At 40.0% G+C, this 72,089-nt stretch overlaps 3 protein-coding genes across 3 annotated transcripts in view; all 3 read left to right on the top strand.

Annotated features, from left to right (window-relative positions):
- Positions 1 to 1,476: 1,476 nt before the first annotated feature.
- LOC122748334 (vomeronasal type-2 receptor 26-like) lies at positions 1,477 to 29,138 on the top strand. Its single transcript, XM_043993992.1, has 6 exons — positions 1,477 to 1,682; positions 10,425 to 10,716; positions 13,596 to 14,396; positions 21,136 to 21,360; positions 22,083 to 22,206; positions 28,195 to 29,138. The coding sequence occupies exons 1-6, from the start codon at positions 1,477 to 1,479 to the stop codon at positions 29,136 to 29,138; spliced, it is 2,592 nt and encodes an 863-aa protein (XP_043849927.1).
- Positions 29,139 to 35,182: 6,044 nt separating this feature from the next.
- On the top strand, positions 35,183 to 62,043 carry LOC122748335 (vomeronasal type-2 receptor 26-like). The gene is given in 9 exon segments (XM_043993993.1): positions 35,183 to 35,196; positions 44,941 to 45,113; positions 45,116 to 45,222; positions 45,696 to 45,987; positions 45,990 to 46,106; positions 46,109 to 46,476; positions 50,360 to 50,382; positions 54,068 to 54,266; positions 61,993 to 62,043. Coding segments are annotated over 9 exon segments (1,344 nt in total).
- A 165-nt stretch (positions 62,044 to 62,208) lies between these two features.
- Positions 62,209 to 72,089, top strand: part of LOC122748336 (vomeronasal type-2 receptor 26-like) — a 22,184-nt gene continuing 12,303 nt past the window's right edge. Inside the window, exons 1-3 of the mRNA XM_043993994.1 lie at positions 62,209 to 62,420; positions 66,784 to 67,075; positions 69,551 to 70,351. Of these exons, the coding sequence (XP_043849929.1) occupies positions 62,215 to 62,420; positions 66,784 to 67,075; positions 69,551 to 70,351 (1,299 nt within the window). The 5' untranslated portion in view covers positions 62,209 to 62,214. The remainder of the gene's footprint in view (positions 62,421 to 66,783; positions 67,076 to 69,550; positions 70,352 to 72,089) is intronic.

The raw sequence follows: 72,089 nt of genomic DNA on the forward strand, positions 1-72,089 counted from the left end.
TCTATCCATTTATCTTAGTTCAACCGATTGTCTCCAAGAAAAATAAACCCAAATCCTCTCTCGTTATTGCTATTCAAATACATGTATTGAGTCACTATTTCCACCCAATTCCTCTCCCAGATCAGTATCCCCATTTTGGGCTATTGATCCTCATGAAGAAAGAGCTTGAGGTCCTTGGACATCCCATTTGTCCTCTAGATACTCTACCTTATCACTATCCAGGAGCCACCCTACATTGTGCCTCCTAGAAATCACAGAACCACATCATTTTAGAGTGGAAAGGTAACTTAGCAGCAACTGAGTCCAACCCAATAATCATTCAGTCTGCCCAGGCACTGGGCTAGGTGCTGGAAATACAAAGACAGAAACGAAAGTCAACAAGTATGAGCTTGCTGACTATCCCTCCAATACTGTGCCAAGTCCAAGACATATAAAGAAAAGCACAAGCATAATCCTTCCCTTTAAGGAGCTTACATACTAATCGGATATATGTATGAACAACTAGGTCAATACCAAGTCTATACAGAGGAGATGAAGTGGATAGAAGGGATTTTAAGAGGGGAAGACAATGGTAATGGGAGAGTTGGGACTGGGGACTAGGAAAGGCTGTTTAGAGTAGGCCAATCAATAAACATTGATTTAGTGTCTATTGTAGCCACACAGTGGCCTAGATGCAGGGGAAAAAAGGCCCAAATGAAAGATTGTGCCCTTAAGGCTCTCTCATTCTATTAGGGAGACTGGCATTGACCCTAAGAAATTGTCAGAATGTCATCTAAACACGCAGCTCAGGAAGCAGGCTGGAACACACTGGGCTTGGTTTGTGTACCCTTTGCACATACAAGCCTTGAGGAGGGGTTTTTCCAGGCCCGGAGGTTGGAAGACAAGTGCTGCCCTACTCATGGAAGCTTAGGACCTGGTTCAGGCAACTCCACCGACATCAGCTTGTTCTCCCATCTTCTCTAGGAATCTAGGCTGGTCAAACCCTAAGTAACCCATACCCCACTTTGAGTCCGGGCAGTTTTGCTGTGTCAGCCGCACGCAAGTTTCCAAGGCTCAACAAGCTGCCTGTTTACTATGGGGATTTGATGAGAAGGGGGAGGAAGATAGCCAAACATATTTTTCTTTGGGTTTTCCCTTGGAGGCTGAGATGCAGGTGCAGAACCCCCGGCAGGGATGCTCCCTAGAGCTCCCCCTGGACACGTGCACCTTCACCAACTAGGGACCAGTCCCCCTCCCATCTTTCCCAGGATTATAAATAGCACCTGGTTCCTGCAGCTTGGCTCCTGGACAGGAGCTGGACTTCTACTGCATTTGCTCCATTGTAAGGAACAGACCAGTGTCTGGGCATCTGTCCAGAGAAGGCACCTATCAGATAAAGAATGGTTTCCCATTGAAGTGTGACTGAAGCAGTGGCTGTCAATGTCTTGTCTGCTCACAGGCTTAGAGTTTGGGGCACTGCTCAGGACACAGTCCCCAATGTTCCTTCTGCTGGCCCTTGTCTTGCTCCTCCACATACCTTCTTCTTTAGTCAGGAAAGAAAAGTTCCCCTGCTTTGAGCAAATCAAGCCACAAGTCCACAGAGATGGAGACCTGCTCATTGGTGGGTTTTTCCCCCTGTATTTACTGGCAGTGAAGACTTTCACAGGATCTGAGAATCCACACAAGGCCTGTAATCCACACCAGTAAGTGGAGAGACTTGGTTTTCATCTCAGGAAAGAGAAGAGCAAGCCTGAGTATTCAGCCCCTGTTCCTAGGGACTTTCTCAATCCTCTTGTCTAGGATTCTTTTATCTAATAGATAAAAATCTATTTTTATCTATTCTTTTATTATTTATTATTTTATTTTTTGGCCTTAAAATCTGTAGACAAAAAAAATCCTCTCTCTCAGGAGCTAGGAGGGATCACTTTTTTACCATTTGAATCCTCCCTGTGGCCACTCAAGTCTAAGAAGGAAGAAAAGCCTATCCTTTATCCCATTATCTGGAACAAGGTCCATCATCTATAACATATAAAAAGCTTTTTTGGTTACTTTAAGTTGTCATATAAATGTCGACTTAAGATGAAAAAAAAATGGTGGTTATTTTTATGATGAGAGATAATTGGTGTGGGCACCAATCCTAGGGAATGAGCACTTGTGCCACACCATAATATTAAACCATGCTGAATGAATCACTTACTTTCCTGTTAGCTTCTGTTGTCATGCAATCAACTTGCCTGGAAAAGTGGAAAATCCATAATTGCTTCCACACATGTTTGTGTGTATCTGTGTATGTTTGCATGCATTAAGCATTCCCTGTGGGCCAGGGAGCCTGCTTGGTTTTTTTTGGTGAAGCAATTGAGGTTAAGTGACTTGCCCAGGGTCACACAGCTAGTAAGTGTTAAGTGTCTGAGGCTGGATTTGAACTCAGGTCCTCCTGAATCCAGGGCCGGTGCTCTATCCACTGTGCCACCTAGCTGCCCTGAGCCTGCTTATTATGATACACATTTTACATATCAGGAAACTGAGGCTCCAAGAAAGACTGGTCAGAGAGGTCTTCTGATATTGAGACCAGTGACCATTCCGGGATACCATGCTGCTTAACAAATACTGACTGAATGCAGGCTGTGAATAGCAGGTAAGGGTTCCTTCTTTCACTTAAGAAGATGAAATGAAGGAGGCTTCCTTCCCATGTCATCAGAGTGTGCAGAGTCCTCCATTAATGGAGGTGGATTGATTATTCAATCTCATTCTTCTTCATGACCAATTGCTCTTGTAAATTAGTCTGGGTCCATGTGTGTTGTGGGAATACAACCAAGGTCACTGGGCCCATATAAGTAGTCTTCAGGTCTTTCATACTCCCTAAATGAACTCCCCAAGTAATTTGCTACTCAAGGGTCCTCCCTGAGTCACAGCAAATAGGAGCATCTGGGATGGATGGGCAAATCATATTCTGAGGAGGCAGCTTGGGGAAGCATACCAGTTCAAAAATCAGTAGACTTGAATTGAAATTCTACTCCTGATATTTCTTACCGAGGTGATTTTGAGCAAGTCACTTAAATTTGATGGGACTTGGGTTCTTCATCAGAGAGTAAGAGGACAGAGAGTGAATGGACAGAAGGCTGGACTTGGACTCAGGAAGACCTGAGTTACCATGTTACCCTGGAAATGTCACTAAGCCTGGCTCAGCTCCAGTTTTCTCATCTGAAAATAGGGCCAAACTTCTAGGGACGTTGAGGATCAAATGAGAAATTATGAACAAAATGCTGGAGGGACCACATCCATTCTTGTTATTAAATGCAGGGCTTAGATGAGATGGCTTCTGAGGTCCTTTCTAGCTTTTGCTTCATGATTTTATTTCTGAAATCTGTAATTGAATTTTCAGAGGCATCAAGAGATTTGTGTTTTATCCTTGTGTGAACTTGCAACTTGACAGAGGATCACCTTACCTGTTTCAGCTGGGCTGCTTGTCAGGTGCCTGGCTTTTTCTCATTTCTTGTGGTCTGGCCACAGACTTGAAGCTTTGTGTTGGAGTTATCTGACCTGTAAAAATTCAGGATGACAGAGCAGGAACCAAAGTTCTATTAATACACATTACAGTGATCAGTCTACATCCACTTTCTCAGGAGGAGTCTGAGTTAAGAAAGCCCTTCCCCTGCCAGTTTCACTGTGAGGTCATTGAAGACTAATGGTACTAGGACATGACTTTGGCTTCTGCTTGTGTGTGTGTGTGTGTGTGTGTGTTTAGCTGTGTGTCAGGAGACACTGGGCTTCATTGGGAAATGACGCATCTGGCATATGATTTCAATGAAATAAGGAACCCCTGATGGGGAACCTCCTCCACTGATTCCAATTTTCTATAATTAGGGAATTGTCTGGAGCTCCACAAAGTTTTGTACAATCAGTAAAACTCAAAAAGGGCACCTAGGTGGTGCAGAGAATAAAGTGCTGGGCCTCGACTCAGGAAGACCAGAGTTCAAATCTGGCCTCAGGAACCTACCAGCTGGTGACCCTAGGCAGATCACTTAACCTTTCCCGCATAGATCAACAACTGCTCTGTTACTTAGCCTTGGGAAATTGCCTGGGTTCATTACTTGTTCAGAGTCACATAGACAATATGGATCACGGGATTAAGCCTTGACCATCGTGATTTGGAAATCGCCTTTCATTAGTGGAGCCAAACTCATGGTCCCCAGAGCACATACGGTTCACAACACTTACTCTACACAAAGTAGAGTACAATGTGGTTAGGATATCTTTAAGATTAGTAAGAGAACATAGATAATATATAGGGCAGATAGGTGGCACCATGCTAAGTAGAGTCAGAAGACTCATCTTTCTGAGTTCAAATGTGGCCTCAGAAATTCACTAGCTATGTGACCCTGGCCAAGTCACTTAACCTTCTTTGCCTCAGTTTCTTCATATGTAAAATTACCTAGGAAAGGAAATGGTAAATCACTGCAGTATCTTTGCCAAGAAAATCCCAAATGGAGTCACAAAGAGTTGGATGCGACTAAAACAAATTAACAACCCCGCCCCCCAATGTCTGCAGGGATCCTTTATATAAATATTTAAAATAATGTTTCATATTATATTTGGTCAATTAAAATTTTCTTTTAAAAGAGTTTTAATTTTCATCACTCCTGAAGTTTAACAGAATTTTTTAAATTATAATTTAAAATTATAGATCTTTGTGTTTGTGAGTGAGATTTCCCCCCTCCTGAAGTTATGAGATTGAATATAGTTATAAGTGATTTAATTAACCTACAAATTATATCTAGATATTATTTTTATGATAATTGTATTAGTAGGTTCTCTCTTCTGACTAACTTTCAAATGTCAAGCGTTAAGTAATATCAGAAGATAGAGTAGTCAGCAATATTATGTTTTAGAAACCACGAGTGTTATGCTTGACTCAAGGGGGTCATGCAGCTCACCAGTGGTATGCTTGACTAATAGAAGGATGTCATCCAGCATAACTATGACCCAGTAGCCATAATAGGACTGATAAGAGTATTGAAAAATGCTGACATTTGTCACATGGGTAGTTTCTCTATTTCCTAAGAATATGCTTTACTTTTAGAAATTACTAATTAAGATTAAGATTACCTTCTGGAAGGGTATATAAACCCATTGATTTTGTAACTCAAGGTCTTTCAAGTCTAACCCCTGATTGACCAGCTTTATTGTGAGGCCTTCTCTCAATAAACCTATTTGCCAGCCTGGAGACTTTGTTGTTTCTGTTCCTCTGTCGGACTTAGAAATTTTCCCGACAGCTCTTGCCAGCTAACTTATTTTTCTCCATTTTTGATAATGCAGCACATTCATATAAAAAACATTTATTTTACATTTGCAAGAGTATGGACATTAACATTTAGAGACCATAAAGGAGTGAGGGGCAGACAAGTAACATGAATATTCAGTAAAAGCCTGAATGTGGAGTGAGGAAGTGTTATGTTCCAAGGGAACCTTTGATACTAGCCTACAATTAGGGTCCCTCAGGTTCACTGAGCATCAGCGACCTCTTTAAGACTAGAAGTTATTGAGATTTTGTGAAGTGTTTTAATGGAGAAAATTCCCACAGTGGTGAAGTCACAGGCTGTTGAGCCTGGCATCTCCTGCTCTCTGTCAGTTGCAGTTCCCTATCCCTTGCTAGAAGTCTGTCCAGGTATTTGTTCTTTGATATATGGGAAAGAGGAAGATTATGGTAGGTTAAAATCATTACCTATAAATTCTACCAAGTGGGTTACTCTTCATAACTCAGTGGCCAGTCCTCTTTAATGCATTCTCCATTTCCAGATGTGAGTTGCATGTGGAGGCAAAGTAAAAGTCTCTGGACATGGAAGCCACATTGTGGAATAAACCAGGTTGCTATGAGCTGCAAACAGATAGGTTGTCAACAGCTCAGCTTCTCCCTGGGAGAATTATGTGTAGTGCTATGAATGTGTCATTTATCTAATCTTTTTCTAGCTTTTTAACTTGCATGCCCAATTCATTAATCTCCTCTTTCTCTTTTTTATTCATGTAAGCATTTAGAGCTATAAGTTTTCCTCTAAGCACTGCTTTGGCCGCATCCCATATATTTTGGTATGTTGTCTCATTATTGTCATTCTCTTGGATATAGTTATTGATTGTTTCTATGGTTTGTTGTTTGACCCATTCATTCTTTTTTTTTAGGGCAATGAGGGTTAAGTGACTTGCCAAGTGTCACACAGCTAGTTAAATGTCAAGTGTCTGAGGCCAGATCTGAACTCAGGTCCTCCTGAATCCAGGGCCAGCGCTTTATCCACTTTATTCTTTAGAATGAAATTATTTAGTTTCCAATTGATTTTCATTCTACTTTTCCATGGCTCTTTCTTATATATAATTTTTATTGCATCATGATCTGAGAAGTGTGATATTTAAAATCTATATTGTATGATCACCTTAAATTAGAAGCTTTAGCACCGGTCTTTGGGCATTAAACATTTATTAAAGCATACAGGTATTAACATGGAGTTCAGAAAGTTAAGAAAAGGCCTATCTCCCATAGAGTTCCAGCCTGGTTGGGTTCTTCCTCAAGTCCTCCTCCACGAGCCTGCTTTAATCAGGAACTCTCCAGCAAGCTGATTGTGGAAGCTTTTTATAGGTCTGGAGCAGAGGCGGTCCTTACACACTGCTTCAAGCTGATTGGTTGGCGTCATCCAAATCCATTGGTTTTGAAGGTGTTCTCAAGTTGACTTCACAGTCTAGTTTCTGAGAACAATACCTTCTTAAGGGATAGCCAGGTGTGATTACAATCCAATTAACTTGAAGTAGGCTAATCAGCAGTCAATCACTCTCACTTCATTCAATTAGTCTAGATTAATCTCCATTTGGGTCTTTGAGTATCTGCAGAATCCCATTATTTTATCACAGAAGGATGCATTTACTATTTCTGCCTTTCTACATTTGACTATGATGTTTTTGTGCCCTAATACATGGTCAATTTTTGAAAATATGCCATGTACTGCTGAGAAAAAGGTATATTCCTTTCTATCCCCATTCAATTTTCTCCAGACATCTATCATGTCTAACTTTTCTAGTAATCTATTCACCTCTTTCACTTCTTTCTTATTTATTTTTTGGCTAGATTTCTCTAATTCTGAAAGGGGGAGATTCAGATCCCCCACTAGTATAGTATTACTGTCTAATTCCTCTTGTAACTCATTTAACTTCTCTAAGAATTTGGATGCTATACCACTTGGCACATACATATTTAATCTTGATATTACTTCATTATCTATAGTACCTTTTAGCAAGATGTAGTTTACTTCCTTATCTCTTTTAATGAGATCTATTTTTGCCTGCACTTTGTCTGAGATAAGGATTGCTACTCCTTTTTTTTACTTTAGCTGAAGCATAATATATTCTGCTCCAGCCTTTTACCTTTACTCTGTGTGTATCTCTCTACTTCAAATGTGTTTCTTGTAAACAGCATATTGTAGGATTCTGGTTTTTAATCCACTCTGCAATTCACTTCCATTTTATAGCAGAGTTCATCCCATTCACATTCAGTTATTATTACTGTCTATTCCCCTCCGTTCTATTTACCCCCTTTGTACTTTCCCCCCCTTCTTTCACCTTATTCCTCCTCACCAATGTTTTGCTTCTTACCCCTGCCTCCCCCAATCTGCCCTGCCTTTTTATCACCCCCCCTCTTTTCTTTACCCTTTTCTCCCTTGCTTTTGTCCTCCCTTCTATCAGTCCCCCCTTTCCCTTCCCCTTTTGCTTCCCTAAAGAATGAGCTAAGTTTCTTTATCCCAATGAATGTATATGTTATTCCCTCTTTGAATCAAATCTAATGAGAGTAGGGTTGAAACAATGTTCACCCCTCCTTTCTTTCCTTCTATTGTAATAGGATTTTTTCACCTCTGCATATGATATAATTCATCCCATTCCACCTCCCCTTTCCTCCCCATAGACTCCCTTTTTAACCCCTTAATTTTCTTTGTATCATCACATCAAAGACAATTTATATTTTTACCCTCTGTGTAAAGTCCTTCTCTCTGCCCAAATACATTTACAGTTCTTAAGCGTTATGAGTATTATCTTCCCGTGTAGGGATATAAACAGTTTAACCTAATTGAGTAACTTTTTTTCCCTCCATTTACCTTTTTAAACTTCTCTAGAGTCCTGTGTGTTAAGATCGAATTTTCTATTCAGTTCTGGTCTTTTCATCAGGAAATATTGAAAGTCCCCAATGTCATTGAATGCCCATCTTTTCCCCTGAAAGAGAATGAACATTTTTGCTGGGTAATAGATTCTTGGCTGCAATCCAAGCTCCTTTGCCTTCTGGAATATCATATTCCAAGCCTTGCGGTCCTTTAATGTTGAAGCTGCCAGGTCCTGAGCAATCGTGACTGTGGCTCCATGATATTTAAATTGCTTCTTTCTGGCTGCTTGGAGTATTTTCTCCTTCACCTGATAATTCTGGAATTTGGCTACAATATTCCTTGGAGTTTTCCTTTTGGAGTCTCTTTCAGAAGGTGATCTGTGGATTCTTTCAATGATGATTTTATCTTCTGATTCTGTAATATCAGGGCAGTTCTCCTTAATAATTTCCTGGAATATGGTGTCTAGATTCTTTTTCTGATCATGGCTTTCAGGCAGTCCAATGATTCTCAAATTGTCTCTCCTGGATCTGTTTTCCAGATCAGTTGTCTTTCCAATAAGGTATTTCACATTTTCTTCTATTTTTTTCATTCTTTTGATTCTGCTTGATTGATTCCCAGTGTCTCATGGATTCCTTATCTTCCAACTGTCCAATTTTAATTTTTAAGGCATTGTTTTCTTCAGTGAGATTATGCACCTTTTTTCCATTTGGCCAGATGAATTTTTTAACGAATTGTTTTCTACAGTCAATCTTTGTGCTTCCTTTTCCAAGCTGCTGATTCTTTTTTCATAGTTTTCTTGTTTTGCTTTCACTTCTCTCCCCATTTTTTCTTCTACCTCTCTCAATTGATTTTTAAAATCCTTTTTGAGCTCTTCCAGGAAGGCTTTTTGTTCTTGAGACCAATTCATCTTCCCTCGTGAGTCTTCACATGTAGGCGATTTGAGGGTATTGTCCTCATCTGAGTTTGTGTTTGCTTCTTCCCTATTGATACAGAAGCTCTCAATGGAGAGGACTCTTTTTTGCTTCTTACTCATTATTGCAGCTTATTTTTTTTTAAGTTGAGGTCTGCTCTGGGGGCACCAGGGTCCCTGTTTTGGGCTTCTTGTGCAGGGGTATAGGTGCTGTTTCACCAGGTTTTTACACTGAGGACTTTAAATGTGTGCAGTCCCGCCCCCCCCCCCATACTGCCTGTCTGAGCATGCTAGGATCAGTGGGCCTAATCATGCCTGTCCTGTTAGTGGCCCTCCAGCTGGCAACTTGCCCTCTTGGCTGGTGCAGGTAGGTTTTTCCACTGTCCTGCTGGGCCACCAGATTTTTGAGCCAGGTTCCAGGGCCCTCAGTTGTTTGACTGTGGCCCGCAACTTCCTGCTGACTTGCCCTGACCCCCTCAGCGCTGGGCTGCTGCCCCGTGCTGTGCCTCCCTTTTGCCTGAGTCAGACCGACCTTTTCCTGAAGTCTTCTAAATTATCTCTGGTTGGAAGACTGTGTCTCTCGGTCTCTTTGCAGGTTCTGTAGTTTCAGAATCCTTCCAGAGGCTTGATTTAATGTTCTTTTTGAGGGAACAGAAAGAGAGCTCAGGCAGCTTGCTGATTTGTCTCTGCCATCTTGAATGTGTCATCTATCATAGACTGTTATTGATGGGTATATCTCTTAGATAAGATTGTGAAACTGAAGCCAGGAAGCCACTCTTATTTGTACATGGCATTGCACATAGTAATTCGTTAGTATATATTTGTTGAATAAAATAACTGAGTGTTCCAGTTCAGCCAGTCAGTTAACAAATATTTATTAAGTGCTTACTACATGCCAGGCACTGTGCTAAGTTTTGAGGATACAAAGAATGGCAAAAAAATATGGTCCATGCTGTTTAGGAGCTAACATTTCAATTGGGAAGACAACATTCAAACTCCTATATAAATAAAGAATGTGTACAATATAATGGGAAATAATCTCAGAGGTAAGACACTAACCATGAGGGGACTTGCAAGATATCTTGCAGAAGGATATATTTGACCTGAGTCATAAAGGAGGGCAGAGAGGCAAGTAGGTAAAGGTGAGCAGATAGAGCATTCTAGGTACTCAGCCTTAGTAGGGGTTCTTGAGAAATTCCTCCTCCATTGCCCACACTCTAAATTTCAGGTGGGCCAACAGTGCAGGGGTGCTGGTCATGTGAAAAAGAGGTGTTGTGATCCATAGATCAGGTTATCTGCTCCCTGGGACCTGAGATCTGATTTTGGCACAGTTGGGTGGGTGTCCTTGAAGCCTGTGAGCTCTCTAGGAATGCTAAGACTTTTGATTTCCTCTCTCCTTACAGGTGGCTGCACAAAAATTACCAGCAGGTTCTGGCCCTGATGTTTTCTGTGGAGGAGATCAACAGAGACCCCTGGCTGCTCCCTAACACTACCCTGGGATTTCACATCTATAACACCTACCACAGTGATGCCAGGACCTTGGAGAGCTCCCTGAGGTGGCTCTCAGGACGGGGCCAGACTATGCCAAATTATAGCTGTGAGAGACAGGACAAGTCCATTGCTATCATTGGAGGAGCCACATCTTCCCTTTCTGTCCAGATTGGGACCCTTCTGGAGCTCTACAGATTCCCACAGGTAGATTCTTGGACCTGCCATCTCTTGCCCCTTTCTTTGAGGTGAAGTGACTTGTCTAGCATGATCTAAAATGGAAGGGAGAAAGGATTGAAGTATTTCAGCTACCTACTGTGTGTCATTCACTGTGTGAAGTATATAACAAATATATTATTTGACCCTTAGAAGCCCCTTTCTTGGGGCAGCTAGGCGGTGCAGTGGATAAAGCACCAGCCTTAGATTCAGGAGGACCTGAGTTCAAATCTGGCCTCAGACACTTAATACTTACTAGCTGTGTGACCCTGGGAAAGTCACTTAACACTTATTGCCCTGAAAAAGAAAAAAAAGAAGCACACTGGGAAGTAGGTGCTATTATTAATCCCTTTTTATGGTTTAGATTGTAGCAAAGAGAACTTAAGTGAGTTGCCCAGGGTTACACAACTGGTAACTGACTGAGGCTAGATTTGAACAGTTAAAGGCTAAAATTCTAGCTAGACTGTCTAAAATATCTAATGAGTGGTCGCCAATAAATTATAAGCTTTAGTAAGAGTTAGGCTTTTAAGCATTTATTAAGGAAAATAAGAATTTGGTAAAGAGAGAGAGAAAGGCCTATATTCATCTACCTATTAAAGGGAGAGCAGATTTCTAGCTCCCTTCTCCACCAGTGTCCTCAGGAAAGAGAGCCCCAGTCAGAGCGCCAGGTTCCTCCTTCTTCCTACTAGCAAACATCACTTCCTGACGCCAAAGAAAAGATGCATGTTCTTGCCCTCAAAGACCTTCCTTTCATGGTGGAACTCTTCTACAGTAAGTCTCCAGCAGGTGGTGTTATTCCAATTGTTACAGAACTTAGGTCTTACTGACACCAGGCCCAGCACTCTATAGACTATGCCACCTAAAAGCCAAACACGTATTAAGTGTTCCAGCAGGATTTGAATAGAGGACTTTCCTACTCCAAGTAGAACACCTGGAGACAAGGCAGCCAGAATGGAATTTATATCTCAATAGAGCCTGTCATCAATGTGACAATCCCCCCACAATTACCCTTCTATCCCAGATCTTAGTATCACTGGGGCTTATGAGATATTATTGCCAAGAAAACTGCTCACCTGGTGGTCAACTTTCTGGGTTTTGGTCCAATTAATTCAGGCTTCTTGCCAGACCTTGTCTTTCCACTTGAACTCTGGTGGCATGTCCTCAGTAACCTCTGAGTCTATTCTACAACATAACATCATATAACTGAGGAAAAGTCTGTATTGCTGTTACAGAGCAGATTATAGTCATTTACTCATTAATCCCAGAAGAGTACCTACCATGTGCCAATTTTAAAGATAATTAGAGCTGAAGGTTAGAGGATTTAAATGACTTGTGTGAACTTTCTTTTATTGGTAGAGCTTGGGTTATTCATTGCTCTTTACTAACTTTTGGGAGAAATGTTTGTCCCAACTACTCTTATCTTTACTTTATTTATCTTTATTTTATTTATTTACTAAATGCCTATTTCTAAAGCTAGTAAACTCTAGGTGGTTAATTGATATAAACTGATAATTCTTAGGGTGAAGATTCATGGTAGTAACTAATGAGCAATGACATTAGAAAGACATCCCCAACCTCTCAGGGTTACCCCTCAAAGCCTGAGGTGAGAAACCTCTAGTTGTCCCCTGAGAATATGGCCTGCTAGTGTGAATGGGGATTGAAAGAGTGAGCCCAGGACTGGGCAACACTGCCTTTTGGTAAATCCCTTCACCTCTCAGTGCTCCAGGAAATTCTAAACCTAGGTGTTGCAGAGAATGTGCTGACTTGCATTAGTGGAAAGAGCTTCTGGGGGCAGCTAGGTGATGCAGTGGATAGAGTATCAGCCCTGGATTCAGGAGGACCTGAGTTCAAATCCGGCCCCAGACACTTGACACTTATAAGTTGTGTGACCCTGGGCAAGTCATTTAACCCCAATTGCCTAACCAAAAAAAAAGAAAGAGCTTCTGTACCCCAATGATTAAATAGGTCTGGTCCCTATCTCTATCACTTGTATTAGTTCAGAATAAGTCATTAATGTTGCAAACATAAGTGAAATGAGCATTTCAATTATCATTAAAATAGTAGTGAATACTTTACATTTTTAAAGCAATTTAGAAATATTATGGCATTTGATCCATACAACAACTATTAATAAGCCCATTTTTCAGTAGAGGCAGACACAAAGACACAAAGCTAATAAATTTCTGAAACTGGAATTGAACTTAGGTCTTCCTGACTCCAGGATTAGTGCTCTATTCACTGTAACACCTAGCTGTCTCATATATGTGAGGATATAGCTATTCACTAGGCCCTTTGGTCTTAGCAACATCATTCTGGGAATACCATTTTGCCTAAAGAAAGCTTCACCTCAACCACCAATATCTCCACCAAATAGTAATGATGTGTCAGTTTTACCCAGGAAGATTGTTTGGGGCCACAGATAGAGATAGTAAGACAGAAGAAACCCTGCTCTACATGGGAAAGAAGTCATGGAGCTTTCAAGGCATTGAGGGATTTAGAACCAGTAGCATCAGAGTATTGTTATCCAGTCATTGCCTTTCAGCTGAACTAATCTTGGGGTGATCAGATTTCCCTCACTATCTACACCTAGAACAGCCTATACTGTTTTTTCTTCTTAATGAAGTTCAGTAGATTTGTTAATGTATTGAGATTTGTTGCTATGCATCAGTATCACTTTCATATAGCTTGGGGAGACCCATCTTTTTTTTTGTGGGCAATGGGGTTAAGTGACTTGCCCAGAGTCACACAGCTAGTAAGTGTCAAGTGTCTGAGGCTGGATTTGAACTCAGGTCCTCCTGACTCCAGGGCCAGTGCTTTATCCACTGCGCCACCTAGCTGCCCCAAGAGACCCATCTTTTTTTCCCATCCAGATAAGCTATGGCCCATTTGATCCTGCCCTGAGTGACAAGGCCCAGTTTCCTTCCCTCTACCAGATGGCCCCTCAGGACTCCTCCCTGCACCTAGGCATTGTCCAGCTGCTGATACACTTTGGCTGGACCTGGGTGGGGCTGGTTGTCCCAGATGACATGAGAGGTGAGAAGTTCCTCTGGGACATGGGAGAAGAGATGAGAAGGAACAAAGCCTGTGTGGCCTTCACAGAGAAGATCCCTGTCAGTGAGAGATGCCATGCTGAATCCCAGGTGGATTTCATGCCCAGAATCGTGGCATCATCAGCTAAGGTGATTATCATCCATGGAGACACAGGCTCACTCATGATCCTGAGATATTCACAGCCACCAGTATTTACAATTTGGAAGGTGTGGATTATCACCTCACACTGGGATGTCACCATGAGGCCCCACAATCATGATGGGGATACTTTTCATGGAGCTCTCATATTTTCACATCAGACAAGGGAGATTCCTGGTTTCAAAGCTTTTCTCAGGACAGTCACCCCAGCCAAATACCCTGGAGACATTTTCCTTAAGAGTTTCTGGGTCTCAGCATTTGAGTGTCCAGATGAACCAACCAAACTGGAGCAAGACTGTTCAGCGAATGCTTCCTTGGAGATGCTGCCTTTGCATTATTTTGACATGACCACATCTAGCCTCAGTTACTTCCTCTACAATGCTGTGTATGCTGTGGCCTGGGCTCTTCATGGCATTCTCCAGAGCAGATTGGAAATGGGATCTGTGAGAGATGAAGGGTGCTGGGTGCTTCAACCCTGGCAGGTAATGTTTCCACCTCCTGAAATGGCATCCCCAATTCCTTAGTTTGCTGGCTTTCTTTGGCATTGGCATTTTCCTTAGGGTTACTTGGAATCTACGGACTCACAGATGGATATTCCTTGGTTTACTTGGTTTTCTTTGAAAAGTTTCTTAGTCCTTAAGGGTTTGCTCACTAATGGCATCATGTATATACCACTATACTGAGGACATTTGCTTAGTTGTAAAGCATTGAGTCAGACCTTTTATTCCTGATAGGCTAAGCCCCTCCCTCAGAGCGACACCAAGGATTTCCTGAAGTTAAGAGACACCAGGATGGTGCTCTGAATTCAATGTAGAATGCATTTCAAATTGGTTTTCAACAAATGTTTACCAAATTGTTAGATTGGACAACACGATGAAGCCTAACTGCCTTCCTTATGTAGACATTAAAATTAGCCTCAGGCTCCCTGAGCAGAGCTGCCCCTAAAAAACCCCAGGACCTGGGCATGGCATGGCGCAGCCCATATGCATAATGGAGAGGCACACACAAAAACTGGAGGGATGCCAGGGTTTGCTTCGCCCAGCTCCCAGCACACATAGCACAGGGCTTGGCCAGCCCTGGTGGGGTGTGGCAGTACAGAGAGAGAAAGTTAATGAAAAGAGTTGGGTGGTCACAATGGCTGACAGAGAGGGGATGGAGAAAGCTGGCGAGAAGGTAGAGAGATGGCAGAGGAATGAGGACACTAAGGGACTTTTCAGGGGGGTCGACAAAGTGAAGGCGGCTTGGAGTTAGAAGAAAGGAGCGGAGCAGTGAAGGAGGGGGCTTTTGAGTTAAAAGAAGCATGAGACTGAGAAAGTTGGAGAGGACTGAAGGTGAACCTGTCTGAGTGAGTCATGGCTGCAGGCCACAGCGGCAGCAGCCAGCACACCCATAGGCGAAAGGTGGCAGAAAGTTTAAAAAGCTGATAGCTTGTATTTTACTTTTGCTATCCTTGTTTCTATGTTTAACTCTAAATTTATTCATCTAAATAAACCCCATATTTACTTTAATTAAAAGAGGCATTTCAATCCTTTTTTTCTTATCAGTCTGAGAGGCAGTGGGGGAAGGAACAGGCCCTTGCAGACTGGCTTAGGCAGCTAATAGCCAGCTTTACCAGCTAAATGCAGTCAGCCAGCCAAAAGTCCACAGATTAGGCCCAGTCAGTAAAATATTTTTACATTAGGATGGCAACCACAAAGGGACTTATGAACCAATTATAATTTTTCTAAAGTTATTTTTCTTATAGTTATAATTTTTCATATAAGTACAATTATAGAATTTTTCAGATTAGATTAGATATAGTTAATAATTATTTTACACTTATAAAACACCTGTTCCATTCTCTCAGGTTAATTCTCCCTTTTTCTTATTCTACGTGCTTTTAGGATGGGGCCTTAGGTAGAAATCTTTCTCAGTACCAATGCATGATGGAAATGAAATGCAGCTTCCCATGAAATCACTTATCTTTCTGAGAAGTGATGGCAGCCTCAACTTAAGGACCTGGATAATTAGGGTCCTTACTTCAAAGATCAGGTTGTTAACCTGGGGTCTATGGGTAGATCCCCTCCAAGGGGACCATATATAGATTTTAGAGGAACCATGAACTTGGGTGGAAATGACATTTTTAGTCTTACTAACTTTCTTCCTTTCTTCCTTTCTTTCTTTCTTCCTTCCTTCCTTCCTTCCTTCCTTCCTTCCTTCCTTCCTTCCTTCCTTCCTTCCTTCCTTCCTTCCTTCCTTCCTTCCTTCCTTCCTTCCTTCCTTTCTTTCTTTCCTTCCTTCCTTCCTTCCTTCCTTCCTTCCTTCCTTCCTTCCTTCCTTCCTTCCTTCCTTCCTTCCTTCCTTCCTTCCTTCCTTCTTTCTTTCTTTCTTTCTTTCTTTCTTTCTTTCTTTCTTTCTTTCTTTCTTTCGGAGCAATGAGGGTTAAGTGACTTGCCCAGGGTTACACAGCTAGTGAGTGTCAAGTGTCTGAGGCCAAATTTGAACTGGGGTCCTCCTGAATCCAGGGCTGGTGCTTTATCCATTGCACCACCTAGGTGCCCCCTATTCTTACTAACTTCTAATTGAAATTTAGAATTTCCATTTTGAATTAAAAACAATATGGTTCTGAGAAAGGATACAGTATTCTGCAAAGAAGGTCATGATTCAAAAAAGGGTTAAGAAACAATGTTTTAAAATAATTTAATTGACTTTCCCACCCCTAATCTCAGTATTCATAGAAGTTTGGTGTGGCTTGCACTTTTCTAAAAAAAAACAAAAACCTTTATTGTCATTCTTTTTTAAAAATAATGATGCTTTGGGGCAGCTAGGTGGCACAGTGGTTAAATCACCAACCCTAGATTCAGGAGGACCTGAGTTCAAATGCGGCCTCAGACACTTAACACTTACTAGCTGTGTGACCCTGGGCAAGTCACTTAACCCTCATTGCCCTGCAAAAAGACAAAAAAAAGTAATGATGCTTTAACAAAAATCAGTGTCAGGGGCAGCTAGGTGGTGCAGTGGATAAAGCACTGGTCCTAGATTTAAGAGGACCTGAGTTCAAATCCAGTCTCAGACACTTGACACTCACTAGCTGTGTGACCCTGAGTAAATCACTTAACCCTCATTGCCCCACCAAAAAAACCAAACAAAATCAATGTCATAATCTAACGACCCTTCCCTAAAAGGATATTATCTTATTTGAAAAAAAAAAAAGCATTGTTAATCAAAATAAACACACATTGGCCACAACTGACGATGCATTTCTCATTTGTTGCCTTTAGTCCACCACTACTCTGACAAAAGGAGTGTGGATGTTTTCACCATCAGTCCTCTAAAATCAAGATTGGTCATTGCATAAATCAACATTCTGACATCACTTGATTATGTTTTCCTTTAAAATGAGGTTTTCACCCTTTCTTCTTTATTTTTTTTTAAGTGAGGTAATGGGGGTTAAGTGACTTGCCCAGGGTCACACAGCTAGTAAGTGTTAAGTGTCTGAGGCCGGATTTGAACTCAGGTACTCCTGACTCCAGGGCCGGTGCTCTATCCACTGTGCCACCTAGCTGCCCCCTACCCTTTCTTCTCTTTATCTGTTGGTCCGGGAATCATGAGTCATGATTCCATCTGTTCTGCCATAATTCCTGGATGAAGTCTGTCAATTTTGTCCCATGGTAGCTCCACTCACAGAAAGCTGTAGCTTTCTGATTTGAAGAGGCCTAGGTGACAAAGGTCCATATGATTTAAAGTTAGGGTTTTTCCAGTAGCAATCTAGGGCTGTGAGGGTCAGACTGTATTCTTGACTTTTTGTTCTTCCAAATGAATTTTATTATTTTTCTAATTAAGTAAAATGTTTTTTAGTATTTTAATTGGGATGGTGATGAACATGTTAATTAGTTTAGGTAAAATTGTCACTTTTATTATAGTGATCCTGCCAACCCATGAACAATGTGTCTCCAATTATTGAAATCCAATTTTATTTGTATACATTTAAAAAATAATTTTATTAACATAGTTCTTGTCTCTCTTTTGGTAGTTATCCTAGGTAGATAATACTGTGTAGTATTATTTTAAATGGGGCATCTTTTATTTTCTCTACTTGCAGAGCTTTGTGACATATATGAATGCTGAATATGTGGATTTACTACATATCCTGCTACTTTGCCAAAATTATTAATTGTTTTAACTCACTTTTTGTTCAGTCTTTGGAATCTTCCAAGTATATCATCATATCACCTTCAAAAAGATATTTTTATTACCCCATTCCCTATTCTGATAATACCACTAATAGGTCTATTTCCATAGTGAAATAGGAAACAAAACACTGTATGTTCTAAAATGCTCATAGTAGCTCTCTTTGTGGTGGCAAAGAACTGGAAATTACAAGGATGCCCATCATTTGGGGAATGGCTGAACAAGGTGTGGTCTATGATTGTGATGGAATAGTACTGTGCTATAAGAAATGATGAGATCAATGATTTTAGAAAAATGTGGAAAGACTTGCATGAAATAATGAAGAACAAAATGAGTACAATCAAAAGAACATAGTTTACATTAACAGATATATTCTTTTAAGAATGACTGAGTGAATAGGTTCTTTTGTTTTGTGGGGCAATGAGGGTCACACCCTGAGTGGGGTGTGTTCTCAGAGGCTGTGGACTGTGACATCAACAGGAGACTACTCTCAGCCAATCAATTTGAAGAACCTTCCATTTCTGAGGCTGGCCCACTGGAGCTGGCTCTTTTGGTTCAAGACATTGGCTTGGCGGCCGACCTTCACGTAGGCTACTAGGAAAGCTAGGATTTCCATGCTATAAGGAATCTGTTCTCAATCTTTCTCACTCTCCACTATCTTATAATATATCTTTGAATAAATCCTTAAATTCAGCAAGAGTTTAGGCTTTTATCAGTGATTTTAGCCAGTTTCCCCCAAAAACTGGGGGGAGGGGCAGAATAGCACCCACATTTAGATTTTTAAACAACACACATGGAAACAACAAACATGAACTTAAACAGAATTTGAGAGATAGTGAAAAATAGAAGGGTCTGGCATGCTATGGTCCATGGGATCATGAAGAGTCAGACTCAACTGAAAAACTGAACAACAATAGAAAGGTCTACTAAGGGGCAGCTAGGTGGCACACTGGCTAGAACTCTGAGCTTGGAATTAAGAAGACTCCTGTAATGATTGGAATGACGCCACCTGCTGGAGACTTACTGTAGAAGAGTTCTGCCCATGAAGCGAAGGTCTTTGAGGGCAAGACCAGGAGTCAGGAAGTGATGCGGGCTAGTGGGAGGAGGAAGGAAGAGACTGGCGCTCAGTCTCGCGCTCTTTCCTTTGGACTCTGGTGGAGAGTGGAGCTAGAAATGTGCTCTCCCTTTAATAGATAGGAATCTAGGCCTTTCTCTCTCTTTACCAAAATTCTTATTCTCCTTAATAAATGCTTAAAACTCTAACTCTTGCTAAAGCTTATAATTTATTGGCGACCACTCATTGGATATTTGAGACAGACTAGCTAGAATTTTAGCCCTTAACACTCCTCTTCATGAGTGTCCTCAAATATTCCCTCAGAAACATACTAGCTCTGTAACCCTGAGGAAGTAATTTAACCCTGTTGCACATTAGTAAAAATGAACTGAAGAAGGAAATGGCAAACCATTCCACTGTCTTTGCTAAGAAAACCTTATACACTTAAAAAGAACTGGAGATGACTGAAATGACTGAAGTGCAACAACTTGTACTGAAGTACAGTATATTCTGATGTTGTGTGTATCTCCACTCTATTTAATCTCTTTCCTCCCCCTAAACACTTCATGAACTCGGAGCACACTGCCTGATGTAAATTGTCTCCCGTTTTTGAATGTAAGGTCTTCAAGTGCAAAGACTGACTTTACATTTATATTTGTATCTCAGGCATTTACCACAATGTTGGACACATGGTAAATACTTGATAAATAATATTTTCTTCCTTAACTGGCATTTAACACATGCCCAGACTGTCTAAAATGGTCTTGCCCACATAGTTGTCCAACATATTATGTCCACACATCTGCCAGACCTTCTGTTCCCGAGGAGTAGGCCCCCTGGCTTCCAAGTGGGTGGTGCAATTTTGATAGTTTAAAACATGCTAGATTCCTGATACCAGCCTTCATTCTTTTCTTACTTCCTTCTTTCTTTCTTTCCTTCCTTTCTATTCTTGATCTTGACCTCAAAGGCATTGCTAGTATTAAATAATCTCTAGCCAATTATATCAAGTCAGAAAAAGTTCATATGTGGTACCAGTGACCAACTATGTGTCTGATATCCAGTCTAGCTAAGTATGTAGAGTCTCATTAGCAGGATGCATATAAGCACATGACACTGTTTTTGGCCCCAGTAGCTTCTGAAGATTATTTTCTCAGGCATGTGGTGGTCATCATTTATATCAGTCAAAGGAATGCCAATACTAACAAAATAAAGGGAACTCAGGAACACCAGGTTCCTGTTCCAGAAAAAAATCTCCATGGACCACTGGATATGTACCTTTTTTCATGTATGTCAATCCCTGAATAAGCATCTATAGACTGAACTACTGGTTCCCTATGCCTCATTCACATCATAAGTTGAATGATGTCACAGGCATACACTGTCCATAGGAGTGAGAGCTAGGACTGCTTGGCACTAATTGATGTAGGAACAGGCACTGGAGTATACGGATGACAGGAGAGTTAGAATGAAAAAGGTTCATCCAGGTTCCCCTTTAACCATTCACTTGGAATCCATCAGTATCATCAAGTGGATGGATGATTGAAAGAGATTTAGTATAATTTAATTCAATTTCAAAATAATAATAGTAGTAGTCGTAGCTGACATTTATGTAGCACTTTAAGGTTTTCAAAGTACTTCACATAGGTTATCACAATGAACTCTATTCTGAGCATTTAATGTATTCAAGGAAACATGAAAGGGATAGTAAGCAACTCCATTCTCCACCAATCTTTGAGTTTCCTTCTTATGTGAATTCTAAGAAAAAGTAGAACTTTTAGAAATCAATTCTGTAACAGTAACACAAATGTCAAGCCTTGGGTCTTCCACATATACAGTGCTTCATTGTCTAAAGGATGTGCTTAGAAGAAGTTTGTTGCATTAAGTAGTGAATTTATGAGTGAACTCACTACTGCATTTCCTGGGTGGCCCATTGACCTTGAACCTGTAGTCCCTCACCTGAAGACAGGATTTAGTAACTAAATTCTTTTCCCATCTAGCTTCACTCATCTCTGAGTAATATTTACTTTGACAACACTGCTGGGGACCAGGTGGTTTTGGATGAAGAAAGGAATCCTGTGGCTAAATATGATATCATGAACTTTGGGATGCTGTTTAATTATGAAGTTCTGATGAAAGTAGGGCAGTTTGTCCCCCAGTCTCCACTTGGTCAGGATTTCATCATTTGGGAGAAGGAACTATATCGCAACTGGGTAGATCTGAAGGTCAGTACAAAAACTAAATGTCACTTTGTTTCCAACCACTTTAACCCTATTTAGATAGTGTAATAATTGGAATGATGGCACCTGCTGGAGAGTTACTGTAGGAAAGCTCCGCCATGAGGAGAAGGCATCTGAGGGCAAGCCATGTGGTTTGCAAGGTCAGTTCCTTGGCGCCATGAAGTGACGTTTGCTCATGGATACTGTCAATCAAAGCTACCGGCCAATTAGCTTAGAACTGTGTGTGAGTGTGGATGGGATGTTCCCAGTTCCACAGGAGGCTGGTGGGATGAAGAAGGGGTGAGGCTCGCTCTCTCACTCTCTTTCGCAAGGACCTCAGGGGGGGAGTGGAGCAGGAGACGTGGGCTCCCCGAGATAGATAGCTGAATCTAGGCCTCTTTCTCTCTCTCTTCACCAAATTCTTATTCTCCTTAATAAATGCTTAAAAGTCTAAACTCTTGCTAAAGTTTATAATTTATTGGCGACCACTCATTGGATATTTTAGACAGACTAGCTAGATAGCAACCTCACAATAGTCATTCATTCATTCACCCTACCCTAAAAAGGGCTTCTGTCATCAAATACAGAGAGCAAATGATGAATAAAAAACCATGATTGCTTTCTATAACAATCACATAAGCACATCTTTCCCACTCTAAACCAGAAAAGTGCCTCTCTGCAGGACAAAGTCAGACCCTGATGTACTTTCTTCACTTGTTGCTACCTAGACTGTCCAGAGTTTGTGCACTGAGCTCTGTGGATCTGGATTCAGAAAAATTGCTCGGGAAGGAGAGCCTGACTGCTGCTTTGACTGTGCCCAGTGCCCAGAGGGAGAGATTTCCAACCAGACAGGTAAGTATCTGAACATAAGCCTGGAGTTGCAAACCTGGGAGACTAGAAGAATGATAATGTTCTCAATGCTATTAGGGAAGGTCATGTGAGTAGTGATTTTTGTGTGAGGTGTAACTTCAGGGTGACAGTGATTTACACTTCTCTTATTAATCATGATGTGGAACATTTTTCATCATTGGTTAATAGTTCCACTAATCTTCCATTTGTCCAAACTTTCCATTTTCTATTGAGGGCATCACCATACTCTCAGCAACCCAAACTTACAACCTCACACTTATCGCTTACCTCACTCCCACGTTTTTTAAAAAATAAATTTTTATTAATTTCTTCTTTTAACTAGACAGGCCTTGAATTATTCTCTAATATCTATTGTATTTCCCTCCCTAAGGGCCATTCCATATAACAAATAGCATTTTAAAAATATTAAAAAGGAAAAATTGTCATAGTTAAGTAATACCTTGGCAAAGTCCTGACATCTCACTTTTGTAAAAGGGTTGGGTGGTGGTGTTTTATTTCCTTTTTTCATGCTACATGTATTCTCCTTAATATTTTGTAACATTTATTAATGGATTTCTTGGTTGTTCTTTCCATCTATCTTGTAGTTATAGTTATAGTGTATGGTGTTCTCTTTGTATCAATTCATGTAGATCTTTTTTATATTTCCCAGCATTTTAAACATTTGTCATTCCTTTTTTTTTAAAAAAAAATAAGTTTTTTGTGTCTTATTTTTATATCACCACAGTTTCTCCAATTATCCTTCTCACTTCTTTCTCCAAGAGAACTATTCCATATAATAGTGTTTTTTTTTTTTTTTTTTTTTTTTGGTGAGGCAATTGGGGTTAAGTGACTTGCCCAGAGTCACACAGCTAGTAAGTCTCAAGGCTCTGAGGCCAGATTTGAACTTAGGTCCTCCTGAATCCAGGGCCAGTGCTCTATCCACTGCGCCACCTAGCTTCCCCCATATTATAGTATTTTAAAGCAAAAAAAAAAAATTTAAATTAAAAAAAAAGAAGAAATAATCAGAATACCTTATCAACATATCCCAAAAGTCTGAAAATATGTGCAATGTGTAACACTTGTGAAATTCCATTATCTGCAAAAGGAATGGAGTAAGAATATGTATGGGCCAAATTCAGTAGAGGGGGAGTTAATTGGGTGGCTCACCATAATATTGGGGTTCAGGAAATAATGGGAGACCTTTAGGTCCAGAGTTTCCTCTCTTCCAAACTGCCTTTTCTTCAGTTATTTCTCTTAGACTGATAAGAAAAGAGATTAACAACATCTTTTCCACAAACAAATCAGATTTTATTAATGGGAACAAAATTGACAACACAAACTCACCACCACCTGGGATCTGTAATTCCAAGGAGAATCAGCTGTGCAGTGTCTCACAGTTCTGTCCCAAGGTCAGCTGCCACCAGCTCCTCTCCCTTCTTCTCTCTCACCTCCTTTCTCTCTGCCTCCCCCACTGAAAGGGAGGTTCTTAGCCACACCTAGTATCTAACTGGTTCAACATAGCCCCTGGGCTGTCCCCATTATAATTTGGCCAGGCCCATGCAGGCATGGGGGAACTCCTAGGAGGGGCTTTTTCAAGGTTACATCTTTTCAGTCTGACCATTATGAAGCAAAGATGGGGTTGTGGAAACCCCAAATCACAATTAATTCCTTACAAAAATCTTCTCAGAAATCTATGCTTCTTTTGAGACCATCAGGACAAAACAACCACTTCCAAGTTTTGCCTCAGTAGACTAATTCTATGACCCTTGATGATAGGGTTCAGAGGGGCCACATGTGTCATCTCTTCATAATATTATGTAAGAAATTTGCCCTTGTTTAGTCCCAGTGTTATTTTTGTTCCCTTTTACCTTTTTATCTTTCCCTAAATTACTATTAGAACTTTAAAGTTTCTACAAAGTCTTTTCATCAAGATATTTGAAAATTTTCCATTTTATTGAAGATGCATTTTCTCCTCTGTGAGATGATACTCAATCTTGCAGAGTAAGTTGTCCCTTACCTTCTGGAATATTGTATTCCAAGTGCTACACTCATTTATTATAGTGATGGCTGCTAAATCCTGACTGTGGCCCTTCAGTACTTGAATTTTTCTTCCTGGCTGCTTGTAGCGTTTGTGTTTTTTTTTCCTATGACCCAGAAGACCTAGGCATTTTCTTTTTTTCTTTTTAAAAATTTTTTCTTTCTTTTTTTGTGGGGCAGTGAGGGTTAAGTGACTTGCCCAGGGTCACACAGCTAGTAAGTGTCAAGTGTCTGAGACCAGATTTGAACTCTGGTCCTCCTGAATCCAGGGCCAGTGCTTTTTCCACTGCACCACCTAGCTGCCCCTGACCTAGATATTTTCTATAATGTTTGTGGAAATTTTCATTTTGGCATTTCTTTCAGGAAATGACCTTTCCGCTTTGTCCTCTAGATCTAAGAGATCTAGGCAATTTTTGTTTAATATTTCTTAAAATATAAGGTCTAGCCTTTTTATGGTCATGACATTCACATAATCCTAAGATTCTTAAGTTTTTCTACTTTATTTGCTTTCTATGTAAGCTATTTTTGGTACGAAATACTGAATTTCTTCCTCTATTTTTTCAGTCTTTGGAACTGGTTTCAAGATTTCTTTTTGCCCTACGGAGTCACTGGCTTCTGTATGGTCTATTCTAATTTTCAGGGAGGTTGTTGCTAAAGCAAGGTTTCATACCACTTTTGCCGAGCTGTTAATTCCCTTTCTAATTCTTTCTTCCATAGCTCTCGTTTCTCTTTCCAATTTTTCCTTCTGGCATTCCTATGTCATTGATTCAAAAAACACATTATAATTATTTTTTTTAAATCATTCTTGATCTCTTACTGGGATTGTATTGAAAATTGTTCTCAACTACTCCAACATTGACTTTTTCTACCTTTTATCACCATTGCCAGTTTACAGGGGTTAAGGTAAACCTCAGGGTTTTCCTTAATGCTTTGTTTGGACATTTTGGGTCATTCTTCCCCTCCCTCACCCAACCGCCACCCCCAGGGATTTTTGCTGTTTTGCTGGTCCTATGATCAATTAAAAATGTTTTTTTTTCCTATAATCACTTTTTTTTTTTTGTGGGGCAATTGGGATTAAGTGACTTGCCCAGGGTCACACAACTAGTAAGTGTCAAGTGTCTGAGGCCAGATTTGAACTCAGGTACTCCTGAATCCAGGGCCGGTGCTTTATCTACTGTGCCACCTAGCTGCCCCCCCCCCATAATCACTTTTTATGCTAGGATTCTTTTTTTCCTTGCTAATTATTCTAACTTACCTATTGATTTTGGACTTGATGTTAGAGTCAGGCTCTTTACACTTCTGGAGAGAAGGTCTGTGTTGGTCTTATTGATGGTTTCTTGGGGGTATTAAGTGTTGTGCTATTCCAAGATATCACAGGCAGAGTGCAGCCTGGGGAACTTTAAACATTCAATGCTCCCAAAATGAATTTATCTCTGACTGATTTCTTATTCCATGGTCTGAGCTTTGGAAGACCCTGATCTGGGCTTGAGTCTGAGGAAGACAGCAACTCAACATAGCTACCATCAGCCAGCTTGGGGACTCTGGGGGTTCTGAGGGCCAGAACTAGAGGCACCTCTTTGGTCTGGGGTTGCTGTTCTGGTGATTTCTCTGTAGGCTTCACACTAGGCTTTGCTCCTAGGGTCAGAGTTGCATTGCTGCTAACCCTATTTCAGTGACAATGTGACCATTTGTGTCACCTCACCTTGCATTGCCACCCTGGATCTGTGACTTGGAACTCAGTGGTTGGTGACAAAGCTGTCAGTTGCCTCCTATCACTGCATTTTAGAGGTTTAGGGTGCTCTGGAATGGGCCTGGGAGTTCCTCTTGACCTGGCACCCAGACTTTCCCAACATACTGGAATGTTCCACATGGTACACTCCTTACTAGACCCCATCCCCAGTTTCTGTAGACCTTCTGTTCATTTCCTTCTACCAATGCCAGCTAGAAAAATGATTTACTGTGACTTTTTCTTGGATTCCTCCTTGAGGATTCAGTCTATATACATTCACGTATACACATTAACTATCTATCTATCATCTATCCATCTATCTATCTAAATTCTATCCCTATTAGACATGGTATGACCAAATTTACAAGTGCAAGGAACATAGGACTCTGTCCTAGATACAACTCCTGAGGAAGTGGTTATCTGTGGCCTCCTACGGATTTTTATAATTTTTAGCTAAGAGCATTTACAAGTTACATCTAAGTTGTGATTGGTGATTGATTAATTTTACAATGAAAGCAAACTATCAAAGTTAACATCATTAGCAATTGTTTATCAGTTGTTAATGGGATTCTAGTGATGCATTATTAAAAAGTTCTTATCAGTTTTAGGATCCACACATCCAATTCAATATACATGTTTTAAGTAATTCTTAGGTGCCAGGCACTGTGCTAAGCAGTTGGCACAAAATGAACAAAAAGAGAAACAGTAATTAGTAGTTGTTTACCAGATTGAGGAAAGGGGTAGGGGACACACACATATCATTGCCAAGCTATGCCCTTCAGTTGTTAATCTTATTATAGAAAAACACTTGCAATTTAGACAGAGGGCACAGGTAAGATTTGATTATGAAGGGATGATATATGTAAAACATTTATTTTTTGCTTATCATTGGTTTTTTTGGTGGGGCAGTCAGGGTGGGGTGGCATGCCTAGGGTCAAGCAGCTGGTGTGTGGCTTGTGTCTGAGGCTGGATTTGGGCTTAGGTCCTCCTGGGTCCAGGGCGGGTGCTTTGTCTACTGTGTCACCTAGCTGCCCCATGATGACATCTTTAAAATAAAATTAAGGGGTGAGAGAATTGCACTGGGAGAAAGGGAAGGGGAGAGGTGGAATGGAGTAAAGTATCTCATATAAAAGAAGCAAGAAAAAGCTAATGGAGTTGAGGGGAAGATGGGGGAAGTGGGGGAGTGAATGAGCCTTACTCTCATCAGAATTGGCTCAAAGAGGGAATAACATACACACTCAAGTGGGTATAGTAATATATCTTTCTCTGTAGGGAAAGGGGGAGGGGAATGGGGATAAGGGGGGAGGGGTGAAGGGAGGACAGATTGGGGGAGGGGCAGTGAGAAGCAAAATACTTTTGAGGAGGGAAAGGGTCAAAGAAGATAGAAAATAGAGTAAATATCACGGGGAGTGAATAGGATGGAGGGAAACACAGTTAGCAATAGTAACTAGGAAAAAATGTGAAGCAGAGGCAAGAGCAATGTAAGTGATGATGGCACTTACTTTGCTGGGCTATTGTGAAGAAAATTCTTTCTCAGGTACAACCAGTGTGAAGGTAACTGATGGGCTTCACAACCATCAGTGAATTAGGGAAATCTCTACCCCTAATATGTGAAGACTTCCCCCAGGAGAATGAACAGATGATAATAAATACTCCCAATGGCCATGAAAGCAGCTGAAGCAATTGCTGTATTCCTTAGAGCTTGGTGACACACCCAAGAAAACACAGTCATCTATTGTCTCACAGGCCATTAGAAGTTCTCTTGACTTTTATTTTGCCACTGTTTTTTTGTTTGTTTGTTTGCAGGGCAATGAGGGTTAAGTGACTTGTCCAGGGTCACACAGCTAGTAAGTGTCAAGTGTCTGAGGCCAGATTTGAACTCAGGTCCTCCTGAACCCAGGGTTGGTGCTTTATCCACTGCACCATCTAGCTGCTCTGCCACTGGTTTTTGATGACTAGAAGAACAAGTAATGACTTTCTGAAACTCTACTTCACTTCAGTCCAACTCAGATGGAATTGGGCCTCTTTGAGAACAAAGGAAAAATAACAACAATCTTCTTTTTACTAAACCTTTCCCAGTGTTTTTCCCCTCATCTGATCACCTTGAGTTCACTCATATTTGTGTATGTTGCTTTTTACCAGGAAAATGAGTATAAGATCCTTGAGAATGGAGACTGTTGGGTTTTGTAGCTTCTTAATATGTACCTTTGGTTGCTAAATTGCAGGTATAGACAATTGTTTAAAGTGCCCAGAAGATCAATATCCAAACATAAGTAAAGACCAGTGCCTGCCAAAGGTAGTGACCTTCCTCAATGCCCAAGAACCTTTGGCATGGACTCTGACCTGCATGGCTCTCTCCTTCTCCCTTCTCACAGTTCTGATTCTCATTGTCTTTGTGAAACATCAAGATACTCCCATTGTCAAGGCCAACAACAGGGTTCTCAGCTACACTCTTCTCATCTCTCTCACCTTTTGCTTCCTCTGTTCTTTGCTTTTCATTGGCCGTCCCACCACAACCACCTGCCTTCTTCAGCAAACAACATTTGCAGTCGTGTTCACGGTGGCAGTTTCCTCTATTCTGGCCAAAACCATCATGGTGGTTCTGGCCTTCAAGGCCACAAGACCAGGGAGCAGAATGAGGATATGGGTGAAGCCTAAGGTGTCCAATTCTCTTGTCCTGCTCTGCTCTGGGATCCAAGTGATTCTGTGTGGGATCTGGCTGGGGACTTCACCTCCCTTCTTAGGTACAGACACTCAATCTGAACCTGGCCACATCATCCTTGAGTGCAAGGAGGGCTCAGCAACTGCCTTCTACTGTGTCCTGGGCTACATGGGCATCCTAGCCCTGGGCAGCTTCATGGTGGCTTTCCTGGCCAGGAACCTTCCTGACACCTTCAATGAAGCCAAGTTCATCACCTTTAGCATGCTGGTCTTCTGCAGTGTGTGGGTCTCCTTCCTCCCCACATACCAGAGTTCCAAGGGGAAGGCCATGGTGGCTGTGGAGGTCTTTGCCATCTTGGCCTCCAGTGCTGGGTTACTGGGCTGTATCTTTATTCCCAAGTGCTATGTGATCCTGCTGAGGCCAGAGAGGAACACTCTGGAATGGTTAAGGAATAAAGCAGATCCCAGAGCCAGGAACTTTGCCCCAAAGGCTCTTCCAGGGACATGAAAAATACTAGATAAAAATATCTATATTATTTGCAAATAACTATAAATTTAATGACTTGGTGATACCTGCTTCTTACCCACTTGTACTTGTTAAGTCCTCTTTCCAACCTTTTCTACAGCTCTATTTTTTAATCATAAAAGTATTTTATTATTTCCCAGTTACACGTGAAGACAGTTTTCAACATTTGTTTTCATAAGATTTTTCGTTCCAAAGTTTCATCCCTCTCTCCCTTACCTCCGCCCTCCCCAAAACAGAGGGCAATCTGATATAGGTTATATATGTACAATCACATTAAACATAGTTTTACATTAGTCATGTTATGAAAGAAGAATCAGAACACAAGGGAAAAACCTTAAAAAAGAAAAAAAAAAACCTAAAAGTAGGAGCAGTGTGCTTCCATCTGCATTCAGAATCGACGGCACTTTTTTCTACATGTAGAGAACATTTTCCAACATGAGTTCTTTGGTAATGTCTTGGATCATTTCACTGCTGAGAAGAGCCAATTTCCCACTACTCTTAATGGAATGCTGACCTTCATATGCAGCCCTTATATTTGACAATGTAATAAGTGAAGTCATTTGTTCCCTTAACTTCCTGGGTTCTTGTCGTCCATGGGATCTTCCAGGGCTTACTGCTTGATAGCTAAATCCACTTTCCTCAATTTCTTCATGGACCCTCTTGTCTGAGCTCCTGACCTATTGTCTCTTTCCTTCCTGCCTTGATTTCAAGGACTCAATTAGATCCCAGAGTAGGTTTTCTATTATGTTCCTCTGCTTTAGATGCCACTACAATTCCTCAGGATTCTCATCCCATAAGTAATCTGGGCATGTCTACCTAAGACAGATGACAAGTGCCCGTCTTCACAAAGCCTTAATTAGGAGAGGGAGCTGCCATGAAACTAGAGGCTTACCACATTCAGCTTTGCACCAAACTTATTTATGCACTTATCTTATGTGCCCATTACGGTGTAGAGTCTTTGAGGACAAGGCCTATTTTTTTCTTTCCCTTTGTATTTCCAGCAATAAGCAGAGGGCTATGCCTAGAATGAACATTTAATAAACATTTGTTGAAATGATATGAATTTTATTGATTTATGTCATAGGATGAAAAATCTATACATGAGCATAGGGTAATTTAGTTGAACATCTTTTTTTACCAATGAGGAAAATAGGTCACAGAGAGGTGAAATGTTTTCACCTAAGGTCATACAGCTACTACAAGGCAGAACCAAAATAACTCAATAACAATTCCTAAAAAAACATCATTAACTACAAAACAAATTAAAACAATTAACAAATTCAGCCCAGTGGCAAAATCTAAAAAAAGCCATACAAATCACCAATAAAGTCCATCAGAAAGAGAGAGAAATTGAAATTCCATTTAAAATACATACAGACAGTATAAAGTACTTAGGAATATACACAGGAACTATATGAACACAATTACAAAATAGTCTTCCCACAAGTAAAGCCAGATCTAAATTAAATGGAGAAAAAATAATTGTTCATGGGTAGCTGAACCAACATAATTAAAATGACAATACTACCTACATTAATTGCTCAGTGCCACACTAATCAGTCTCGCAAAGAATTACATTATGGATCTAGAAACAATAATAACAAAATTCATCTGTAGGGGCAGCTAGATGGCACACTGGATAGAGTGCTGGCTCTGGAGTCAGGAGGACCTGAGTTCAAATTCAGTCTCAAACACTTGACTCTTACTAGCTCTGTGACTCCGAGCGAGTCACTTAACCCTTATTGCCTCAGAAAAAAAATAAAAATCATCTGGAGGAACAAAAGGTCAAAACTAGCAAGAGAATCAATGAAAAAATATGAAGGAAGGAAAAAGTGTGGTTGATCAATCAATTAGATTAAGTACACAATACAAAGAAGCAAAAGAGAAAGCACAATAGCCTAATGTTTCATAAATTCAAAGATCACTATTGGGGTGAGAACTATTTGCAAAAGAAAATGGACAGGGGCGGCTAGGTGGCGTAGTGGATAAAGCACTGGCCCTGGATTCAGGAGAACCTGAGTTCAAATCCGGCCTCAGACACTTGACACTTACTAGCTGTGTGACCCTGGGCAAGTCACTTAACCCCCATTGCCTCACCAAAAAAGAAAAAAAGAAAATGGACAAAAAAGAATACTTCAGTAGAAACTAGGTATAAACCAACATCTCACATCATATACCAAGGTAACCTTACAATTCATACAGGATATAGACAAAGAGTGATATCAGAAACAAATTAGATGAGTGTGGAAGAAACTGTTAGATCTACAGAGAGGGGAAGAGTTCATGAACAAACAAGAGCTATGAAAGATTCAGAGGAAGTTAAAAAGAATAATTTTGTTAACAAAAAAATTAAAAGCTTTTGCTTAAACTAAATCAGTGAAGCCACAGTGAGAAGAAAAGCAGACAATGGGGGTAAAATTTTTGTAGCAAGGTTTTTTGATTAAAGTCTCATTTCTCCTATATAGAGAGAACTGAACCAAATTGATAAATATAGGAGCCATTCCCCAGTTGATAAATGGTCAAAGGATATAAACAGGCAATTTTCAGAAGAAGAAATCAAAGTTATCAATAGTCATATAAAAATGCTCTAATTCACTAATAATTAGAGAAATGCAAATTTTAACAACTTTAAGGTACTATCTCAGGTTCATCAGATTAGCCAAGATGACAGAAAAGAAAAATGACAAATGCTGCAGGGAATATGGGAAAATATGGACAGTGGTGTACTATTGATTGAACTGTGAACTAGTCCAACCATTCTAAAGAGCAATTTGGTTTTAAGTCAAAAGGGCTATTAAATAGTGAAATGCTTTGACCCAGTCAGTGTGAGTGAGATTTTCCCCGTCCCTTAGTTATAACTTAGTTATAAGAGATTTACTATAGTTTTAAGTGCTTTAATTAAAATAATATTCAATATATTAACAAAAAAATAACTGTGCTTCATATAGATTGCATAAGGTTAGTAGGTCAAGTCCTCTTTCCACGTTTCTCAATTTTCCTATGACATAGTGTAGTAGATCTTGTGATATCCACCCTAGGAAATGTCACAGGGTCTGTAGGTGGTCAGTAATACTGTTCACGCCGCTTTACACTGGCCTAACAATGATCCACCCTATTGATATCATAGTGCTGATCCCTTGTTATTACTCAAGACTATGTCCTAATTTTAGATAATGCCCCCCCGGGGTATATAAACCTATGTAGTTTGTATTTCTGGGTCTTTCAGGCCCAAAGCCTGGATGACCGGTTTTGTTGAGGGACGAGCTCTCTCTCAATAAACCCATTTGCTTCAGCCTGGAAACTTTGTTATTTTCATTTTTCCATTGGACTTAAAATTTTTTCGCGACATCAGCAATATAGATATTAGGTGATGCCCCAAGGAGATACAAAAAAATAAAGAAAAGAATTTATATGTACAAAAATTTTTCTGGCTGTTCTTTTTGTGGTGGCAAAGAATTGGAAACAGGGGATGTACATCAATTGGGAAATGCTTGAACAAATTATAAGATATGAATGTGGGAGCAGCTAGGTGGTGCAGTGGATAAAGCACTGGCCTTGGATTCAGGAGGACCTGAGCTCAAATCCAGCCTCAGACACTTGACACTTACTAGTTGTGTGACCCTGGGCAAGTCACTTAATCCTCATTGCCTAGCAAATAAAAAGGAAAAAAAAGAAAGTTATGAATGTGATGGACTACTATCGTCCTCTTGGAAATGATAGAGAATGGTTTCAGAAAAACCTGTGATGACTTATATGAAGTGATGCAAAGTGAAGTGAGCAGAACCAGAACAGTCCATAATCAACTTTGAAAGCCTTGGTAAATCTGATCAATCCAGTCTAATAAACATTTATTAGGTACCTACTGTGTGCCAAGAACTGTGATAAGCCCTGGAAATACAATTAACAAAAATCAATAGAGTGGTCCACCACTACTCCAAAAGATTCATGATATAAAATACTATCTACCTCAAGATAGATAATTGATGGTCTGAGTGCAGATTGAAGCATTTTTTAATTTCCTTTTTTTTTTTTTTTTTTTGCAGGGCAATTGGGGTTAAGTGACTTGCCCAGGGTCACACAGCTAGTAAGTGTTAAGTGTCTGAGGCCAGATTTGAACTCAGGTACTCCTGAATCCAGGGCCGGTGCTCTATCCACTGCGCCATCTAGCTGCCCCTTAATTTCCTTTTTAAAAAATTTTTTCTTGCTTTTTGGGAACATGACTAATGCAGAAATATGTTTTGCGTGACTTCCTGTGAATAATGGGTATTGTATTTCTTATGCTTGTGACACATAAAATGTTCAAGAGAGACAGTTTCTGGTTAACAATGCAGACATATTATTAATAAAAGGGTGGTCATTTGGACATCTTTTTCAGACCTATGACCGCTCACAGAAGCCATTCAATGCTTATATGCCCTTTGAAGAGGGGGTATTCCTGAGGCTGGAAATTCACTCTGGTTGATTAATAATTAATGAGGGAATGAATATTTTAATAAGAGGTAGACCTATTCTAATGAGGGTCTGGATTATGTGACTCTGATCACTCAGTTTTGGTTAGAGATTCATCTATATTCATATCACCCATCTGACAAAAGGGAGAAAGCACATTTCCTAGATCTGAGTAAAGCACAAGAGACTGGAATCCAGCAATTCACCTAACTTTACATTTTGAACATATCTGAGTTCTCCTTTCAGCTCTACATTTCAAAAGCCTGCATAAATAACCCACAGGGGCTGATTTCTTTTTTTGTTTGTTTTTTGTTTGTTTTTTGTTTTGTTTTTTGTTTTTTGTTTTTTGGTGAGGCAATTGGGGTTAAGTGACTTGCCCAAGGTCACACAGCTAGTAAGTGTTAAGTGTCTGAGGCTGGATTTGAACTCAGGTACTCCTGAATCCAAGGCCAGTGCTCTATCCACTGCGCCACCTAGCTGCCCCCGGGGCTGATTTCTGAATGAGAAATTGGAAAAGGGGCAAAGCTGGGTCCTCATTCAAAGATTGGGTATTAAATGCAAGAGAGAAATGACTGGTTCTCTCACCTCATTGTGGAGAGGAGAGAGTGGAAAGAGGTTGAAAACTTGGAACTGTTAAGGCTAAAATTCTAGCTAAACTGTCTAAAATATCTAATGAGTGGTCGCCAATAAATTATAAGCTTTAGCAAGAGTTAGACTTTTAAGCATTTATTAAGGAGAATAAGAATTTGGTAAAGAGAGAGAAAAAGGCCTAGATTCCTATCTATTAAAGGGAGAGCACATTTCTAGCTCCCTTCTCCGCCAGAGTCCAGAGGAAAAAAAAGCGCGAGACTGAGCGCCAGTCTCTTCCTTCCTCCTCCCACTAGCCTGCGTCACTTCCTGACTCCTCGTCTTGCCCTCAAAGACCTTCGCTTCATGGGCAGAACTCTTCTACAGTAAGTCTCCAGCAGGTGGCGTCATTCCAATCGTTACAGAACTGAAAATAAATGATGATAGATAACATTTATATACCATAGGGACTGTGCTAAGCACTTTCTCATTATTTCATTTAATCCTTACAACAGCCCTGGGAGATAGCTACTATTATTATTTTAATTTTACAGAGAGGAAATAGAAGCAAGCAAAGGTTAAGTGACTTGACCAGGGTCATACAGCTGATAAGTGTCTGAGGCTGAATTTGAACTCAGATCTGCCTGATTCAAGGTCCACTACTCTATCCACTGAACCACTTTTTAAAAATTTCATATTCTCCCATCTGTGGGGTTTATCAGAAGAGCTGCTGGAGAGGCTCTAGGCTCTCATTGGCCAAGAAAGGACTCCACAATGTAGTTCTGGGGGCAGGGGAAGCATATTTAAGTATTCAAGAAGAATTTCAGCATCAAGTGGTAATGGCATGTCCCAAAGACCCGTGGACTGGGGTGATGACATCTTAGGTACACTTCCTTAGCTACCACCCGACCCCAGAAATATCTTCTATCCCAGAGATTCCATGTGGAGGAAATGCCCAAACCAACAGTCTTTCCCTTTCCCAGTTCCACTCGACTTTGGCCTTTGCCACTATGCCGCTGCAAAGGTGTACCCTTTCCCCTGCTTTTCAGCTTCTCCATGACATTCTAGATGAGGAGCCTGAAATGAAGAGAGTTAAATGACTTCCCCAGGTTCATACAGTTAATAAGTGCTTGAGGCCTGATTTGAACTCTGGATGAGTTTTCCTGATTCTAGGCCCAGTGGTCTATCCACTGAGACACAGAGTAGGAGTTTTGCAAATACTGATTACCTGACAAGAAGATGTTAAAGACTTCTGTAAAAATTTTAGCATTTTAATGGACCCATTTTCCTGGCTACTTGCCCTACTTGATCTTACTTTTCTTTTTCTTTTTTGCGGACAGGGCGGTGTTAAGGGCTAAAATTCTAGCTAAACTGTCTAAACTATTTAATGAGTGGTCGCCAATAAATTATAAGCTTTAGCAAGAGTTAGACTTTTAAGCATTTATTAAGGAGAATAAGAATTTGGTAAAGAGAGAGAAAGGCCTAGATTCCTATCTATTAAAGGGAGAGCACATTTCGAGCCCCACTCTCCACCAGCATCCTCAGGAAAGAGAGCGAGACTGAGCGCCAGTCTCTTCCTTCCTCCTCCCACTAGTCCGCATCACTTCCTGACGCCAAAGAAAAGACTCCTGGGTCTTGCCCTCAAAGACCTTCGCTTCATGGCAGAACTCTTCTACAGTAAGTCTCCAGCAGGTGGTGTTATTCCAATCGTTACAGTTCCCCGCTTTGTTTCCTCAAGAAACGGTATGTTTCCTTGATGAAACAGTCAAAAATAACAGAATGTAATAACCTATGCTAACTAACAATATGATAATATCAATATAGAAAAGGGAGAGAGGAAAGTTTTGTCCAGAGGGGCGATTTTTTGTCCTCATGAACCGACGCTTTGACATTGGTCTTGCAAAGGGAGGGCCTCTGCAGAGAATACATGTTACAGATGGTGTATATTATAACAGAAAGAGAGAAGAGAAAAAACAAAAACAAAACTGTTCATTTAAAGTCTCTGAAAGTCTTTTTTCAGATGTCCTCTAGGTGTAGTCGTGGAATGGAAGTCTTTTCAGGGGTTGATGTGTGGATGCTGGTAATCAGCCAGGAAAATTTCCTACAAAATTGAGCTTAATACAACTTTAAAATAGCTTTGTGTCAATAATCAAAGCAAACAATGAAAGTTCTCAAAAACATGTCTAAGGGAATTCAGAATCTTAGTTGTTACACATGAAACATATAACAAAAATTGAAACATTCTTTAAAATTATAATATTACAGTCCCCCTTTATGGAGGGTAATTGAGGAGACAATTGCTGCAATATTAATTATTAAAAATAATTTTTATCTTTGTTTCAGCACTTTTTGCATCATCTGCCTAATTATCCTCATGCCATTATGAGAAATTTAAAAATCTAATATAATTGGTAACAGATGTCAAGTCCAAATTCAACACTGTATTTATCATGTGTAACGATTGGAATAACGCCACCTGCTGGATACTTACTGTAGAAGAGTTCTGCCCATGAAGGGAAGGTCTTTGAGGGCAAGACCAGGAGTCAGGAAGTGACGCGGGCTAGTGGGAGGAGGAAGGAAGAGACTGGCGCTCAGGCTCGCTCTCTTTCCTTTGGACTCTGGTGGAGAGCGGAGCGAGAAATGTGCTCTCCCTTTAATAGATAGGAATCTAGGCCTTTCTCTCTCTCTTTACCAAATTCTTGTTTTCCTTAATAAATGCTTAAAAGCCTAACTCTTGCTAAAGCTTATAATTTATTGGCGACCACTCATTAGATATTTTAGACAGACTAGCTAGAATTTTAGCCCTTAACACATGACACCTGAGATAATTATGGGGGTTACCATAAAAGAACAGAGAAATGATGGGATATGAGCATTCCCACACTTGAGCAATATGTACTGCCCACGCAGTATGCCAGGCTTAAAATAGGTGGATGGAATATATGTCCATGCCACTGAATATATTGGAGGAAACTGAGTCAGACTTAATCAGATGCATGGGATTGAGATGTCCATGGCATCAGGCATATAGGAGGGAGCATAGAAGCCAGGTGTAGAAGTGAGATGGGTGGGATCAATACTTCCAGCCATCTGTACAATATTGTGGGGAAAAATAAAATAAAATATTAAACCAAGAGAATCCAACCTCAACATTAGTCAAAAGCCGTTCCCTTGGCCATACCTTGACTTCATGCGTGTCTCCCCTCATGTGACAGTTCAGTGTCTGCTCTTGCATGTATTCCTCTTGTGATTGGATGGCATCTTGGCCAACTGGCATCTGATAACTCAGAATAAAGGCAATTAATGTCTTAAATGATAAGTTCCCATAATCCAAGTCTCATATGGATTTAAAAATTGAGGATAATAAATGATTGCAAAAAATGTGAATACATCTTGACTCAGAACACAATATATAGTTATGCGACAATTTCAAATAATATCTTTTTTTTACTTAGTATACAATTACTTTTGTGAAAAATTGAAACATTTAAATACAAGTTAAAGCACAACACAATCTCAAAGAAAGCTTTTTTTTTTGAAAATAGAAAACTTTTACAAATGTTCCTCTCTTTTTTTTTTTTTTTGGAATATGCTTATCAAAAATAATACTTCTTGGCGGCAGCTAGGTGGCGCAGTGGATGGAGCACCGGCCCTGGAGTCAGGAGTACCTGAGTTCAAAAATCCGGCATCAGACACTTAACACACACTTACTAGCTGTGTGACCCTGGGCAAGTCACTTAACCCCAATTGCCTCACTAAAAACAAACAAACAAAAAAATAATACTTCTTTACACTTGCCATGGCAACCAATTTGCCAGGGAAATGCTTTAAAGAGTTTGATCAAATAATCAGTTGAGAAAAAAAAAATAACAAAAACAAACAACTCAGAATATGGGAGCACAATACTCCTAGAATTAACATTGTATTATGAAATCAAAACCATCTTGCAATTTTTTCAAAATTAGATAAATGAATAGAAGAAAATACACATGGAACAATAAAAGACAGTGAAATTCAAACTAAGGAAATCTAAATGAACATGAACTTAATATTAATAAGAGTATTAAAATATAAACTTGATCACATGACTAAAAAACTTTTACAAATATTCTCCTTGTTTTGAAAACTAAGTATAAGACACAATCTCAAAAGCATGAAAATCTCTATGAAAATAAACCCATACCATTAATTTCAAAATGTAGATATGATAGCATAGAAATCTTATGTAACCTCTGAACTGATACTATCACTCTGAGTCAATTCAGAACACTTTTGACTCCGGTATCTAAAATCCCCAATACTCATATCAATACCTTGCTGCTTACTTCTACATTTCTGTAAAATATATACCCTTCCATGGCAAAAGAAGCAGAGTCTTGAACTATGTTGATGATTGTCATTCTTATTCAGCTTAAGTTTTTCTTTTTTAACCCCTCTATATTGTCTGTCAGTCTTTTCACCATACAAATACTTTATAAGATTACTAATTAAAGACAAAAGTAGGTTAGCAAAATTATGAACAAAACGAGCATATCTGGAATTTAAAGGGTTTTCTAAGGTTGTCTCAGAAGCACAGCCAGGCTGGGGAAGGGCTGAGCCTGAAGCTGCAAATGTAGTTAGAGAAAGTTGAGCATGTGCATCAGATCTCTGGACTTCCCTGGCAGGGGAATCAATGGGTTTGGCCATGGGAGGAGTAGAGGGTGGGGTCTGGAGAGGAGGGGAGGGACCAGTGCAATTTGAATCAGACTTGATTTTGAACTCAGGCCTGGATTCCCCTGGCCTCACTTTGCCTCCAGGCTCTAGGGGATTAAAAACTTCTAGTGGGTGGGTCGTTGCCTCCAGGCATGCAAAATTAGAGCAACAATTAGTGTTACAACTGGGAAAAGCTTCAGGAATCTCTTCAGGTTTCTCTGAAAAAGCATGGTTGGGAGAGGGAGAGATATTTCCTTGTGTGAGTAAGTTGCTGGCTCTTTTAACAAAAATAAAAAGAAAAATAGAAAATCCACAAAAACAAAGCATTAACATGATCTTATCTCCCATTCGTCTGGTTAAACATACTAAAATCAAAAATAGGGTAATTAGGGAGTTTAAAAGGTCCATTTGAAAAAATTTAAAGGAAAACACAGCCAGTACGCCAGTACTTAGCAGTTAAAGGGAGAGGGTAGAGAAAATTTCTTACCCAACCAGAAGATCAGAAGAAGACTGAGGTTTAGCTTTCCTCTTCGTGGTCAGCCATCTGTTAAGGGCTAAAATTCTAGCTAAACTGTCTAAACTATTTAATGAGTGGTCGCCAATAAATTATAAGCTTTAGCAAGAGTTAGACTTTTAAGCATTTATTAAGGAGAATAAGAATTTGGTAAAGAGAGAGAAAGGCCTAGATTCCTATCTATTAAAGGGAGAGCACATTTCGAGCCCCACTCTCCACCAGCGTCCTCAGGAAAGAGCCCCAGAGCGAGCGCCAGTCTCTTCCTTCCTCCTCCCACTAGCCCGGGTCACTTCCTGACGCCAAAGAAAAGACTCCTGGTCTTGCCCTCAAAGACCTTCGCTTCATGGGCAGAACTCTTCTACAGTAAGTCTCCAGCAGGTGGCGTCATTCCAATCGTTACAGCAGGGCGGGGGAGGGGGAGAATCAGGGTTAAGTGACTTGCCCAGAGTCACACAGCTAGTGTCAAGTGTCTGAGTCTGGATTTGAACTCAGGTCCTCCTGAATCCAGGGCCAGTGCTTTCTTCACTGTGCCACCTAGCTGCCCCATGCCTTACTTGATCTTAGCCAAAACTCCTTTGTATGCAACATTTCATATTACTCTCTCTGGGTCATATGGCTCAGCAGGAGAGGAAGCACACCTTTGAATTTATGTATGCATGCATATACATGTATATAGAGATATATGTCATCTGCAGAATTGTGAGACACATGTCCATCACTTTTTTTTTGCAGGGCAATAAGGGTTAAGTGACTTGCCCAGGGTCACACAACTAGTAAGTGTCAAGTGTCTGAGGCTGGATTTGAACTCAGGTTCTCCTGAATCTAGGGCCAGTGCTTTATCCACTGTGCCACTTAGCACCCCTGTCTATCACTTTTAATGGAATAGTTATACTCTTGAGGGGATAAATAAATTTCAGTTTTCCTGTCTTGCTCTATTCTGTGTTGGCTTATTTGTATAGTGGGTAGCAAGGATCCTGGGAAATCATTGCAACCAATTTTAGTGAGCAATGAAGTGACTACAGGATTGGACTATCTCAGATTTTAATCTTCAAGCACTAGACACTGAACTAGGTCTGGGGAAACAAGGGAAAAAGTGAAATAGTCAACAGCTACAAGCTTATTCTGTGGCAGACACCTTGTCAAGCACAAGGTATATGAAGAAAAGCAAAAACAAACTCCTTTTCTTTCAGGAGCTCACATACTAATAGGAGAGACATGAGAACTGGGTGAAAAGAAGTTTTATACAGAGTAGATGGAATTTAGTGAATGGACTCTGAGTGTAGAATACACTAGCATGGGATGGTTCGGAGTGGGGACCGGGAAAGGCTGACTAGAATAGGCCAATTAACAAGCATCGATTAAGTTCTACCATGGCCAGGCTGGTGACCTTGCACAGCCCTTCCTCACTTAAATCCAATTCACTGCCAGTCATGGCATCCCCTCCCCAGTATCATGATCCTCTTCCAGAACAAAGAACAAGCAACCAACAACAACTGTTGTTGTTACTGGTCAGAAAGGTTTTCTGATACTGAAATCAGTGCTCTTTCTAGGTTACCATATTGCTTACCAAAGACTGGATGACTGCAGAAGGTGAATAACTGGTGAAGGTGAGCAGCAGTGGAGTTGTGTCTTCTTTCACTGAAGAAGAAGAAATGAAGGAGGTTGCCCATCCAAATCATTAGATAATGCAGTGTGCAAAGTACTCTAATGAGGGTGGATTGATTTTCCTTTCAGATTTTTCTTTGAGACTAATGGTGCTTATAAGATGGCCACCATCCATGTGTCCTGTGGGGACACTACCAAGGCAACCAATTTCCTGCAACTGTTCTTACTGTCTTTTTTGCTTCCGAAATGAGCTCTTTAAATAGTTTTCTACCTAAGAGTTCTTCCTGAGCCACAACTAATAGGAGCATCAGTGATGGATGGACAAACTATTCTTAGGATGCAGCTTGGGGAAGCTTACCAGCTCAAAAATCTGAGAACTTGAATTCAAATTCTGCTCCTGATACAGACCTGTTTAAATTTGATTTTTTAATATATGGAATAAAACAAGTATTTCTATAACATAGTATAATAAAAACATGATTGTATATGAAACTTCAAATATACAATTATATCATCTAAATTTCTTTTTTAAATTTTCCTCACCCAAGATGTCTACCATTAAACATAAATAGGTGAATATATATATATATATATATACATATATATACACATAAACATATATGCATGTAGTATATGTATAATATATATATACATATATGGTAAAAGTGTTCTATACATATTTATCAGTTTTTTTTCTCTTAATGTAGATAGTGCCTTTTTCATATATCCTTTATAATTTTTTATAACAGTAAAATAAAAACTTGCACATGAAATTGCAAATCTACTATGCATAACTTGCTATTCCTTTTTTTTTTTTTTTTGCGGGGCAATGGGGGTTAAGTGACTTGCCCAAGGTCACACAGCTAGTAAGTGTCAAGTGTCTGAGGCCGGATTTGAACTCATGAACTCCTGAATCCAGGGCCGGTGCTTTATCCACTGCGCCACCTAGCCGCCCCTGCGCCACCTAGCCGCCCCCTATTCCTTTTAAATAAACAACAAAATTATTGTGTAAATTTCTTTTTTTTCTTCCTTCTCCACTCTGTGCCCTAGAGATGGCCACCATTAGACACAAATAGGCATGTGTGTATATGCACAAACTTATACACACATATACATATACACATATATGTAAAATTTTTATATATATATGCCTCTATTTATCAATTATTTCTCTGTATGCAGATAGCATCTTCCTTCATAAGTCCTTTATAGTTAATTTTTGTACTACCATGTCACTCAAAGTTGTTCTTAAAATAACATTGCTATTACTATGTATAATGTTCTCTTTCCAAAAAGATTCTACTAGTTTGAAATTTTTCCAGCAATGAGTCAATGTACCTCTTACTCTATAACCCTGACATCATTGGTTTTCATACTTTTTATTTATTTTCTGATTTGATGGGAATAAAGTGGTATATTAGGATGCGATATGTCAATCAAATAGGGTAATACAATTTAAGGCCACATTAAGAATATTTTATTTTGCAGGACTAGGAAGGTGATGGTCTGAATGTATTGTTACATGATCAAAAGACATTTGAAATATGATGCTCAGGTCTGGATGCTATAATTCAAGGAGGGCATTGATCAACTGCAGAATTTCCAGAGGGGAACAAGCAGGATGATGACAGCTCTCAAGGCCAGGTCATAAAGATATCTGAACTACAGTCTAGTGGATAAAGGATTTGACTTGTTCTGGTTGGTTCTCAAAATCAAACCTGCAGACAACAAGTGGAAGATGCCAAGAAACATATCTAGGGCTTTTAGAAAGAAAAAGTTCTTAATGATCAGTCATGTTCCAACTGTCTTAGAAGGTGAGGGATAACCCTTAATTGTAGGTCTTCAAGCAAATTTTGGATAATTATTCACTGTGTTTGTTGTAGAGGAGCCTTGTTTATATATGTATGAGCTAACTTGGGTGGCTTTTGAAGTTCCTTTCAATTTTCAGATTCTCAAATTATGATGATTGCAATTTATGGTTTAAAAAACTTCAACTTGTATAGCGTATTTTAGATTATCATCTTAACTTTAATCTATTTTTAAAATTAAAATTTTCCCAGAAGGAACATGTTGGTATATATTATTTCATAATCCATTCTGAAAATTTTTGTTTTATTAGGAGAACTATAATGATTCATATTTATTGTTATAAATATTTTTATGTTTCTGCTGACATTTTTTTTGTTGTCATTCATGTGTGGCCTACCAAGAGTGGAATTTCTCTTAACATTTCATATAAAACATAATATTTAATTTTAAGATATGTTATATTAAAATTGGTCAAATGAAAAATATTTCCTTGAAGTTTTAATTCTTATAGCTCCTGAACTTAAAGAAACTTTTAAAAAAATTATAGATAGAAAAGTTTTGTATTTGTGCATGCCAGCTTTCCTCATTTTTCTCCTTTTTTGTAATTGCTCCCCATCTATATTAAATACATTTGTATTACATTTTCGAGAGAATTACCTTAATATTTAGAGACCATAGTGGGTAAGAGATGAGACAACTAGTGTGAATGAATATTCAATAAAAGCCTGGATGGGAAGCTGGGAAGTGTTAGTTTAAAGTCTACCTTTGACACTAGATGACACTTAGGGTCACTCGGAGAATCAGGGACCTCCTTAAGACTAGAATTTATAGAGTTTCTGAAATGTATTAATGGAGGAGATTCCCACCACAGGCCCCTGACCCTGACATCCCTTCTCTCAGTCATTTCTGGTTCCCTATCCTTTGCTAGAAGTCTGTCCTGGTCTTTGTCCTTTGATAGATGGGAAGAAAAAGATCATGGTAGGGCAAAATCATTACTTATTAATTCTACTAAGTAGGCCATGCATCATAACTCAGAGGCTAGTCCTCTTTAATGCATTCCCCAGTTCCAGATGTGGGATTCAGGTGGGGACAAAGTAAAAGTCTCTGGACATGAAAGCCATATTGTGGAATGAACCAAGTGGTCATAAACTGGGAACAGATATGTTGTCAACAGCTCAGCTTCTCCCTGCGAGAATTTCCAGCAAGAGAAAAAAAATGGCCTCTTCACAGAACACACTGAGCCAGAGAGGATATCTCTCTTCTCTGAATTGCTAGTATGTGTAGTACTATAAATGTGGCATTTATCATAGTCTGCCTGATGTGTATATCTACTAGATAAGATTATGAGCCTGAGGCCAGGAAGCCACCCTTACATGTACAGTGTATTAGACATAGTAATTGGTCGATACATATTTCTCGAATAAAATAACTGAGAGCCCCAGGTCAGGAAATCAGTCAAGAAGTATTTATTAAGGGGCAGCAAGGTGGAAGAGTGGATAAAGCACTGGCCCTGGATTCAGAAGGACTTGAGTTCAAATCTAGCCTCAGACACTTGACACTTACTAACTGTGTGACCCTGTGCAAGTCACTTAACCCTCATTGCCCTGCAAAAAATAGTGTTTATTAAGGGTTTACTCCATGCCAGGTACTTTGCTAAGTTTTAAGGATACAAAGAAAGGCCAAACACCCCCTCCCCCCCAACATAAACCATGCTGTTAAGGAGCTGACATTCTAATGGGGAAGACAACATTCAAATACTTACATAAATATGGGACACATGCAGTGTCATGGAATATAATCCCAGAGAGAAAGTAGAGAGACTTGCAAGAACTCTTGGAGAAGGAGAACTTTGAGCTGTCATTACAGAAAGCAGAGAAACAAGGAGGTAAAGTTGAGTACATAGAGCATTCCCGGTATTCAGCCTCATAGGAACTCTAGAGAAATTCCCTTTCTGTCACCACACTTTTCATTTCAGATGAATCAACAGTGCATGGGTGCAAGTCATGTGAATAAGAGGTGTTTGTGATACCTATCAGGCTGCCTCAGCCTCTGTGATCTGACCTTGGCATGGCTGCCTGGGTCTCCTTGAAGCCTGTGAGCTCTCCAGGATTTGTTGCTAGTTTCTGATCTCCTCTCTTCTCCTTACAGGTGGCTGTACAAAAATTACCAACAGGTTCTGGCCCTGATGTTTGCTGTGGAAGAGATCAACAGAGATCCCTGGCTGCTCCCTAATACTACCTTGGGATTTCACATCTACAACACTTATCATAGTGATGTCAGGACCTTGGAGAGCTCCCTGAGGTGGCTCTCAGGATGGGGCCAGATTACAGCTGTGAGAGACAGGACAAGTCCATGGCTGTTATTGGAGGAGCCATATCTGCCCTTTCTGTCCAGATGGGGAGCCTTCTGGATCTCTACAGATTCCCACAGGTAGGAAGTCTTATAACTGTTATCTCTTGCCCCTTTCTTTGAGGTGAAATGTCATACAAGATGGAAGGGGGAAAGGATAGAAGTATTGAAGAAAGCATCACCTCTTAACCACCACCATCTTTAATACATACTAATAACATGTCACTTTTACCCAGGAAATGTATTTGGTACCACAAACAAGAACAGTGGGTCAGGAGAAATCCTGAGCTATTTGGGGAAAATCATGGAGGTTTCAGGGCAGTGAGGAATTTAAAACCAGTAGCATCAGAGTATTCTGTCATCTATCTGTTGTCTTTCAGCTGACCTAACCTTGGGGTGATCAGAATTTCACCCCCTATATTCACCTAGAACCATCCATTCTATTTTTTTCCCTGATGAAGCTTGGTAGACTGGGTGACACATTGAAGTTTGGTACAATGCAATAGTATCATTTTCATATAGCCCAATGAGACCCATCTTTCTTTCCCATCTAGATAAGCTATGGCCCATTTGATCCTGCCCTTAGTGACAAGGCCCAGTTTCCCTCCCTCTACCAGATGGCCCCTCAGGACTCTTCCCTGCACCTGGGCATTGTCCAGCTGCTGTTACACTTTGGCCGGACCTGGGTGGGACTGGTTGTCCCAGATGACATGAGAGGTGAGAAGTTCCTCTGGGACATGGAAGAAGAGATGAGAAGGAACAAAGCCTGTGTGACCTTCACAGAGAAGATCCCTGTCAGTGAGAGACACCATGATGAATCCCAAGTGGCTTTCATGCCCAGAATTGTGGTATCATCAGCCAAGGTGACACAGACTCACTGATGATCCTGAGATATTATCAGCCTTGTTTATTTTTACTTTGGAAGGTTTGGATAATCACATCACACTGGGATGTCACCATGAGACCCTTTATGGCAATGCTTTTCATGGAGCTCTCATATTTTCACATCAGACAAGGGAGATTCCTGGTTTCAAAGCTTTTCTCAGAACAGTCACTCCAGCCAAATACCCTGGAGACATCTTCCTTAACAGTTTCTGGGTTTCAGCATTTGAATGTCCAGATGAGCCAACAAAACTGAAGCAAGAGGACTGTTCACCGAATGCTTCCTTGGAGATGCTGCCTCTACACTATTTTGACATGACCATGTCTAGCCTCAATTATTTCCTCTACAATGCTGTGTATGCTGTGGCCTGGGCTCTTCATGACATATTCCAGATTAGATCAGAAATGGGATCTGTGAGAGAAGAAGGGTGCCTGGTGCCTCAACCCTGGCAAGTAATGGCTCCTCCTCCTGAGGTGATGTGTATTAACATTCTCAAGCTCATGAATGGACATTCTTTGGTTTATTGGCTTCCTTGGCATTGGCATTTTCCTTGGAATCCCCAGACTTGCAGATGGATATTCCTTGGTTTACTTGGTTTTCTTAGTTTGGCTTCCTTTGGCTTTATTCCTTAAGTTCACTAATGGAATTATGGGTAGACCACCATAATGAGTGACCAAATTGTTATATGGAGAAACATGACAAAACCTAGCTGCCTTCTTTATTAAGTATATGTTCCATTCTCTCATGATAATTCTCCCTTTTTCTCATTCTATTTGCTTAGGATGGGGCCTTATACAGAAGCCCTTCCCAATACCAAGACATGATGGAAATGAAATGCAGGCTCCCAGGAAATCACTCATCTTTGTGAGAAGTGATGGCAGTTTCCATTTTAATCATATGGAGAAATAGGGTCCTTATTTTAATTCATGGGTTGTTAATATGGGGTCCATAGATAAATTCCCTCCACAGATAGTTTTCAGAGGATCTGTGAATTTGGTTAGAAAACTAGTATGTTTATTTTCACTAACATCTAATTAAAATTCAAATTTTCTTTATATTTTGAATTAAAGACAAGGAAATGTGGTTTGAAGAAGGGATCCACAGGCTTCGCTATTCTGCAGAGGGCCATGATACGAAAAAAGAGTTAAGAAACCAAGTTTTAGAAGAATCTCATTGACAATATAGTTCAGTGTCTCTTTTAAAAAATACATTTATTGTCATTATTTTTTAATGTTAATGATACTTTGGAAAATATCAATGTCATATTGTGAAGATCCTTCCCTAATAGAATGTTACCTCATTTGAAAAAAATCATAGTTAGTCAAAATAAACAGATACATTGGCCACATCTGACTATCTCTCATTTATTACCTTTAGTCCATCATCACTCTGACAAGAACAGTGTTGTAGTTTTCACTATCAGTCCTCTGAAATCAAGATTGCTCATTGTATTGATCAACATTCTGACATAATTTGATATTGTTTTCCTTTAAAATATGGTTTTCTCCCTTTTCTCCCTCTAGCTTTCAGTCTTGATCATATCTGTTCTACCGTAATTCCTGGATGGGGTCTGTTAATTTTCTTCCTTGGTAGACCCACTGATTATGCCTTAGCTTTCAGAATTGAAGAGCCCTGGAGGACAAGGTTCCATGTAATCAACACTTATGGTTTTTCCAGTAACAATGTATGACTGTGAGAGTCAGACTATAAGAAAAGCTGAATGCCATGAATCAAGGCTTTCCAATTGGGGTGCTAGAGGAGACTTTTGAGAGTCCCTTGGACAACGAGGAGAACACAGTCATTACCTAAAGAAATTAATTCAGGGGCAGCTAGGTGGTGCAGTAGATAGAGCACTGGCCCTGAGTCAGGAGGACCTGAGTTCAAATCTGGCCTCAGACACTTGACACTTGCTAGCTGTGTGACCCTGGGCAAGTCACTTAACCCCCATTTCCCCACCCCCCCAAAAAAGAAATTAATTCAGACTATTCACTGGTAGGTTAAATATAGAACCTGTAGCTTAAATACTTTGGCCACAAAACTATAAGATGGGCGAAGACCCATTGGAAAAGACCTGATGTCAGTAAAGATTGAAAACAAAAGGAAAAGGAGATGGCAGAGAGTAACATGGATAGATAGTGTCATGGAAACAATGAACATGAACTTGGACAGAATTTGAGAGATAGTGAAAGATAGAAGAGTCTGACATGCTTTGTTCCATGGGATCATGAAGAGTCAGACTCAACTGAAAGACTGAATACCAACAACAAGGTCTGCTAAGGGACAGCTAGGTGACACACTGGATAGAACTCTGAGCTTGGAATCAAGGAGACTCATCTTCATAAGTTCAAATCTTACCTCAGGAATGTACTAGTTATGCCCTGGGGAAGTCATTTAAATTTGTTCTTCATCTATAAAAAGGAACTGAAGAAGGAAATGGCAACCCCTTCAGTATCTTTACCAAGAAAGCCCCATGGGGGTCATGAAGAGTTGGAGATAACTGAACCGACTGAAAAACAACAATGTATACTAAAGAACAGACTACTCTGATGCTATATATTATGGATATCTCCACTATGTCTAATCTCTTTCCTTTCCTAAAAACTCTCTGACTTCTGACCCTACTACCTGATGTAATTGTCTCCCCTTTTAAAATGTAAGGTCTTTGAGTGCAAAGATTGGCTTTATTTATATTTATATTCGTATCCCAGGCATTTACCACAATGGTGGACCCATGATAAATACTTGATAAATAATCCTTCTTTCACTGGCATTTAGTATATGCCCAGACTACCTAAAATGGCATCACCCATGCAATGTCCACACATCTACAGTCTTCCTGTCCTCCAGGAGCAGGTCCCTTGGCTTCCAAGTGGGTGATGCCATTTTAGGTAGGATGAACATGTGACAGATTCTTGATACCAACCTTCCTTCTTTCCTTCCCTCATATTTTTGATTTTGACCTTAAAGGCTCTGCTAGAGTTAAAGACACTTTAGTCAATTATATCAAGCCAGAGATTTCACATGTGGGAGCAGTGACCAACTATGTACCTGACACCCAGTATAGCTAAGGATGTAATGTTTCATTAGCAGGAAGCAAATGGGCACATGAGACTGTATTTGGCCCCAGCAGCTTCTGAAGATTATATGATCAAGCATGTGGTAGTTATCTTTTTCAGTGCAAAACATGCCAATACTAATTGAATAAGTAGAACTCAGGTACCCCAGGTTCCTGTTCCAGGGAAAAAAGCCTCGTTGGACCATTGGATGTACACATTTTTTATGTATGCCAGTCTCTGTATAAGCATCTATAGAGAGAACTGTTTGTTCCCTGTGCCTCACCCTTATCTTAAGTTGAATCAGCTCACAGGTACATACTGCTCACAGAAGAGAGAACCAGGACTCTTTGGCACTTATTGATGTGTAAACAGCCATGGAGTATAAGGATGATCAGGGACTTAGTATAGAAAAGGTTCATGGGGCAGCTAGGTAGTGCAGTGGATAAAGCACCTGTCCTGGATTCAGGAGGACCTGAGTTCAAATCTGGCCTTAGACACTTGACACTTACTAGCTTTGTGACCTTGGGCAAGTCATTGCCCCTCAAAAAAAAAAAGAAAAGGTCATCCAGGTTTCCCTTTAACCACTGACCTGGACCCCATCACCAAATGAATAGATGATTGAATGATTCTTGCTGGGATGAGATTTAATTAAACTCAATTCAATTTTAAAAATAACAATAGTCTTATAGTAATAGCTAACATTTATATAGCACTTTAAGGTTTACAAAGTACTTTAAATAAGTTCTTTCATTGACCTCTATTTTGAGCATCTAGTGTGGAAAAGGAAGCAAGAGAGGGACCTTAGCAATACTATTCTCCACTTTGAGTTTCCTTCTTATGTGAATTCTTTAATTACATTCTTTTTTTTAGTGAGGCAATTGGGGTTAAGTGACTTGCCCAGGGTCACACAGCTAGTAAGGGTTAAATGTCTGAGGCCATATTTGAACTCAGGTCCTCCTGACTCCAGGGCCAGTGCTCTATCCACTGCACCACCCTCATGGACACTTTAATTACATTCTTTTTTTTCTTATGTGAATTCTAAAAGAAAGCAGGACTTTCTTAAAATCAACTGTGTAACAAAATATGACCCTCAGGACTTGAGTCTTCCACATATACAGTGTTTTGTTGTCTAAAGGATGTGCTTAGAAAATGTCTGTTGCATTTGTGAGTGAATTCATGAGTAAGTGCAATACTAGATATCCTGATGGCTCACTGACCTTGAACCTGTTGTCCCTTGCCTGAGAACAGGATGGAGTAACTAAATTCTCTTCCCATTTAGCTTCACTCATCTCTGAGCAATATTTACTGTAACGATTGGAATAACACCACCTGCTGGATACTTACTGTAGAAGAGTTCTGCCCATGAAGCGAAGGTCTTTGAGGGCAAGACCAGGAGTCTTTTCTTTGGCGGGGAGGAAGTGACGCAGACTAGTGGGAGGAGGAAGGAAGAGACTGGCGCTGACTCTGGGTCTCTTTCCTGAGGACGCTGGCGGAGAAGGGAGCTAGAAATGTGCTCTCCCTTTAATAGATAGGAATCTAGGCCTTTCTCTCTCTCTTTACCAAATTCTTATTCTCCTTAATAAATGCTTAAAAGTCTAACTCTTGCTAAAGCTTGTAATTGATTGGCGACCACTCATTAGATATTTTAGACAGTTTAGCTAGAATTTTAACCCTTAACAGATGGCTGACCACGAAGAGGAAAGCTGAACCTCACTTCTGATCTTCCGGTTGGGTAAGAAATTTCCCCTACCCTTTAAACTGCTAAGTACTGGCGTACTGGCTGTGTTTTCCCTTTAAATTTTTTCGAATGGACCTTTTAAACTCCCTAATTACCCTATTTTTTATTTTAGTCTGTTTAACTAGACAAATGGGAGATAAGATCATGTTAATGCTTTGTTTTTGTGGATTTTCTATTTTTCTTTTTATTTTTGTTAAAAGAGCCAGCAACTTACTCACACAAGGAAATATCTCTCCCTCTCCCAACCATGCTTTTTCAGAGAAACCTGAAGAGATTCCTGCAGCTTTTCCCAGTTCTAACACTAATTGTTGCTCTAATTTTGCATGCCTGGAGGCAATGACCCACCCTCTAGAAGCTTTTAATCCCCTAGCACCTGGAGGCAAAGTGGGGGAAGAGGAATCCAGGCCTGAGTTCAAAATCAAGTCTGATTCAAATTGCACTGGTCCCTCCCCTCCTCTCCAAACCCCACCCTCTACTCCTCCCATGGCCAAGCCCATTGCTTCCCTGGCCTGGGAAGTCCAGAGATTTGATGCACATGCTCAACTTTCTCTAACTACATTTGCAGCTTCAGGCTCAGCCCTTCCCCAGCCTGGCTGTGCTTCTGAGACAACCTTAGAAAACCCTTTAAATTCCAGATATACTCGTTTTGTTCATAATTTTGCTAACCTGCTTTTGTCTTTAATTAGTAATCTTATAAAGCATTTGTATGGTGAAAAGACTGACAGACAATATAGAGGGGTTAAAGAAGAAAAACTTAAGCTGAATAAGAATGACAATCAACATAGTTCAAGACTCTGCTTCTTTTGCCATGGAAGGGTATATATTTTACAGAAATGTAGAAGTAAGCAGCAAGGTATTGATATGAGTATTGGGGATTTTAGATATCGGAATCAAGAGTGTTCTGAATTCACTCAGATTATTGTCAGAGGTTACATAGGATTTCTATGCTATTACATATACATTTTGGAATTAATGGAATAGGTTTATTTTCATAGAGATTTTAATGCTTTTGAGATTGTGTCTTATACTTAGTTTCTAAAACAAGGAGAATATTTGTAAAAGCTTTTTATAGTCATGCGATCAAGTTTATATTTTGTAATACTCTTATTAATATTAAGTTCATATTCATTTAGATTTCCCTAGTTTGAATTTCATTGTCTTTTATTATTCCATGTGTATTTTCTTTTATTCATTCATCTATCTAATTTTGAAACATGGTTTTGATTTCATAATACAATGTTAATTCTAGGAGTATTGTGCTCCCATATTCTGAGTTATTTGTTTTTGCTATTTTTTCTCAACTGATTATTTGATCAAACTCTTTAAAGCATTTCCCTGGCAAATTGTTTGCCGTGGCAAGTGTAAATTGATTCTAGAAGTATTATTTTTGATAAGCATATTCCAAAAAAAAAAAAAAAGAGAGGAACATTTGTAAAAGTTGTCTTTGAGATTGTGTTGTGCTTTAACTTCTATTCAAATATGTTCTGATTTTTCACAAAAGTAATTGTATACTAAGTAAAAAAAAGGGGTATTATTTGAAATTGTTGCATAAATATATATTGTGTCAAGTCAAGATGTATTCACATTTTTTGCAATCATTTATTATCCTCAATTTTTAAATCCATATGAGACTTGGATTATGGGAACTTATCATTTAAGACATTAATTGCCTTTATTCTGAGTTATCAGATGCCAGTTGGCCAAGATGCCATCCAATCACAAGAGGAATACATGCAAAGAGCAGACATTGAACTGTCACATGAGGGGAGACATGCACGAAGTTAAGGTATGGCCGAGGGAACGGCTTTTGACAAATGTTGAGGTTGGATTCTCTTGGTTTAATATTTTATTTTATTTTTCCCCACAATATTGTACAGATGGCTGGAAGTATTGATCCCACCCATCTCACTTCTACACCTAGCTTCTATGCTCCCTCCTATATGCCTGATGCCATGGACATCTGAATCCCATGCATCTGATTAAGTCTGACTCAGTTTCTTCCAATATGTTCGGTGGCATGGACATATATTCCATCCACCTATTTTAAGCCTGGCATACTGTATGGGCAGTACATATTGCTCAAGTGTGGGAATGCTCATATCCCATCATTTCTCTGTTCTTTTATGGTAACCCCCATGTTATGATAAATAACAGTGTTGAATTTGGCCTTGACATCTGTTACTAATTATATTAGATTTTAAAATTTCTCATAATGGCATGAGGATAATTAGGCAGATGATGCAAAAAGTGATGAAACAAAGATAAAAAATTATTTTTAATAATTAATATTGCAGCAATTGTCTTCTCAATTACCCTCCATAAGGGGGACTATAGTAATATTATAATTTTAAAGAATGTTTCAATTTTTGTTTTATTATATGTTTCATGTGTAACAACTAAGATTATGAATTCCCTTAGACATGTTTTTGAGAACTTTCATTGTTTGATTTGATTATTGACAAAGCTATTTTAAAGTTGTGTTAAGCTCAATTTTGTAGGAAATTTCCTGGCTGATTACCAGTATCCACACATCAACCCCTGAAAAGACTTCCATTCCACGACTATACCTAGAGGACATCTGAGAAAAGACTTTCAGAGACTTTAAATGAACAGTTTTGTTTTGTTTTTTTCTCTTTTCTTTTTCGGTTATAATATACACCATCTGTAATATGTACTCTCTGCAGAGGCCCTCCCTTTGCAAGAACAATGTCAAAGCATCGGTTCATGAGGACAAAAAATCACCCCTCTGGACAAAACTTTCCTCTCTTCCTTTTCTATATTGTTGTTCACATATTATTAGTTAGCAATAGTTATTATATTCTTTTTACTGTTCCGTCAAGGAAACATTTTGTTTCTTGAGGAACAACAGGGGGGACTGTAACGATTGGAATAACGCCACCTGCTGGATACTTACTGTAGAAGAGTTCTGCCCATGAAGCGAAGGTCTTTGAGGGCAAGACCAGGAGTCTTTTCTTTGGCGGGGAGGAAGTGACGCAGACTAGTGGGAGGAGGAAGGAAGAGACTGGCGCTCAGTCTCGGGCTTTTTCCTGAGGACGCTGGCAGAGAAGGGAGCTAGAAATGTGCTCTCCCTTTAATAGATAGGAATCTAGGCCTTTCTCTCTCTCTTTACCAAATTCTTATTCTCCTTAATAAATGCTTAAAAGTCTAACTCTTGCTAAAGCTTGTAATTGATTGGCGACCACTCATTAGATATTTTAGACAGTTTAGCTAGAATTTTAACCCTTAACATTACTTTGACAATACTGCTGGAGACAAGGTGGTTTTGGGTGAGGAAAAGAATCCTGTGGCTAAATATGATATCATGAACTTTGGGATACTGTCTACTTCTGAAGTTCTGAAGAAAATGGGGCAGTTTGTCCCCCAGGTTCCACTTGGTCAAGATTTCACCATTTGTGAGAAGATATATCTCAACTGGCTTGATTTGAAGGTCAGTACAAAAACTAAATGCTTTTTTATGTTTTCAACCACTTTAACCTCATTTAGGTCATCATTCATTTGTACACCCCACCTCAACCCAAACCCTAGTTGTTTGACTCTTTGCCTTTATAGCAAATTGTTGTTTGTCCTTCCTTCTCAAAGAGGACCATGACTTCAGGAGGTAATGTCATGACTTGCAGTTGAATTGGATTTAAGTGAGGCAGGGCTATGCAATGTTCATCAGACTCACTCTCTCCTTCAGAGCCATCTGGGTCCAATGGCAAGATATATATCAAGACGACTGGAGATGGCCCTGGATGTTTGAAGCAATTAGGGTTAAGTGACTTGCCCAGGGCCACACAGCTAGTAGTGTCAAATCAGGTCCTCCTGATTCCAGATCCAGTGCTCTATCCACTGTGCCACCTAGCTGCCCCTCTTCACAGCAAAAGCTGGCAAGACAAAGGAGCAATTAAGATAATAACAAACCAAAAAGATTCATAAATATTAGGAATGGGGGCAGCCAGTTGGTGCAGTGGATAAAGCACCAGCCTTGGATTCAGGAGGACTTGAGTTCAAATATGGCCTCAGACACTTGACACTTAACTAGCGGTGTGACTCTTGACACTTAACTAGCTGTGTGACCCTGGGCAAGTCACTTAACCCTCATTGCCCTGCAAAAAAACAAAGATGAGGATACTGAAACAAATGGGGTTAAGTGACTTACACAGTGTCACACAGTTCCTAAGTCTGAGGCCAGATTTGGTCTCAGGATAATATCTATCTGCAGGTCTCTCACTCTATCCACTAAAAAGGACAAAAATGAATGATACAGTCCAATACACATGAAATTGAGGAGATAACATGCACACAATCACATACATAGAAGATATATGTGTGTGTGTGTGTGTGTGTGTGTGTGTGTGTGTGTGTGTGTGTATAGGATAAAATGGAGACCATCACAGAGAGAAGGCCTGAGCATGAAGGCATCAATAAAAATTTAAATCATTGAATGAATTGATTTGTTTCCTTAAATTAGCTGAATGTTCCAGAATGCACATATGAGGTGAATTGTCCATTAGATTAAAGGACTGTTTATTTTCACTGTGTTTGGCTATGGATACAGACATTTCTTTGACTTCTTGGAAGCCTTCTAGCCACACTGTGCCCTGCACTTAATGTGGTCTAGGATCATATTTACTAAGGCAATTTGGTTGCCTCATCATGCTCTTGACATTAACATCAAAGTTCATTAAAATGGTAAGAACTCACATTTTTATGGTGTTTTAAGATTTGGAAAGATTTCTCCACACAGTGCCCCTTTGAGGTAGGTAGCACATTTTATAGATGAGGTAACTGAGATACTAAGAAGCAACCAAAGGGACTTGATTATCATCACATAGCTAGTAAATATGAGACAACATTTGAACTCAGATATCCTAAATAAATACAGTGCTTGGACTATATATCATGGTGAATCTCAATATTTTATTCAGGTGAATGTCTGTGATAGATTCCATGCTTCTCCCAACCTGTACTTGAAGAGCTGATTTTTTAAAATCCAAATGTAACACTTTACATAGACCTTTATTCAGTTTCATTTTTATTACATTTAAGCCAACATGCTTACCTACTGAGATCTTTTATATTCTGACTCTGTCATGCAGCATGGTAGCTATCTTTCTCTCTTAAAAAACCCTAGCTATGTGCTCCAACTAAACCTTTATCCAATCATTAATTAAAATGTTAAACAGCTGTGGGGCAAGGACTGATCTTCCTCCAAGCTGATATCGACTGATTAATGGTAATTCTTTGGGTCCAGCCAATCATTTGAGAATCTATCTAATTGTGCTCTCATGCGGGCCATAAATAATCATCATGATCTGTTCTTTTTTTTTGTTTGTTTGTTTTTTTGTTTTTTCTTGTGGGGCAATGGGGGTTAAGTGACTTGCCCAGGGTCACACAGCTAGTAAGTGTCAAGTGTCTGAGCCCGGATTTGAACCCAGGTACTCCTGAATCCAGGGCCGGTGCTCTATCCACTGCGCCACCTAGCTGCCCCCATGATCTGTTCTTGATGAAACCAAGATATTTTGTAGTAACCAACAAAACCCATCCTTAATACGTTTTGGAATTTTGCAATGAATCAAAATCAGGCTCACCAGCCTATAGTATATAGATTGTACTTGCTTTCATGTATAAAAATGGAAATGCTTCCCTTCAGACCTGAAGCACTATACGCATTCTCCATGATCCTTCAGTGAATAACAACAGTGATATATGCCATATTCCTCAGTTCTTTCCATGCCCTAAGATGTAGTTCATGCAGGTCTGGTGGCTTGAACTCATTCAAGGTGACTGGGAATTCTCCCAATGCCTCTTTATTTATCTTGGGTATCAAATTCCCAGTCATAATTTTTCTTTGATTCCCTAGTCCCAAAATCAGTTCCCAGGGGCAACTAGGTGGTGCAGTGGATAGAGCACCAGCCCTGATGCAAAGTAAAATGTACTGTCTACAAAGTTCTAGCAATATCATAAGGTTATCAGCAGCGAAAGACTTGGTTATTCTCAGTAATACAATGATCCGGGCAACTAGGTGGTGCAGTGGATAAAGCACCGGCCCTGGATTCAGGAGGACCTGAGTTTAAATACGGCCTTAGACACTTGGCACTTACTAGCTGTGTGACCATGGGCAAGTCGCTTAACCCCCATTGCCCCACAAAAAAAAGTAATACAATGATCCAAGACAATTCTAAAGGACTTATGATGGAAAATGCTATCCATCCCCAGATAAAGAACTAATGGTGTCTGAATACAGATTGAAACATAATTGTTTTTAGTTTATTTTTCTTGAGGTTTTTTTCTCTGTTTTCTTTTGCAACCTGAATAATATGGAACTGTTTTACATGACTACACATGTATAACTTATATTGAGTTGTTTACATTCTTAAGTGGGGGGGAAGGAGTAAGAGATTTGGAGCATAAAGTTTTAACAAATGGATGTTAAAATTGATTTTACATATAATTAGGAAAATAAAGTTCTGAACTAAAAATATATAAATAAATTCAAGGATTGCCATTATTGGAGCAAGAACTCACTATCTGAAAAAAATGACCAAAAAAATTAGTCCAGCAGAAACTGGTTGTTTCTTTGTTGTTTTGCCTTCTTGAAGAGGACCAAAATGACATCATTATGTCAAGGTATGGTGTCTCTGACTGTGGATGATCAGACAAGTGAGAACTTGCAAGGCTATATCACAGGTCAGGCACAATTAGTTCACATGAACATTTGGAGTGGACATGTCTCTTATACTTCTCATGTTTCTTTTTTTTTTTTTTTTTTAGTGAGGCAATTGGGGTTAAGTGACTTGCCCAGGGTCACACAGCTAGTAAGTGTGTGTTAAGTGTCTGAGGCCGGATTTAAACTCAGGTACTCCTGACTCCAGGGCCGGTGCTCTATCCACTGCGCCACCTGGCTGCCCCCCACTTCTCATGTTTCTTTGAGCTACTGAAGTTCTGCTTCACTCATAGAAGATAGCACCTTCTTTGATGCAAGCAGTCTATGCCAATGTTTCCCATGTCTCATAATTGATTTCAAAGTTCTTCAGAGAGACCTAAAAAGTGTCCTTGCATTGCTTATTCTGACTTCTATTTTAGTATTTGCCTTATGCAAGTTCTCTCTAAAATAGTCTTCTAGGCAAAGGAATTTGGGGCATTAGAATAATGTCGCCAGCCCATTGGGGTTGTGCTCTTTGCCATAGAGTTTAAATACTTAGCAGCTCAGGAAAGGAAAGGACCTCAGTGTCAGTCTCATCTTTACAATGACAGATCCTGTTAAATGCCAGTTTGCTGCAATGTTGCATCCATGAAGTTTTATTGAATTTAGATAAAGGTAAAACAATGTTTGGTGATGAGAAACTCGTGAGATGCACAAGTCTTCAGTAGTGACTACTCCTGTTACTGTTTCTGACTCCATTCCTCCCAACAACTCCCTGCCATGACCGTGCCTACTCTGGCATTAAAGGCATGAAGAATTATGTTTGTTCTCTTTCAGAACATTTATGATAAGGTCTCCATGTCTTCATAAAATTTTTCCTTGACCTCATCAGGGTGCATCTTTCTGGGAATATATACACTGATGATGGTGGCATGGTGCCTTCCTTTTTTGGGAGGAATACCACTCATTTTGGGAGGAATACCAGCTTATTGGCTAGATTTGGTTTGATTGCAAAACTTAGAACAGTTTGACAGTTTTCCCCATGACTTCACTCCAGAAAAAATGTAAATCCAACTCTGACTTTGGTAACCTGGCCTTCATTTTCCAGCCTTTTTTACTCAGGGCAGCTATTTGGATGAATTACCTGTTAATTTCTCTCACAACAAAGAACATCTTTCAGGGGGTTTGGGGATAGGGATAGGGGGTTTGGGGTCCTTAGGAATTCCTCTTTAAAGAATTACACCAGGTCAGCTAGGTGGCGCGGTGGATAGAGCACCGGCCCTGGAGTCAGGAGTACCTGAGTTCAAATCTGGCCTCAGACATTTAACACTTACTAGCTGTGTGACCCTGGGCAAGTCACTTAACCCCAATTGCCTCACCAAAAAAAAAAAAGAATTATACCCTCTTGCACACAAAAGCAATCAGAATAAGGCAGTAGTTTATTTAGGGGCTGGGGAAGGGAAGGGAAACCAAGAGATAAATCATTGGACTTCTTCTCATGGGGAGAAAGGCATGGCACAGAGCATGACTCTGAGATACCAATCTCCTCGAGCAGGAGACAGGCAGGTACTTTTATAGAGGACTGATGGGGGTGACCATCTGACTATGGAAAGTTCCCTTAGTAAGGAAGGATCATCCCCCATTGGTGGTGGCTGGAGGAGTTGGGTGAGGGGTGGCTGTAGATCTCTCAAGCCATCTCTCTCCTCAGGACACAAAGGCAGCAGCCACACCTATTCTTATCTCTCCAGGGGTGAGGGAGACTAGAATGAAGGGTGGGGGTCCCAGACATAGCTCCGCTGTGATCGTTTCCACTTATCTCTTTATGTGTGTTTGTCCTTTGGATTAGCTTTTCAAGGAGAAGGTTCTTTGATGCACCCCAGAGAACTTCCGGGGTGCTCTGGGTCCATAACAGTTTGAAGCTTATTACCCACCTAGTTTAGAACTTAATTGTCTAGGTGAATTAGAAGCTGCCATGTAAAGGAATTAGAATTAACCATGAATCTGTAAGTTCTTAAGAAATCAAATTGGTTTTATTTGATAAGATGAGAAAATATCTACACTTTAGAAATTTCTATTCTGATTAAGGAAAGAATATAGAACTAGTAACTTTCATCCAATTGGAACAAAGCCCTCATTTTTGTCACCTATCAAAATATCTAGTAAAGTCCAAAATAAAAACCTAGAATGTAATAGAATATTGCAGAAAAGTCTGAGGAAGCTTTAGATTTCATTGAAATAAGAGGAAAATGAGATCTCCAAGCCTAAAAAATTTGTAAAGTTAGCTTGTAGAAATTCTTGTTTCCTCAGAAAAAGTTAAAACTAGTTTGGATTTTCATTATATCATACTGATCTCCCAATTCATTGCACTGCAGTGTAAAAATTGGGATATAAAATTATTTTTCCATGCAAGATTAAGCAATGCATTTTACTGGATTAATATCATTGTATTAGCAAAAAGTTTTGTTTGGGGTTTATGTTTTAAATGTGTGGCATTGTTTTATGTTAGTGTTATATTTTTTTCTCCTGTTATAATTTTGAGAAACCAATGTATAAGAAATGTTGTTGGGGGCGGCTAGGTGGTGCAGTGGATCAAGCACCAGCCCTGGATTCAGGAGTACCTGAGTTCAAATCTGGTCTCAGACACTTGACACTTACTAGCTGTGTGACCCTGGGCAAGTCACTTTACCCCCCATTGCCCAGCAAAACAAAAAACAGAAATGTTGTTACTTTATAGCTTTTGAACTTTTACTCTTTGGAGACCTTTGTAGAGCACCCCTCTGGTTAAAGGTTGTCTTTCATATTCAAATAGGTAATTTCTGATTGGTCAAAGCTATGTTGTTACCTTTTGAAGTCCCATTGTCTATGAAATTTTACCAAACAGAATTTTCTGACCATAGTAAAATTTTGCTGTTCAGTCTTATTTCAGTCATGTCCAACTCTTCATGCCCCCTGTGGTAAAATTAGAATTGGGCTGACTCATTAGGGAGGGGCCACACCTGGCCCACCCTGAAGTTATGTATGCTACTGAGGTCAGAAGGAGAAGCCTCTCTCCATAGGCAATTTTTGAAGGACCTCCCCTTTTGGGGGAGGAAAATTAGACGCTTGCTGAGGGGAGGCTGAGTCTTTTCTGGAGCTCATTCTCTTCTTCCATCTTTCTCCCTGGCGGTGGTGCGAGCAGGAGCAGTAGCAGCCGAGTCACTCAAGCCTGGTTGTAAGTTGTGCTTTCCGTTGAAGCTACAAGCTCCAGGTGGTAAGTTACTCTGCTCTTTTGAATAGACTTAGGTTAAAGCTAGGAGGATTAACCATATTTCCTTTTTCCTATTTCTTTGTCTTTGATTTTATTAATTTCACCTGTGCTGTTTGTTTTATTCTCCCTAATAAAACCTCTCTGGAACAGAGGCTGTAAGGCTCCTTTCTAATTAGCCTGGGAGAAATATCTAAAAAGGCAGTTTCTGAGGGGAGGGAGCTTTAAACCTAGAGGTCCCTCATTATCTCCAGGACCCCAATATTTAGGTGAGCCACCCAATTAACTCTTCCTGTATTAAATTTGGCCCTGACACCCCATTTGGGGGTTTTCTTGCCAAAGATATTGAAGTTTGCCATTTCTTTCTCCAGCTCTTTTTACAGATAAAGAAACTAAGGTAAACAGGGTTAAGTGACTAGGGTCACATAGCCAATAAGTGTCTGAGGTAAGATTTGAACTATAAAAAAAGAGTCTTCCTGAGTCCAGTCTTGGCACTCTATCCACTATGCCACATAACTGCCCTGGTTAAAAAAAGAGGGGAAGACACTAGCAATGGGACAATTGGAAGTGGGGACCAGGAAAGGCTGCCTGGAGTAGGCTAATCAACAAACATTGACTCGGTGTCTCCTGTATTCAGGCAGTGTTTTAGCTTCTGGTGATAAAAAAGACCAAAATGAAAGTCTCTGCCCTAAAAAGTCTTCCATTCTACCAGGAAAAATGATATTGAACTCTGGGAATTGTCAAGATGGCCATATGCGAGCTAATATTACTCAGGTCAGTGCATGGTTCAGGCGGGTGGGTGGGAGACCTTGAGCCCAGTGTGAATACCCTGATCATGTACATGTCCTGGGAGGGGAGGAGGGTGGTTCCAGGCCTTGAGTTTGGAAAACATGTCCAGCCTACTTCATAGAAGTTTGGGGCCTGGCTCCAAGAGACTTGCAGCCACCCTAACACCAGCTCATTCTCTAACTTTCTTGGTAAATCTGTGCTGATCACACCTGATCCAAAATATGCTCCCCTCTGAGTCCTGGCAATTTTTCTGTGTCAGCTTCAGACAAGTTTTCAAGGCTCAGCAAGTGTCTTGGAGGCAAGAGCTTGGCTGATTGCCATGGGGGTTGGCTGGGAAGGGAGAGGAAGATGTCCAAACATATTTTTCTTCAGGTTGTCCCTTGGAGGCTGAGATGCAGGTGCAAAACCCTGGGCAGGGATGCTCCCTAGAGCTTCCACTTGACATATGCACCTTCACCAACTAGGGACCATTTCCCCTCCCATCTTTCCCAGGATTATAAATGGTACCTGGTTCCTGCAGCTTGGTTCCTGAAAAGGAGCTGAACTTTTGCTGTGTTTGCTCCCGTATAAGGAACAGAACAGTGTCTGTGCATCTGTCCAGAGAAGCCATCTTTTAGACAAGGAACAATCTTCTTATTAAAGTATGACTCAAGCAGTGGCTGTGGACATCTTGGCTGCCCACAGGCTCAGAGTTTGTTCAGGATACAGTCCCCAATGTTCCTTCTGCTGGTCCTCTTCTTGCTCCTTAACATACCTTCCTCTTTAGTCAGGAAAGAAAAATTCCCCTGCTTTGAGCAAATCAGTCCACGAGTCCACAGAGATGGGGACCTGCTTATTGGTGGTTTTTTTCCCCTGTACTTAATGGCAGTGAAGAGTTTCACAGGAGCTGAGAATATATACAAGGCCTGCAATCCACACCAGTAAGTGAATAGATGCCTGGGATTTCATGTTAGAAAGAGATGAGCAAGCCAGCTTCTGGGGACTTTTCACTAGCCTCCTGTCTGACTCTTCTTGTGTCTTTCCATCCTTTGATCTGGCCTTAAAAATCTGTAGAAGAAAATTCCTCTCACTTATTTAGGACCTAGGAGGGGCCACTTTGTTGCCATTTGAATCTTCCCTGTGGCCACTCAAGTCCAAGGAGCAGGAAGACCCTGTCCTTTATCCCTTTATCTGGGACAAGGTCTTTCTGTCTTCCCTGCTCTGACTGTGATGCTGGCGGTGCTGAAGAGGGGAAAAGAAGGCCCTGACACACTAGCTAGTGCTAGAAGCAGCAGCATCATTTTTCTTGAGTGCTAGACTTAGAGAAAGGAAGATCTGAGTTCAGATCAAGCCCCAAGCAATTGTTATGTGTGAATCCAAGTAATAGTAATAATGATGACGACGATTGCCTTTATATATAGCACTTTAAGGTTTGCAAAGTCTGTTATAGTCCTTTAATCTTGCTGAACCTGTTTCCTTTTGTGAAAATGGGAATAATAATAGTAACAGTCTTCTGGATGATTGTGACTATCAATGGCATAAAGTATATAAAGCTTTTTTGGTAACTCTAAGGTGTTGTATAAATGTCCACTTAATAATATTTTTGTCATTATGTGGGAAGGGATATTTGGTATGGGAATCCATCATTTCAGGGAATTAGCATTTGGGATGCAATGAAGTAACAGAATCCTTTGTTTTCATTATCATCTGTTTTCCTGCAATGAACCTACCCAGAGAAGTGGACAACCCAAGAATTGTTGCCATTTGTGTGTGTATGGGTATTTATGTGTGCTACACATTCTTGTGGGTCAGGGATACTGCTTATTCTCATACAGATTTTACAGATAAGGAAACTGAGGCTCCAGGAGAGCCTGACCAGAGATGTCTTCTGATACTGAGACCAGTGCCCTTTCCAGGTCACCATGCTGTTTAGCAAAGACTGAATGAATGCAGTCTGCGAGGGTGAGCAACAGGGGAGTTATGTGCCTTCTTTCCCTTAAGAAGATCAAATGAAGGAGACTTTTTCCTGAATCATTAGACAATGTAGGGTGCAGAGTCCTCCACTAATGAGGGTAGATTGGTTATTCCATCAGATTCTTCTTTGTGACCAATGGCACTTAGATGGGCTGGGTCCATGTGTGCTAAGGGGACACAACCAAGGTAACTGGGCTCTTGCAACTAGTCTTCTTGTCATTTGTTCTCCCTAAGTGAGCTCCTCAAATAGATTTCTACCCACAGGTCCTCCCTGAGTCACACCAATAATAGCATCAGGGATGGCTGGACAAACTATTCTGAGGAAGCAGCTTGGGAAAACATACCAGCTCAAAAATCCAAGGACATGGATTCAAAATCTGCCTCTGATAACACTACTTGGGTGATTTTGAGCAAATGTTTATCTTTGTTGGACCTCAGTTCTCATCAGAGAGGACGAGGTATAGTAAGCAGATAGATGCCTGCATTTGGAGTCATGAAGACTAGAGTTCAAATTCTGCTGTAGAGACTTAGGACTTGTGTTACCCTGGGCATATCATTAAGTCTTTTTCAGCTTCAGTTTCCTCGTCTGTAAAATGAGGATAACAGGATAATAATAATGCCTAACTCCTAAGGATGTTGTGAGGATCAAATGAGAAATTATGTGCAAAATGCTGAAAGGGCCACATACATTCTCACTATTATGATTAAAGAAGGGCTTAGACAAGATGGCCTCTAATCCTTTCTAGCTTTGAGAAAGTTCCCCAGTCAGGTGGATCATGGCTCCATCTATTGCTACAAGTATTTGTTTGGGTGAAGGCTTCTGGAACCTTCTGAAAAAAGAACCTCCTTGGATTTGGGTTCTTAGCACTACAAGCTATCATTAGATTAGAATAAGCCTAGTAGGATTGCGTGTGACACAGGTTGGACAAATTCAGCACTTGCAGTGGTGCTTGAGGCACTGGCCATGGTACTGTTGTGAAAGCCTAGAAAATCCATGGGGCATCAATTATGATCCAGAATAAGTGGTGGTTTTCTACATTGAAAAGGCAGTGGATAGGACAAGTAAGGCAGGATTAATTGCCTCTCACTGGCTTTCTTAAAGAGACTATAAAACCTGGCAGTGTTTGGTTCATAGAATAATGGGTTGGGATGTTTTATATAGAAAGCCTTACTATCTCTCTAATGCCTCTTGAAAACTAGAGGTGAAGATATGAGCTTAGTACCTTTCCATATTTATGTAGTCTCAGTCATTAAATGTCTTTAATGTGAACATTTCCAGTACCCCTGATCCTTCCCTAGGTGGCTCACTGAAACTCTGGGTCTCAATTCTGATGAAAGTGCCCTTCTGCATCCCTTTTTCTCTAGGCTTGGATAACAATGCATAGGATGGGGCAGCTAGGTGGCACAGTGGATAGAGCACCAGCCCTGGAGTCAGGAGTACCTGAGTTCAAATCCGGCCTCAGACACTTAACAGAGACCCCAGCTGTGTGACTCTGGGCAAGACACAACCCCAATTGCCTCACTAAAAAACAAAAAACAAAAACAAACAATGCATAGGATGTTTTTCTGGCCCCTGTTGCGTCCAGAAAAGACAATGACTGGGTGAGAGAAAGAGAAAGTAAAATGGGCTGAGGTGTATGGTATCTTCAGGTAAGATTAGTACTTCTGGTGTGAGGGCTAGTGAGACATTTTCAGGGCTGTTTTCCACATTTGGTGTTCAACTGATTCACCCAACTCTCATTTGTGGCTTCAAAAAGCTATAGTACATGCAGCAGTCACACCCTGAGAAACCTTTTTGACAGATGGGGAAATTCACAAACTGCTAAAGGAAAAATGAAAACTCCATAGGGTTTACCAGCAGTATAGTTCAACTGTCTCTAAGAAAGCAGTATTTAATGGCATCAAAAATAAAATGCAATCAAAGCTTAGAGATGCAGGATCCTTGTCTCAGTAAAAAGGCAGATGAAATTCAATTTTACACTGATAATTACAATCCAACACACTTTTATGATGCCCCAAAGACTGTAGGCCAAAGAATTGTGGTACATCTCAGCTACTCATGGAACCACATTGATTAGTGATACAGACTTGATCCTGGAGAGATGGGTGGAACACTTCCATAGTGTTTTTAACAGACCATCATCAATCAATGCTGAAGCCATTGACCATTTACCTCTCTAGTTGAACTTCCAACTGAAGACAAGGTTTTGAATCCTCACCTGTGTCAGAAAAAATAGGCATTAGGCCTGGAATGTACTCTAAGAGCAATACAAGAAAAGCTGATTCAATATTAGACAAGAACCCAAGAAACTGAGATTTCCTATAGGCTGAAGAGCACAACAAGAGGTCTTTGCCTTTCTGGGCTTAGTGAGTATGTTCTCTCTAGTTGGGTCTTTGTCTCCTTCCAGACTCAGCCCCTGGTACAGTTTCCCTCAAGGGATAAAACTGCCTAAGAGATTTTGTAGAATGAACCAGGTTACCATGAGCTGGAAACAAATACATTGTCAATGGTTCAGCTTCTCCCAGGAAGGATTTTCCTCAAGTGGTAAAAGTGGCCTCTTGACAGAAGGCACTGAGCCAGAGAGTACATCTCCCTCTGCTGAACTGCTAGTGTGCTATGAATGTGGCATTTATTGGAGACTGCCTTAGAATGTGGTTATTGATGGATCTATCTCCTAGATAAGACTGTGAGACTGAGTCCAGGGAGCCAGCCTTACTTGTACAGTGCATCGCATGTAGGCACTGGTCAGTACACACTTGTTGAAGAAAATGACTGAGTATTCCAGGTCAGGGAGGCAGTCAACAAGCATTTATTAAATGTTTGCTAAATGCCAGGCCCTCTGCTGAGTGTTGGAGATCAAAGAAAAGGCAAAAATACAGTAGACATCCTCAAGGAGACAACATTTTAATGGGGGAGACCAACACCTACATCAATACAGGATACGTGCAGTCTCATGGGAGATAATCTCAGAGGGAAGGCACTAGCCATGAGGGGACTGGAAAGGCCTCTTGCAGGAGGAGGGATTTAAGCTGAGTCATGAAGTAAGGTAGAGAAGCCACGGGTAGAAGTGAGCAAGGAGAACATTCCAGGTCCACAGCCTCAGTAGGAATCTGGAGAAATTCCTCCTCCATCACTCACACTCTAAATTTCAGGTGGATCAACAATGCAGGGGTGCAGGTCATGTGAAAAAGGTGTCTGTGATTCCTACCAGGTTGCCTCAGCCCTGGGCCCTGTGATCTGACCTTGGCACGGCTGCCTGGGTCTCCTTGAAGCCTGTGAGCTCCCCAGGATTTGTTGCTAGTTTCTGATCTCCTCTCCTCTCCCTACAGGTGGCTGCACAAAAATTACCAACAGGTTCTGGCCCTGATGTTTGCTGTGGAGGAGATCAACAGAGACCCCTGGCTGCTCCCTAATACTACCTTGGGATTTCACATCTACAACACTTATCATAGTGATGTCAGGACCTTGGAGAGCTTCCTGATGTGGCTCTCAGGACAGGGCCAGACTATCCCAAATTATAGCTGTAAGAGACAGGACAAGTCCATGGCTGTTATTGGAGGAGCCACATCTGCTCTTTCTATCCAGATGGGGACCCTGCTGGAGCTTTACAGGTTCCCACAGGTAAACTTGCCATCTCTTACCCTCTTCTTTAAGGTGAACTAGTCCAGCATCATACAGGATGGAAGGGAGACTATATAAAAGTATTTATTAAGGTTCTACTCAGTGTGCTAAGTGCTTTACAAATATTTCATTTGACCCTTATGACAATACTAGAAGATAGGTGCTATTATTAATTGCCATTTTATAGTTGAGGAATTTAAAGTAAATATAAGTTAGTTGACTTGTCCAGAGTCATACAACTAGTAACTTACTGAGGCTAGATTTGAACTCGTCTTCCTCACTTCAAGCACAAGACACTGTTCTCAGTGCTTCCTAGATGTCACATGGCTAGTAAGTGTTCAGGCAGGATTTTAATGGAGGACTTTCCTATTCCAAGGCCGGCACAGACTTTAGACCTTTTTAGACTTTCTTTAGTATTTTTTGTGACTTTTACCAATGCTCTCTTTTCATCATTTTCTTGTTACTGTCATTTCTTTTCCAATTTATTTTCATCTACCTCCCTAATTCAATTTTTAAAATGTCTGGGCAGCCAGAATGGAATTTATACCACAGTACAGCCTGTCACTGGCATGACCAGTGGTGCCCCACTCCCCCTTCTATCCCAGATAGTAATGTTACTGCTACTTAAGAGTTCCCATGGCCAATAAAATTCCTCACCTTGTGGCCAACTTTCTGGTGGTATCTACTCCAAATGAATCAAGCTTCTTGCCAGACCTTGTCTTTTCATTTGAATTCTGGCAGCATGTTCTTGACGAAATCACAGTCTCCTACACATAAAAACATAATGAGATGTTGGGAAAAGACTAATCCTTTTCTAGAAAAGATTATGATCATTTACTTGTAAGAATTTGAAGAGATGTCACAAATAATGTAACCTGCTTTCCTAATTTTAAAGACAAACAAAAACCGAGGTTCAGAGAATTTATGACTTCTGCGAACTCTTGCTTTTAGTGTTAGAGCTTGAGTTATTCATTGTTTCTATTAATTCTTGAGAGGAATGTTTGCATCCATTATTCTTATTATATGTCCTTACTAAATAAATAACTATTTCTAAAAGCTAATTAACTTGTTAATTGCTATCAATTAATAATCCACATGGGGGAGACTCATTCTAGGGACTAATGAGCATTAGAAAGACATGTCCAGGGGCAGCTAGGTGGCACAGTGGATATGGCACGAGCCTTGGATTCAGGAGGACCTGAGTTCAAACCCAGCTGTAGACCCTTACTAGCTGTGTGACCCTGAGCAAGTCACTTAACCCCCAATGCCCTGAAAAAAAGGAAAAAAAGAAAAGAAAGACATGTCCAAACTCTCAAGGTCACCACTAGAAACTGGAGGCAAGAAGTATCCAGTTGTCCTCTGGGAACTTTGCATGTCAATGGCCTGGCTGTATGACTTTGGATAAATCACTTAAAATCTCAGTGCTCTAGGAATTCTAATCCTAGGTGTTGAAGAGGACAGACTGACCTATATTGGTAAAAATAGTTTCTTTAGCCCAATGATTTAACAGGTCTGCTCCCTATGCCTATCAATTGTATTAGTTCAAAGTGAGTCACCAATGTTGTAAACATAAGTGAAATAATTATTTCAATTATTATTAAAATAATAACTTTTAGGGGCAGCTAGGTGGCACAGTGGATAGAGCACTGGCCCTGGATTCAGGAGTACCTGAGTTCAAATCCAGCTTCAGACACTTAACACTTACTAGCTGTGTGACCCCGGGCAAGTCACTTAACCCCAATTGCCTCACTTAAAAATAAAAATAATAATAATAATAATGATAACTTTTATTGTGCTGTAAGTTTTGCAAAGCATTTAAAAATATGATCTTATTTTACCCATACAACAACCTTGAGAATTTGGTGCTATTATTTTGCCCATTTTTCAGTTGAAGTAGACAGCGGTTGATTAAGGGACACACAGTTAGTAAGTGTCTGATGCTGGATTTGAACTTAGATCTACCTGACTCCAGACCTATTATTCTATCCACTGTGACACCTAGCTACCTTATATATGTAAGCCTATATCTATTCACCAGGTACTTAGGATTTAACAACAGTATTCTTGAGGTATAACAATTTTGCTTGAAGAAGCCATCGCCTCTTAATCGCTACCATCTCCAACACATGGTAATAATTTATCAGTTTTAACCAGGAAATTTGAGGGGGGGAAGTCTACAAACAAGGACAGTAAGTTAAGAGAAATACTGAACTATTTGGGAAAGAAGTCATGGAGGGTTCATAGAACTGAATAATTTAAAACCAGTAGTATCAGAGTATTCTGTCTTCTAGTCATTGTCTTTCAGGTGACCTAATCTTGAGGTGAACAGAATATCACCCACTATCATCACCTAGAACCACCTGATCTATTTTTCCCTTAATGAAACTCAGGAAATTGGGTAACATACTAGGATTTGTTGCTATGCCATCTCACTTTCATATAGCCCAATGAGACCCATCTTTCTTTCCCATCCAGATAAGCTATGGCCCATTTGATCCTGCCCTGAGTGACAGGGTCCAGTTTCCCTCCCTCTACCAGATGGCCCCTCAGGACTCTTCCCTGCACCTGGGCATTGTCCAGCTGCTGATACACTTTGGCTGGACCTGGGTGGGGCTGGTTGTCCCAGATGACATGAGAGGTGAGAAGTTCCTCTGGGACATGGGAGAAGAGATGAGAAGGAACAAAGCCTGTGTGGCCTTCACAGAGAAGATCCCTGTCAGTGAGAGATGCCATGCTCAATCCCAGGTGGATTTCATGCCTAGAATTATGACATCATCAGCTAAAGTGATTATCATCCATGGAGACACAGGCTCTCTGATGATCCTGAGATATTCACAGCCACCAGTATTTACAATTTGGAAGGTGTGGATTATCACCTCACACTGGGATGTCACCATGAGGCCCCACAATCATGATGGAGATGCTTTTCATGGAGCTCTCATATTTTCACATCAGACAAGGGAGATTCCTGGTTTCAAAGCTTTTCTCAGGACAGTCACCCCAGCCAAATACCCTGGAGACATTTTCCTTAAGAGTTTCTGGGTCTCAGCATTTGAGTGTCCAGATGAACCAACCAAACTGGAGCAAGACTGTTCAGCGAATGCTTCCTTGGAGATGCTGCCTTTGCATTATTTTGACATGACCACATCTAGCATTAGTTACTTCCTCTACAATGCTGTGTATGCTGTGGCCTGGGCTCTTCATGGCATTCTCCAGAGCAGATTGGAAATGGGAACTGTGAGAGAAGAAGGGTGCCTGGTGCTTCAACCCTGGCAGGTAATGTCTCCACCTCCTGAAATGGCGTCCCCAACCTCATGAGTGGACATTTCTTAGTTTGCTGGCTTTCTTTGGCATTGGCATTTTCCTTAGGGTTACTTGGAATCTACAGACTCACAGATGGATATTCCTTGGTTTAGTGGGTTTTCTTAGTTTGGCTTTCTTTGAAGAATGTCTTGTTCCTTAAGAGTTTGTTTCCAAATGGCATTATCGATAGTCTACACAGAACTGCAAAGAAATTTCTTGGAACTTTTCTTTCTAAAGTGCTGAGTCTTCTCCTCAGAGGTACAGGAAAGATTTTCTGAAGCTTAGTCCTAGAAGTATGTTCTGAATCCAATGCAGAATGCATGTCAAACAATGGCCAAGTATATCCTCATATTATCTGCAAAAAAAGATAGTTTTATTTCCTCATTATCTATTCTGATTCCTTCTGTTTCTTTTTCTTCTCTTATTGCTATTGATAGGATTTCCAATATGATATTGATAATATTGGTGTCAGTGGTCATCCTTGTTTCACACCTGATCTGACTGGGAAGGCTTCTAGTTTGTTCCCATTACAAATAATGCTTGTTGATGGTTTTAGATAAATGATATTTATAAACTTAAGGAAAATCCATTTATAGCAATACTTTCAAGTATGTTTAATAAATAGTAGTGTTGTACTTCATCAAAAGCTTTTTCTGTGTCTATTGATATAATCATATAATTTGTTTTTACTTTTAGAATTGATATCTTCAATGATGTTAATAGTTTTCTTTATGGTAGGCATTTCTGATATAAATCCCACTTGATCATAATATATAATCTTTGTAATATATTATTGTAATCTTTTAGCTAGTATTTCATTTAAGATTTTTTCATCCATATTCATTAATGAAATTGGTCTAAAATTTTCTTTTTCTGTTTTTACTCTTCTGGTTTAGGCATCAGTATCATTTGTTCATAAAAGGAATTTAGTAGGTTCCCTTCTTTACCAATTATTCCAAATAATTTATTTAATATTGGAATTAGTTGATCTTTAAACATTTGATAGAATCCACTTGTAAATCTATTTGTTTCTGGTGCTTTTCTTTTAGGAAGCTCATTTATGATGTGTTCACTTTCTTTTTCTAAAAGAAAATTTAGATATTCTATTTCTTCTTCTGCTAATCTAGGCAATTTATATTTTTGTAAATATTCTTCTTTTCACTTCCATTTCATTGATAAATTTATTGGCATATAATTGTTCAAAACAATTCCTTATACTTCTTTTAATTTCGTCTTTATTGGTGGTACATTCACCCTTTCATTTATGATATTAATGATTTGTCTTCTTTTTTAAAATAACATTAACTAATTGTTTATTTTATTTGTTTTTCCATAAAACAACCCCTAGTTTTATTTCTTAATTAAATTGTTTTTTACTCTCAATTTTATTAATCTCACCTTTAGTTTTCAGGATTTCTGATTTAGTGTTTAATTAGGGATTTTTAATTAGTTCTTTTTCTACTTTTTTAATCGCATACTCAATTCATTAGTCTGCTCTTTATTTGAATGATATAAGCATTTAGAGACATAAATTTTCCTAATAACTGTTTTTGCTATCTCCCATAGGTTTTTATATGTTGTTTATTATTATCATTCTCTTTAATGAAATTATTGATTATTTCTATGATTTTTCTTTAACCCACTCATTCTTTAAGAGTAGGGTGTTTAGGGGGCAGTTAGGTGGTGCAATGGATAAAGCACCAGCCCTGGA

This window comes from Dromiciops gliroides, chromosome 3, assembly GCF_019393635.1.
Source record: "Dromiciops gliroides isolate mDroGli1 chromosome 3, mDroGli1.pri, whole genome shotgun sequence".
Taxonomy (NCBI): domain Eukaryota; kingdom Metazoa; phylum Chordata; class Mammalia; order Microbiotheria; family Microbiotheriidae; genus Dromiciops; species Dromiciops gliroides.

Bases quoted from the DNA above. Each gene is read 5' to 3' on its own strand.
- LOC122748334 (XM_043993992.1), top strand. From the start codon at position 1,477: ATGTTCCTTCTGCTGGCCCTTGTCTTGCTCCTCCACATACCTTCTTCT. The intron at 10,717-13,595 runs GTAGATTCTTGG...TTTCCCATCCAG, and splicing joins AGCTCTACAGATTCCCACAG to ATAAGCTATGGCCCATTTGA. The intron at 21,361-22,082 runs GTCAGTACAAAA...GTTGCTACCTAG, and splicing joins GCAACTGGGTAGATCTGAAG to ACTGTCCAGAGTTTGTGCAC.